This window comes from Medicago sativa, chromosome 5 (genome assembly GCF_051527215.1).
Source record: "Medicago sativa cultivar Bolivia chromosome 5, Bolivia_mono, whole genome shotgun sequence".
Taxonomy (NCBI): domain Eukaryota; kingdom Viridiplantae; phylum Streptophyta; class Magnoliopsida; order Fabales; family Fabaceae; genus Medicago; species Medicago sativa.
The window spans coordinates 27269172-27330119 of NC_140753.1; the positions used below are offsets into that span (position 1 = coordinate 27269172).

General features: G+C 33.5%; 4 protein-coding genes across 5 annotated transcripts; 3 read left to right on the forward strand and 1 right to left on the reverse strand.

Moving 5' to 3' along the window:
• Positions 1-6988: 6988 nt before the first annotated feature.
• On the forward strand, positions 6989-12345 carry LOC146921447 (cullin-3A-like). Its single transcript, XM_085714859.1, has 3 exons — positions 6989-7087; positions 7207-7398; positions 9983-12345. Exons 2-3 carry the CDS (start codon positions 7238-7240, stop codon positions 12018-12020), a joined length of 2199 nt encoding a protein of 732 aa, XP_085570985.1. The 5' UTR covers positions 6989-7087; positions 7207-7237; the 3' UTR covers positions 12021-12345.
• A 22762-nt stretch (positions 12346-35107) lies between these two features.
• LOC146921448 (cullin-3A-like) lies at positions 35108-52840 on the forward strand. 2 transcript variants are annotated; one of them, XM_085714861.1, is made up of 4 exons: positions 35108-35288; positions 36812-37591; position 38150; positions 51590-52840. In XM_085714861.1, exons 1-4 carry the CDS (start codon positions 35128-35130, stop codon positions 52838-52840), a joined length of 2193 nt encoding a protein of 730 aa, XP_085570987.1. In that variant the 5' UTR covers positions 35108-35127. The 2 variants fall into 2 exon arrangements, with proteins under 2 accessions (XP_085570987.1, XP_085570986.1); XM_085714860.1 differs by lacking the exon at position 38150 and having other exon boundaries at positions 36812-37624; positions 51622-52840.
• LOC146921449 (soyasapogenol B glucuronide galactosyltransferase-like) lies at positions 38914-41153 on the reverse strand. Its single transcript, XM_085714862.1, has 2 exons — positions 40467-41153; positions 38914-40042 (listed from the first exon to the last, which is right to left on the reverse strand). The coding sequence occupies exons 1-2, from the start codon at positions 41088-41090 to the stop codon at positions 39182-39184; spliced, it is 1485 nt and encodes a 494-aa protein (XP_085570988.1). The 5' UTR covers positions 41091-41153; the 3' UTR covers positions 38914-39181.
• Positions 52841-57369: 4529 nt separating the features above from the next.
• On the forward strand, positions 57370-60570 carry LOC146921450 (F-box protein At4g22280-like). Its single transcript, XM_085714864.1, has 4 exons — positions 57370-57442; positions 58716-59693; positions 59850-60008; positions 60107-60570. The coding sequence occupies exons 2-4, from the start codon at positions 58725-58727 to the stop codon at positions 60386-60388; spliced, it is 1410 nt and encodes a 469-aa protein (XP_085570990.1). The 5' UTR covers positions 57370-57442; positions 58716-58724; the 3' UTR covers positions 60389-60570.
• The last annotated feature ends 378 nt before the right edge of the window (positions 60571-60948 follow it).

Consider the following 60948-nt stretch of genomic DNA (forward strand, 5'->3'; position numbering starts at 1 on the left):
AGATTCTTCAACACAGAGTGTTTCTGAATTATACACCCTGTATGCCTTTGACCTTTCAGAGTAACCTAAAAAGATTCCTCTTTGGGCCTTGGCATCAAATTTCTTTAGGTAGAGCTTGTTGTTCAGAATGTAACATGTACATCCAAATTGATGAAAGTAAGAGATATTGGGTTTTCTTCCTTTAAAGAGTTCATATGCTGTTTTCTCCAAAATAGGTCTAATATAGATCCTGTTTTGAACATAGCATGCTGTATTCACTACTTCTGCCCAAAAATGTTTTGGTAAATTGTTTTCATGAATCATGGTTCTGGCCATTTCTTGTAAAGTTCTATTCTTTCTCTCTACAACCCCATTTTGTTGTGGTGTTCTAGGAGAAGAGAATTCATGGAAAATTCCATGTTTTTCACAAAAAGCTTCAAATGGCTCATTTTCAAATTCTCCACCATGATCACTTCTGACTTTCAAAATTTTTGATTCTTTTTCAGATTGAATTTGAGTGCAGAAGCTACTGAATACATCACACGCAACATCTTTACTCTTTATGAATTTCACCCAAGTCCATCTGCTGTAATCATCAACAATGACTAATCCATATCTACTTCCATATAAGGATGCAGTACTTACTGGTCCAAATAAATCAATATGGAGTAATTCTAAAGGTCTTGAGGTTGAAACAATATCTTTTGTTTTAAAAGATGATTTCACAATTTTCCCTCTCTGACATGCACCACAGAGTGCATCTGAATAATAGTCAATGTCTGGTAGCCCTTTCACAAGTTGTAACTTACTAAGCTTAGAGATTAACCTCCAGTTAGCATGTCCCAACCTTCTGTGCCACATCCATTTCTTATCATTCACTGATAGTAGGCACATCACCTTCTGATCAGCCAGTTCAGAAAAATTGATTTTATAGACATTGTCAACTCTCTTTCCTTTGAACACAATGGATTTGTCTTCCTTGTTGATTACTGTACAGTTGGGTTTTTCAAAAAGCACATCATAACCATTATCACAAAATTGACTAATGCTCAAAAGGTTATGTTCAAGACCATCTACCAACCATACATTATTAATTGAGGTAGAGGAGTTACCAATAGTTCCTGTACCTATGATCTTGCCTGACTGGTTGCCTCCAAATTTCACATTTCATCCCTCTTTCATTGTTAGGCTGAGGAACATGGACTTGTCTCCTGTCATGTGTCTTGAGCAACCACTGTCTAGGTACCATGATCTTTGCTTTGGCACTGCTCTTAGACATACCTCGTTTTCATCTTCTGAGTCTGAATCTGACCCAGCTTCTGAAGTTGCTGTTGCTACCAACCCAACAACTACCTTTGCATCTTCATCAGCTTCCTCTTTATCAGATCCAGATTCACTACCCAAATCATCCCAGGTTGCCATTAAACTCTGCTTAATCTGCTTCTTGAATTTGCTTGGTTTGAATGTAGACCTCTTTGACTTGTCCTTTGACTTTTCTCTTTGAAGATCAGGGCATTCAGCAATGAAGTGACCTGGCTTCTTACAGTTGAAGCATCCCTTCTGATCTTCTTTCCTTGAGCTTCTGGAGTTACCCCTTCTGGAGAGAAACTTTCTGTTCTTCTTGGCCAGATATTGAAGTCTGTTTGAGAGCATGGCCATTTCTGCAGCATCTGGTTCAGAGTCTGAACTTGACTGTTCTTCCTCTTCAGATTCAACCACTTTGAGAGCTTTTGATGACTTGCCTTTGGATGGAAGAGCTATTGATTTACTCTTCTTAGTAGACTCATGTTCATTAAGACTTAACTCATGAACTTTGAGAGAACTAACAAGATCTTCGACACTTAAAGTGTTTAAATCTTTAGCTTCCTCAATGGCAGTCACTTTTGGTCTCCATCTGGCAGGTAAGCTTCTGAGTATCTTGCTTACATGATCAGAAGCAACATAGCTCTTCTTTAGAATCTGTAGACCAGAAACTAAGGTTTGAAACCTTGAGTACATCTCCTCAATAGTTTCATCATCCTTCATTTTGAATAACTCATACTGATGTACAAGCAGGAGAGCCTTTGCTTCTTTGACCTTCTTGCTCCCTTCATAATTTGAACAGAGAGAAGCAAACATAGCTTTAGCAGTGGATTTGTCACTCATCTTCATGTATTCTGCTTTGGGTATGGCAGTGACAAGAGCTCCTCTGATAATATGATGCTTCTTGTAAAGTTTCCTCAGTTCTGGAGTATGTTTCTTTCTATCCACAGCAGCTCCTTCTTCATCAAGGACTAAATCACCAACACCATCTTCCAGAATATCCCATAATTCTTCATCTAGGCTCATGATGTAACTGTAAAAGTTGGTCTTCCACCAAGAGAACTCTTCAGCATCTCCATTGAACTTTGGAACTTTTCCAATACTGGTTTTCTTACTATCACTATAATCATGTGAGACATGTTTATAGCTAGTATCACCAGGACCAGTAGGAGTAGGAGTAGACATGTTTTTCTCAGATCTTTGACTGTTGCACGGTTAAGTGTTACACAACAGACCAAGGCTCTAGATACCAATTGAAGGTGAGAAAAACACAAGAAGGGGGGTTGAATTGTGTTTTAGAAAAATTCTTCGTTTCTCCTAAAAACTGAACACACTGATCAGAAGCTAAGCGAGACAGCTTCTGAAGTGATAATCAGAATCTAAATGCAGCGGAATAAAACAGAGAGAGAGAGAAGAAGAACGACACAAAGCAATTATACTGGTTCCTTCCACAATCCGGAAGTAGTCCAGTCCCCCTTGCACTTCCAAGGAGATTTCACTATGAGTAATATCTGATTACAAATGCTCAAGCACACAAGCAAGAGACTTCCAATGCTCAAGCACACAAGCAAGAGACTTCCTTTGCTCAAGAACACAATCAAGAGACTTCCTGCTCAAGCACAACTGCAAGAGACTTCCTAACTAAACAAAATTACACAGAAAATTGTTTAAGGTTGAACACTTGATATACAATCAGAGGTGCTCACAATACAAATCAGATACAGACTCAATGGACTTAAGAATTTCTAAGATATGACTTTGAGACACAGAAATTCTAAGTGAATGCAGAACAATTTCAGCAGAGGTTTGGTACTTGTGAAAATCTTGTGAGTCTTTCGTTCAGCGTTCTTGCATTACCAATTCTCTAGGTCTTCACTCCTTTATATAGAGGTGTGAGAGAGACGTTGTGAAATTGCCAGCACACCAAAGAGTCGTTGTTGAAGCTTGATCTTTCACCAATAATCTTTTGCCTGATTTGGCTGTTGTCCTATGAAGAACAAATTTGAAATCCATTCCTTAACCAAAGGAACATCTATGCAGGCGAAACCGTATTCTGGAGCTGTTTTCTTGTCCTGTAGCGCGGACACAAAACAGAGTAGTGGAGAACGTGGTTGTACAATTCGTACAAAGTACAATGTCAACGCTTTCGTCCAAATTGCAAACACACGCCTTCAAACACCTTTGAAATGACCGTTGCAAACTCCACTAATCCTTTGTTTGTGTTTTCGAATCCAATAGACAGCTTTTGCATTGATAATTCTTCAATTCTTGATTCTTTGCAAATCCAGTTGATATTCAGCTTCTGGTGAAATGGCTTCTGATGAGGCAGCTTCTGATGATGCAGCTTCTGATGATATGACTTCTGCAGCTTCTGATGACGCAGCTTCTGATGATGTGGCTTCTGGACCTCTTGTCTTCAGAAGCACTATTCTTCAGGAGCAGCTTACTTCAGGAGCGCTATTTCTTCAGGAGCAGCTTGACTTCAGGAGCGCTTTTTCTCTTCAGTAGCAAGTTGCCTTCAGGAGCGTCCAAGCTTCAAATTTTTGTTGTTCCCATAGCTCTTTATTTGCTCATTCAGAACCAATGATGATGTAACTTTATAATTATGGTCCTGTACACTTGAACAAATATTAGCTAGTCCAATTTACAATTTTTAATACCTTGTTATCATCAAAACCCTTTAAGGTTCATTGTTAAACACATTTTGTTCCAACAAACTTTTGATCGAATCCTTTGGGCTTGTTGAACATATCCAAAAGAGTCAATAAACTCTACACCATTTCGATTGGCTTTTGGGCATGATGCAATTTTACCAGTGGAAATGTATGTACAATCATCCAGAGTACAAAGACAAATGGAAATTCCAACATATCAATATTGGAATATGATGTTAGATGAGATGGTTGATGTAGATGAAGAAAGGTTGATGGCATTGGAAGTAGTTTTGAGGGAAAAAGAATGTGTTGCATAAGCCTAAGCCTATAATAAGAAGGTAAAACCAAAATCTTTTAACATTGGACATTTTGTTTGGAAAGTACTTTTGCCCACGGACAAAACGGATAAAGTCTTAGGCAAATGGTCACCAAATTGGGAAGGATCATGTAAAGTTTTACAAGTATTTTCAAATGGTGCGTATGAGATAGAAGAGTTAGCTTCCAACAATAGAATATTTAGAATAAATGACAAATATTTGAAAAAATATAAGCCTATATTGCACGAAGTTAAAATAGTACAAGAGTAGTTTCGACAAGAAACAAAAACTTGACATTATAGTCAAACCAAAATTAATGCCAGGAGGCAATTGTCTAAGTCATAGACATTGTTAAGCATTACAAGCTAAAACTTAAAAGGTTAACCAATTGCGTCAAAATAAAAAAGGGAATCTAAAGTCGAAGGTTAACCTTCAATCTTTCATAAATGGATTCACAAATTTCCAACTTCAATTCCACGAATTCTTTTTCCTGAGTTAAGCACACTACCTCTTGTCCAAGTTTGACTGCCACTTCATGGTGTTCAATAGCTTTCCGAGCTTTTGATTGTGCCACTTAATTTGATTCCTTGACTTGTCTGTCGAGAGATAAAGCTACATACATGGCAGTCATATCCTTCAAGGTGATGTTGTCGAAGATTGTTGCATTCCATTATCCTCTGGGCAAGCTGTTGTTTGTTGTAAAGAAGTTGTGTTATCTGTTCCAGAAGAGGAGCAAACTCGACTAAGAAAGCAAGAAGGGATGCATTGGTAGCAGACTCTTGAGAATTGCTGAGAGTTTTGACTAAAGCAGTCAATTCCAAACCAATGTTAGAATTCTCTTGTAGCACTTGAAACAAATCAACATTCAAAACCTTTTCTTGCAATTGTTGAAGGAGACCGTCATGAGGACTCTCAAAATAATGTGGGTTAAATTCTTTAGGATAACCTGGAGAAGGAAAAGATGAAGATTTGTTGCTTTTTATAACGAGTTTCAAGCCTGTAAGAGGGTCTTTAGCTTTCAGTTTCAAAAATTCTTCATTGCTCATGAAGATGCAAAAATTTGAAGATGAAGCCATGGTGTATAATGGAAAAGATACAAAAGGAAGATTGAGATGATCTGAATGGGAAATAAGAAGAAATCAATTTTTGAGAAGAATGGTCAACAAGATGTTATTCTCTAAAGAATGCTTAGAGTTCTTCAAAAATGTCAGTCTTCTTCTTAAATTTTTCCAGACGAAAATAACATATTTAAAGGGCAATTTGTTAACCAGTAATTTTGACTCAATTAATGCAGTCAACATGTGTTGACTTTTTGTCCTTTCAGAAATTAAAGTCTTTATCTTCAGCATGGGGATCTCGACATGGTATGGACTCTGGACTTAGCGTTTGAAAGAGTTAAAAAGCCTTGAAGTTCGACATGAAGTGAGTTAAAGAGGAAATTGATCGAAGCCAAGCAGTTGTTGTCGAAGGAGAATGAATTCAAATTCAAAAGCAGTGGTTTCCTTAGTGAAAACTTGGGGGACAAGCGGTTTTCGATGGAGGAATTATTGTTCGTGGCAGTTAGCTTTTTCCAGTCATTTTTACTATGTGTAAATAGTAGTTTTTCATATGAAAAATAGATCGCAAATCACTTATAGAATTCTAAGCACTCGAAGTACTAACGTCTAAAGAAAAGAGTCATACATAATGTATGTACTCTGATTTGTCGAAAAACTTTTACATTAATGCAATAATTTACCTTTTCTTTAAGTTTTTGCGTTTTTAACTGTTAAGTCTTTTTTACTTGCATTTACTGCATTTTTCCCTGTCGAGAGACAATTATTTTTCTTACAAAACTTCATCCTGTTCATAAAGCAAACCTATGAACTTGGTGAACATTCATACATTTTCTAGAAAAACTTTGAACAATATGTCCTAGGATTTCTAGTTTGATCCTGCTTGTAATAATCAAAGCTAGACTTGTAGTTTACCAAAAGACACCGGTAAATAAATTGACATGCTCGGTGGGACCCTGTTTGTGTAATTTTTTTGGATAAAATAATTTAATGTACGTAAAAACTTCTGCAATTTCATTTTAACCACACATTATTTGTTGTAAATTGAGTCATTATAGTTTTTTGACCAATAATAAAATACCAATATCTTTTTATTTAAAAATATTCTTTTTTTTGGTTACATTTATTTAAAAATATTCTACATCTAACCAATCCTTCCTATTTTGGTCAAATTCCTTTTATTTAATTCTTCCATATAAAATTTTTTACTAATTTTTTTTTAAACAGTTTGGTCAAATTCCTTTTATTTTTCCTTTTATTTAATTCTTCCATATAAATTTTGTTACTATTTTATTTTTAAACAATTTGGTCAAATTCCTTTTATTTAATTATTCCATATAAAATTTTTTACTAATTTTTTTTTTAAACATTTTGATCAAATTCCCTTTATTTAATTCTTCCATATAAAAGTTTTTACTATTTTTTTTTGAATACATTTTGGTCAAATTCCTTTTATTTAATTCTTCCAAATATAATTTTTTATTAATTTTTTTAACATATTTAGTCAAATCATATCTAAACCATTAAAAAATTTCCATTTTTGAATAATAATACATTGTATCAAACCATAATACATAAAAAAAAATAAAATAATTTTTTTTTGCCTTGTAACAAAAAATATAAATAATACAAAAACCAAACTTCGTATCATATAAATACGACGCGCTGAAACCATTCAACTAAACCAACGTTCTTTCTTCACTACCAAACCAAACAGAAAAATTGCCACCATTTTCTCTCAACTCAAAAGCTTCATTTTCACCTCATAATCACTTTTTCAGTAACTTCTCTAGCTTTTCTTGTTATTAATCTTTCTTTTCTCTTCAATTTGATGGTTTTTTTAAGGAATTAATCTAGGTTATGTAATGGATAATTGTGTTTTTTTTTGTTGCATTGTAGGTGTTTGTGTTTTTGCTTGAAAGAGAAGAAGATGAGTAACCCAAGGAAGAGGAATTTTCGCGTTGAGGGTTTTAAGCATGTGGTTGTAATGGATCCGAGGTATGGTGATAAAACTTGGATCATTCTGGAGAATGCTATTCATCAGATTTATGATCATAATGCTAGTGGACTTAGCTTTGAAGAGCTTTACAGGTTAGTTTTTTTGTGATTTCTATTATTTGTTATTGGTTCTTCTGAGAAAAATCTGCGTTTATATGATGTTAATATGTTACGTTGTTTGATTTTGATGTTAATTGTGCAATTATTTAGCTTGTTTTTAATGATATATAGGGGTTGATTGGATTGGTGTATTTGAGCTTGTTTATTGGCATAAGTTTTGTGATACTGATGTCGGTCCTTGGGTCTGATACCGAGTTTTAAACATAATATTTTGTGACACTGTTTGGAAGAACTTATGAAAATACCTTATACGATTGTTCATAAGTTGTATTTTAGTTTATTTTCATAAGTTGTTTTTATTTGTTGTTGGTTCTAGGAAAAATTTGTGTCTATAATTTTCATAATTTTCATAAGTTGTATTTTAGTTTATATGATGTTACTTCTGCAATTATTTAGATTGTTTTATAAGATATATAGGGTCTGATTGGATTGGCATATTTGAGCTTATTTACTGGCATAAGTTTTGTGACACTGTTTGGAAGAAGTTATTTCAGCTTATTTTCATAAGTTCTCGAAAATAACTTATAAAAACAGCTTATACCATATATGAAAACAATTTAACTGATAAGCACTTGTGGTAATAGCTGAAAATAAGCTGTATATCCAAACATCGCCATAGTTGTAGTTAGTTGTCATTGGATTTTTTTTAGGGGTTTTTATAATGATCAAATTGGTGCCTAGGAAAGCAAAAATTTTCAATCTAGGGTTTATTACTTTGGAGATGTTTGGAAGAGCTTATTTGCTTATGTTATGGCGTAAGCGCTATCTGGAAGAACTTATGAAAATAGCTGATGATAGTTTTCAAAATATTTTCATAAGGTCCTTCAAATCACTTATTGTCATAAGTTGCTTTCATATTATATAGAGTTTACCCTAATTTTCTATTTGACTAAAGACTTAGCTTTTATATCATTTCTTAGATGATAAGTGACTACTGAATAGCTGTTAAGTTATGAATCTATGGTATATATCCAAACGGGATCAGCTACTATGATGTTGTATTACTTAGTTGTTTGACTAGTTCATTAGTCATGACTTGTGAGTGTCTTCATTTGTTTCGTATTCTTCACTCTGTTGAACTTATGTGCCTTGCCTTCTGTCATTAACTTATGTGACTTATTTTTGTGCCAAATTTGTGCATATGAAAGCAAATTCTATCGTTCTTTGGGTTTACACGTAGGGGATGTTTGAAAGAGATTGTTTCCTTATATTATGACATGTGTGTCTTCATTTGTTTTGCATTCTTCACTCTTATGAACTATGGTTAGCTGTGTTAGTGGACTGTTATTATGATAAGATGTCATGTTTGGTACAAATCTTTTAGAACCAGTCACCATCTGTGTTAACTATACATATATGTTAATGTTTAGCTTTGTTAAGTCCCTGTTTTCTTGGTTGGAGTTTTTCCTTCTGTAGCAAGCCATCATTGCGCAAAGGCTGTAGATTTCAAAAAGGAAAATAGGGATCGATTAGATTTGAGTAATACTTTATCCATATGACATCTTAATTATTTTAAAAACTCCATATTTCAGGTATTAATTACAAGTGACATGATTATGAGTCAGGTTCCAGGCCTAGCAATTAACTTTTTTATGTATTAATAACACGTATATTTGATTGCCAAGCTGGCATTCAATATTTAAGATGCTAATACGCTTATCCTCATTCACACAACATTCCTAAAAACATTTAATACTTCCTACCTTAAGCAACTGGGAGAGTTATTATGCTGATCAAGTAGAAGGATATGGATTTATTCAACATAATTGCATAAATATATAGAAGTTCAATTTTGTATATCATGAAATTTAGTAACGTTGAGCAAGTCAGTTATTTTGAAAAAGATGTAAATTATATTATGGTTTTGTTAATATTCATTAGAGAAAAGTCGATGTAAGGATCCAAATTAGAATTTTATTTGAATACAAAGCATTTATTGCATTTTTCTATCTCTGTTGTAATGAATGCTCTTTTCCCAAAGAAAACATTTCAATTGCAAATTTATAATGTCTATGTGCAAATAGGGTTAGGACCCAGTGTTGTTAAAAAGTGCTGATAGCAGCGCTATGGCATAGTGCATTTTGATGAATTTGCTATGAAAACCGTGATGCTATCTTAGTTTCGCTATGCTGCTTTTGCTATTTGTATGCAACACTCTGCTATTTTCACATAGTAGACTTTTAGTGTTTCGCTGCATGTTATTGATAACACCGGTAGGGCCTAATAATGAAAATAAAATAGTCTTATGTAAGACATAGATTGACAATTTTTGCATGAAATTTAAATTCAATAGTTACTTTTAAACCAATAATTAGATGGTAGATGCACAAGCTGTGGTTGGACATTAGTCAGAGTTTCTTTCCTACTTTCATTATTGTCCTCTCCTTTATTTAATAGTTTATAGAATCTAAAAAATGAATTGTTTTCACATATAAGATGATCTTGATATACAAAATTTCCTATTGATACGTGCACATCAAATGGATGTTGTACTTTATTGTCTTTATTATGGGTATTTTATCATCTAATATTTTTCATCTTTATCTTGTGGATATAGGAATGCTTACAATATGGTTCTTCACAAATTTGGCGAGAGGCTATACTCTGGGCTGGTTGCCACCATGACTTCTCATCTCCAAGAGATGGCTAGATCTGTTGAAGCCACTCAAGGAAGTTCCTTTCTGGAAGAATTAAACAGAAAGTGGGATGACCACAATAAGGCATTACAAATGATTAGAGACATTCTGATGTACATGGACAGGACTTATATCCAAACCATCAAGAAGACAACTGTTTATGAACTTGGTCAGAACCTGTGGAGAGAAAATGTTCTTCATTCAAACCAGATAAGGACTCGACTGTTGAATATGCTTTTGGAATTAGTACACAGTGAGCGTACCGGCGAAGTTGTTAATAGAGGACTGATTAGAAGTATAACAAAGATGCTAATGGATTTAGGTCCTTCGGTTTATGGGGAAGAATTTGAGAATCCTTTTCTGCAAGCTTCAACTGAGTTCTATAGGGCTGAATCACAGATATTTATTGAGTGCTGTGGTTCTGGGGATTATCTCAAGAAGGCTGAGATGCGTCTGAATGAGGAACTTGATAGAGTGAGCCACTACTTGGACCCTGGAACTGAAACGAAGATTACTACTCTGGTGGAGAAGGAGATGGTCGAAAATCACATGCTTAGATTAATCTATAAGGAGTCTTCTGGGTTAGTAAACATGCTTCGTGATGATAAATATGAAGATTTGGGTAGGATGTATAACTTGTTCAGTCGTGTCACCGGTGGTCTCTCGAAAATACGTGAAGTGATGACTTCATACGTCAAAGACTACGGTAAGCAGCTTGTTACTGATCCTGAAAGGTTGAAGGATCCTGTTGAATTTGTGCAGAGGCTCTCAGATGTGAAAGATAAATTCAACAAGATTATAGATTTGGCATTTAGTAATGACAAGTTGTTCCTGAAAGATCTGAATTCCTCATTCGAATTTTTCATTAACTTGAATCCCCGTATTCCAGAGTACATTTCACTCTTTGTAGACGATAAGCTTCGAAAAGGTCTAAAGGGAGTTAGTGAGGATGTTGCAGAGATTACCCTTGACAAGGTTATGGTTCTATTCCGGTATTTGCAGGAAAAAGATGTGTTTGAGAAGTATTACAAGCAGCACCTTGCAAAGCGGCTTTTGTCTGGAAAAACAGTTTCTGATGATGCTGAGAGGAGTCTCATAGTTAAGCTGAAGACAGAATGTGGATTCCAATTTACCGCAAAATTAGAGGGCATGTTTACAGACATGAAAACATCTGTAGACACGATGAAGAGCTTTAATGCCAACCACCCTGAGTTAGGCGATGGTCCTACACTAACTGTGCAGGTTCTGACAACAGGGTCTTGGCCAGCTCAATCTAGTGTGACATGTAACCTTCCGACAGAAATGTCAGCACTTTGCGAGAAATTTCGGTCATATTACCTCAGCACCCATAATGGCAGGAAATTGACGTGGCAAACTAATATGGGCACAGCAGACTTAAAAGCTACTTTTGGGAGTGGTCAGAAACATGAGTTAAATGTCTCCACGTATCAAATGTGTGTACTCATGCTGTTTAATAATGCTGATAGACTAAGCTACAAGGAAATTGAGCAAGCAACTGAGATTCCAGCATCAGATTTGAAGAGGTGCCTGCAATCATTGGCTTTGGTTAAGGGAAGAAATGTCCTTAGGAAGGAGCCTGTGGGTAAAGATGTTTGCGAGGATGACACATTCTATGTTAATGACAGGTTTAGCAGCAAACTGTATAAGATAAAAATAGGAACTGTTGTTGCACAAAAGGAATCGGAACTGGAGAAACTGGATACTCAACAAAAAGTGGAGGAGGATCGGAAGCCCCAGATTGAAGCAGCAATAGTGAGGATTATGAAATCCAGGAAGCAACTTGAGCACAACAATCTTATGGCTGAGGTCACACAGCAGTTGCAGTCGCGATTCCTTCCAAATCCAACGGATGTAAAGAAACGGATTGAGTCTCTCCTTGAGCGGGAATTTTTGGAAAGAGATGCTGTTGACAGAAAACTGTATCGATATCTTGCCTAGAATTGGTAAGCTTGTTTGTTTCGGTAGGTTAAAGTGATACAAATGTTGTGTCTTGTGAACTAGGTCAAAAATAGCTGATACATTGGTTCTCTATGTTTACTATTTGTTCTTCTAATTTGACATGCTGTTTTTTTTTTTTTTTTATCTTATTATGTACATCACCTATCACATTAATGTCTTCCTCCAACTACACTCATTTCTACTTATACTACAAGTTGATGTGGGGAAGTTTTAACATGATCATGACAAGTGACAAATTTGTTTCTTACGAATGGATGGTTTCACCGAAAATCTCTATAAATAATAAATTGCCGTGCTTCTATAATCTTACCGTTAAGTTTTTTTGTTACTGTCTGTGTAAGACTTCCAGTTAGACGAGACTTATGAAATTACTCGGTCTGGTACACAGATTTTTTATACAACTTTTGAGGTCTGAAGGGAAAATTCTATGTTATTTGTAGTGTAATACAGTAATAATATCAAAGGTTTAGATTTTGTTAGACCCTTCCCCACAGCAATAGGGTCACTTATGCATCAGTGTTGATGGTAGAATCTTCATTTCTAAATATAATATTTCTAATGACTTTTGTTTAACTATTCCCTCCTATTCTCACTGTACCTAAAATCTCTTCAAATCGTCGTCATGTACATTCAATAGTTCACAACATTCCTGCACCAAATCTTCCTTCTTCACCTTCTGCTGTTCCATATTACCCTCTCCGGCCGACACCCACCTTCTACTCCTCCAAATTCCTCACCCTTACTTATTCCCCCATTAAAACACATGCCATGGTTACCACCAAAGCTTGAAACTTAACCTCAGGTCCTTTTTACGGATGTGGAATAACATACGGTAACAACCTATGTCTCAACCACAGCAGATAGAAGCTAGTAGAATTTACTTCGAGTGTTCAAGAAGTTAGTACTTGGTGTCTTGTTCCCTTACTCCCCTCATACAAAACCAATGGCAACGTAAATAAATTCAAATTCAGACTTCTTGTGCAAAGGGATTCAATCAGGAACTTGGATATGATTTTATTTCACATACTTTTTCCTTAGTTGTGAAACCTTCAACAAGCCAGTGATTTTTACTTTGCCTATCACTCACTTCAAATGGGATATCCATCAAATAGATGTAAACAATGCTTTCCTAAATTGTTTATTACAAGAAGATTGCATGAAATATAGTAATCAAAAGTAATTAACATAAATGTGAATTAATGATTGATTCCGGCAACTAAGATTCGAATCCTCTACGCTATTATGCAATGTAGTAATTTTCAATCAACCCACGCAATTTCTTGCCTCATAAGTCATAGCCCCTATTATTACTTGATAAAAATTCCTTAGTTCCTTATACATTCATATTGCCATATTCACATGGTCAATATGTTTGATTAATGTGTTAGATAAGTTTTTCTAGCCTTGAAAATATACCAAATTTTAATTTTAGTCCTTAATAAATAAAACGGAATATTTTTGTCATCACAATTTTTTTTGATCCATTGTCTCTAATGAATATAATTTTTATATGTCCTTGAATATTTTTTTTACAAAAATTAAAAATATTTATTCATTCAAATTCATTGATTACATCGATACTATACAAATTCAAAGTCGCTATAAACAACACAGGTGAAAATAAACTCACAACATCCATTTTTTGGGAAGGAAAACTCATAGCATCCATTTTTATAGCATAAAACTGAAAGTACATATATCTACAAATATGATTATTGCAAGTCTTCCGAGTACTCATTTCATATTGACCCTATGAGCATTGAAGATTTAATTACTAGATTCATCTACCATAGGTTTAGTATGTTTGTTGTTAACAAAAAAGGAAAATATAATTTTCGGGTTTCGGTATCGTTCAAATTAAAGATAAAGAGTAAAGGCACCTGGTTTTGAGATTTCAAGTGGAAAAAAAAGTTGGGAAATTTAAATCAACTTTAAACCAAATTTCTGGTTGCAATTGCTACGAAGGTTTTACAACAAATTAAATCAGACAAAATTTAGGGTTCATTTAAACACATTCATCATGGTTTTCATTAAAGTAACACTGTGTCTAGATTCTTATTCATTAAAGTAACACTGTGTCTAGATTCTTATTAATTACTCCCTCCGGTCACATTTATAAGCAAAAAACCACTTTTTAGGTTCATTCAACACTTAATGTATTTGGTATATATTATAGACCAAATACATTAGGTGTTGAATGAACCTAAAAAGTCGTTTTTTGCTTATAAATGTGACCGGAGGGAGTACAACCATGTTTCATTAAAGTCAATATCATTTCCCTCAAAAAAAAAAAATTAAAGTCAATATCATTAAACACTAGGCCTTAATTATAATAAGCCTATTAATTAACTCTATACATTTTTTTTATAAGGCACAAAAACACTAATTAACTCTACATTTTTTTTATAAGGCACAAAAACACTAAAAAGTCAAGATTTTGGGACCTGAACCCATGTACACAAGAGAATTACATCGAAGCCAAACAAAGGCAAAACAAACAGAAGCATATTAGAATTCTAGCCTATAACAACAACTATTATAAGCTTTGGAAATACTTATACAAATATTTTGGATTGCTTCTGATCACACCCTTCTTGGAACGAGTTTGTATGTGCTCAATACTTATGATTTGGACCATTGTATCATTTTAGCTTATATAGCTTATTGACATGTTTCTTCTTAGAGATTTACTTTTCCCACCGTATGCCTTTCCTAGTGCGCCCTATTTTTTTCCATTTTAATCCCTGGTCCGAATTTCGTTTTCCGGAATCGATTGTTAGAATTTTGCAGATGTATCCGGATATTACAATCCGGAATTGTTTTCTTCCAAAACTTTTACAATTTCAAGCTTTAAAATTCGTAAAATAAAATGCAAATAAAGTAAAAAAAAACATAAATAAAAAGACACAAACATAAAAACAACTCATTTTATTAATATATGAACAATACATTACAATAATTTTCAAGCTTTTTAAGCTTATTACAAAAGATCCTAAATCTATTTCTAATCTCCTAAGAGCCTAATTCTAATCTCCTAAGAGCCTAACCACTGCTATGTGATAGGACATAGCAGTAGTTTCCCTATTGGAGGGCAACCAGGGGAGGAGGGAAGAGGATGGCGGGAAGAAGAAACCAATGCCCCTGAGGGAGGTAGGGGTTCTCAAACTTACGCCCATACATGCCAAGCTAAGAACCACACTGACCCACATGACCCCCAGATGAACCACGCTTCTTTGCAGTGCGATTCCATCCTCATTGACCGTTCATACAAACCCTGAAAGTTTTCAACGAGACCCTTATCTATGAAAGGCCAACGATGGAAAACCATGGTTATAGAAGGAAGAAAAGGAGGAGAGGGTTGGGAGAGGATGGTGTGAGAAATGGTAGGGTTTGGAAGGCTATTTATAGGGAGGGGGGTCAAAAACGGTTGGGAGGTCATAAATGTAGTAAAAAAACGTGGTAAAACACGTTTTTTGACTTGACCATCGACAAAAACATGTGGTGCAAACCACCAGCCATGACACTGATGATGTCCGAAAAATACAATCTGGAATGCACCTTTGGTTTCCGGAATATATTTTTCGGATTAATACGATAATGGTGAACGAGGGAAAAGTTGGCACTTCTTGTTGGGTTAAGGAAGTTCCGGATTGTATAATCCGGAAAGCTTCAGCATTGGATTCTTTTGAAAGAGAGTCATTAATGTAGGTTTGGACGGTTACAACCACTAACCCGTTTTCATTGACTGTACTAATGACCTAGGACTTGTTTTAGGCTTTAAATAGGCTTCCATCTTCAACAAATACGTTCATTCTTCACTTCACCTCTTTTCTTCCATTTTCTTCAAATGTTTTAGTTTTTAGGGGTGTCGGTGGTGTCATAGTCATTGTTGACCGTTCATATGAACCCTGCAATTGCATTGTAGCGTGTGTGGAGTTCATATAATGGTCAACAGAGACCCTTGACATCAAAGAAAGACACAAAAAAGCACATAACATCTGGTCCGGATTTCGTTTTCCGAATATCACTAACAATCTGGTCCGGATTATATAATCCGGACCAGGGGCATTTTTGGAAATTTTGCAGGGCGCACGAAAAGGCAGCAGGGTGGGAAAAGTAAATCTCTTCTTCTTATTAGACTTCTTCTGCCTTCTTGACATAAAAGGAGTAAATAAACTCTCGCCCTCAATATCCCCTTCAATCTCAGCATTGATGTCAGGCTCAAGAGTGCTATCTGAAGTCTGTTCCGTGTCCAAATCATCCGCCCACAACTTGCTTAAAATAATTTCACTCTTCCTGCAAGCTGCAGCATTATTAGTTTTGATAACAGGTTTAGAGAACTTCCCTTTATCAGGCCCCAACACCTCATCAGTGATGGTAGCAGGCATGATGATTGGTGTTTCACAAGGAACCTTCTCTGTCAAGACAGCTTGCAAATTAGTCATAGGATCCAAAGCAATGTCAACTGACCCAGCAGTAGCACTGAGGAATAAATGCCTCCCGGTCTTGTTGTGCTGTTCAGAAAGAGCAGGTCCTGATGTAGGGATATGCAGAATCCCTTTATCAGTATCCATTATAGTGTTGTTTGTGTTTAAGAATGCAGGTTCGTAGGTATCATTAGGCATATTATCAGAAACCTTAGGATTAGCATCTTGGTTCAAACAAACTATCTCTTTAGAGACCTTTTCAACAATTTCTGCACTTTCCAACAGAGTAGCATTGGAAATGTGATTGGGCTCGTTGTCAGCTAACTTTGCCTCCCCGGAAGGAAGTTCACTATCTTCTTGTAGCATATCGAAAGAATTGTGAAGAGATAATGTTGAAGGGTCACCCCTCTCCTGGACTGCTGCAATCTCAGGCACATCCACATTATCTCCTTCCTTATTGAGTCCCTCCTGTTCAGAATTGTCCAAAAAAACCCAACCAGTGTTTCTTTCCAACATATCAGCATGGCCATTAACATTAGCAGAAATCCTTTTAATTAACTCTATACATATCACTCCACTAAATCCTTTTAATGACTCTTTCAATATCATTAAAACTTGCAAAAGTGAATCGTTAATTATTCTACAAGCTTAAGGTAATGTTAAAACTGTAACGTCCCCAAATTTTATTTAATATTTATGTGTGTGCATATATATGAATATATTAGTTTTGGAATATATGTTTTTGAATAATAATTTTTTTTAATATAGTACTCTCTATGGTCCTATTTATAAGAAAATTTTAAAAATATATTTTGGTCCTATATATAAGAAAAAGTCACAACTTTTAAGGTATTTTTATTGTTTAAAAGACTTTTCTAACCTTCATTTAATGATTATTTTAAATATTAGTAGGTATATTTAATACTACTTTACAAATTTTTATGAGGGTATATTTGTAAAAACATTCAAAAAATTGCAACCACTAATGATTGTCTTAGCTTTGATGATTTCTGGGTTCTCTTATAAAAAGGACCGAAGGGAGTACAAAGGTAAGTAATTGTATTATTATTAATATATAAAGATTATATATAATTTAGATGCTAAGAAATCGATTGCATCTATCACTTGGAGAGGGATTAGAAAATCTATTGCTTCTTTTGCTCAAAGGTATAAGTTGCGTATAGGAGCCGGTGAAACTTCATTTTGATATGAGAATTGGACAAAACTAGACCCTCTATATGTAAACTAGTACACTTTGTGAACATAAGTGATACATAATTAAAGTTACATGATGATGTGTGCAAGGACGGTGGTTGGGACTTACAAATCATGGCAACAATGTTGTCATCAGATATCGTTTTAGCTATTCAACAAATTACACCTCCTATGATTTTGGATACTCGTCTAAATGATGAGTGGACTTGACAACTGGCACACCAAGGGAATTATACTTGTCCAAGTGGTTAATTTTGGCTTCTCCAACATCAAAGAGGTTGGATCCTAATTGTGATATGAGATGGATTTTGTGGCTTAAAGTTCCTGCAAAGATCAAAATTTTATCAGGCTTTGTTCACATAACGCTCATTCAACAAATGTCCGTCGGCACTACTACAACATTGCAGCTTCACCAGGCTGCACCCATTGCTCGTCGCTTATGGAAGACCATTTACAGTGCTTACGTGATTGTCCGTCGACACTATTGCAACATGGCAGCTTCGCTTGGGAATGAGAGGACAATGAGATTTTTTCTCCCTAACATAAGACACAATTTGGGTCAAGCAGATGTCATGTGGTACTTTATCGTTCTTATTTCTTGCAGGTTTATGGAAGGCTTGGTACTGGATAAATAATAGAATTTTCGAAGAACAACCTTGTCAAATTCATGAAGTTGTGAGGAAGACTCGGACATTGCATGATGAGTTCGTTACTTTTTGCCAACCTACGGACACTAACACATCTATGGTCCGTATTTTAGTGCATGGAAACAACCTTCTGAGGGTCTCATCAAACTCAATGTGGATGATAGTTTTCTTGAAGATAGTTTCATCTAGGAGCTAATGGAGTTCTTCGTAGTCATGATGGGAACTCGATAACAGGGTTCACTCCAGGGGCGACAGCACCACCCAGCTAGCCTGGGCTAGTGCCCGGGCTCTGCTTCTACATTGGTTGCAGTTTCATAGTTATGGTACAAGGTTATGGTTAAACTGCTGGCTATAGAAAGGGCTAAGTATCTTTCAAGGTTATGGTATAGAAAGGGCAAAGTGTAAGTATCTTTCAAGAATGTTAGCAAGATCTATCGCAGGAACGGTTGTTGTGTCCCCTAACTCTGATGCCTTCTTGGTGCTATCAGGTGGTTGATAGAAGATACGAGGGACCTTGGTAATCCCTGCATCAACAAGTCCTTTAACACCAAGTTTTGTTTCATCAAAAGCTTTTAGTTCTTTTACTCTTTCTAAATCTTCCATGCGTAGTGACCCTATAATTTCCTTTTCTTCTAGATTGCCTTTTGAAGTTTTCTACACAGAATAGTTTTCTGCAATCTAAAAACAAAACAGAGAATAATTTTCTGAAAGTGCGTTACCAAGCAATGAAGAAAGAGATACAAAGGGAAGAAGAGTTACATTTCAATAATATGTTCCCTATGTTTTTTATATTAAAAAATTTATGCAAGGTTCTCGAGGGCTCATTAGAATAAAATAAAAAACTCAATGCTTAAATATTGAGTGGAGAAACATTAAAATAACATGATTTTTTTTTTGAATAAATTAAAAAATATGATATTCTTTTAACAAAATTTGTTATACAGTATAATTGGAAGGAAAAAAAAAACTATTCTCTAGCTTAGCTCAGTTGATATAGACAATGTATAAATATATGCAAGGTCGCGGGTTCGAACCCCGGACACCACCAAAAAAATAATAAATTCATAACTTTAGAACTAAAAAAAAAAAATAAAGAAACCAAACAGCTTTAGCTTTTTCTCCTTAAAGAACTTTATTTTAACTTTGTTTTAAAGTAGTTTTTAGACCCAAAAAAAGTCTGGCCAAACGGTACCTTAGTTACTGGCTCTATATAATCCGAGGTAAAATTTGCGATAAAATTTTCGCCCAGGCTCTATATAAATCCTGGCTTCGCCACTGGTTCACTCATTTTGCAAATGGTGGTGATGCACTCTTGGTGGAACTTCGTGCTATTCACCTTGAGATTGAAACTTGTTACACTTCATTTGCAAGAGTGATTGTTTGGAAGCGATAGACCTTATTCTCAATATGACAAATGTAAGTTTGCATGTGTATGCCTCTGTGTTACTAGAAATCTGATATTCCTTGCACCATGTGATTATCAATTTAGTTCACATTCCAAGGGAGCGGAATATATGTGTTGATTTTATGGCTAAGAAAGGTGTCCATTCCACTTCTTCGGCTGAATGGGATCGTCCTCCAGATAGCTTAGAGTCTCTCCTTCTGAGAGATAAACTAGCTATATAGTGTTTAGTTTTTCCTTTTTTTTTTCTGTTTCTTTTTGCCTTGTTAGTTTGTAACACCACCAAAAAAGATGCTAGGAAGGAAAAAGAAAAAGAAAAAAAATAATAATATGGGTCATGCTAACTAGTGCCTCTAAGGCACTAGTTAATAGAATAAAACAAAAATTGAAACAACAAATTTTTTAATTTTTAGGTTTGTTTAGTACTATAGAATGGTTAAAACACATGCAGATGGACAATGTTGACTTTGTGGTGAATTCAAAAACAACCAATGGTGTTTTTCACTCTAACATACTTGATGTCTCATAATTTGGTCATATCATATCATGGTTCCAAAAGGCTCTTTCATTCATAATTCATAAACTCTCGAGTGAAGGATACAAATGTAATATTGATGCCTTTTCCTCCTTGTCTATGAACATGGTAGGTATTGGTTTATGTCTAAGAGATGACGCATGTGAGTTTGTTCTTGCTAAAACTGACTGCTTTTCTCCCTTATGTGACATTGATGTGGGGGAGGCTGTCGGTCTACACACGACGCTAGAATGGGTAACGGACCTTCAATTTGATAATGTTGATTTTCCTTTAGTTTATAAGAAGGTTGTTGATCAATTTTGGTAAGATATAGAGGATACTAGCGAGTTTGTTAGTATTATATATGTTGTAAACAATTATTCTATGATAGTTTTCAGAACTCTCGTGTCAAATTCAATAGGAGGCAAGTAACTGGGATCAGTTAGAAGTTAGCTTAGATAGCCCCATATAATCCTACCCCACACTTATTCTAATGTACCATCATGTATCTGGCAATTGTTGGCTAATGAAATGCAATGAATTTTTTCCTTCGAGTAATTTAAAAAAAACAAAACAAAAAAAGTTAGACTCAACTAAAAACAAATCTATAATAGTCCTTGAATTTTAACCTGCCCGAATTTAAGGGAAATTATACCCTATACCCTAACACATGTACTTTCACCCCTATAAATTTTCGAAAATTCCAATTTTTTCCTCTTTATTATTTAACTTTTTTCATATTAATTTTTCACCCTCACTTTTAACATTTCTCATTCAAGTTTTTATCACTTATTTATTAGAAAAATTCGGAAAGGTAAACATCATGGATTTTTCTATCACTTTTTTTGTTCTGATCACCTGTGCTCGTGTAGATGCTTCAGCACACATGAATTATGCTTGCGTAAGCAGGAACCTACATTATTATATATTTATATGATAACTATTTTCGGAAAATTAATGTAAAACAAGTTAAATAAAAAAGAGGATAAAATTGAAATTTTCAAAAATTTATAAGGATGAACGTACATGTGTTGGGGTATAAGGGAAATTTTCAAAAATTTTCAGAAATGTTGAGAAATGTTTTTCTGTTTCTTTTTGCCTTGTTAGTTTGTAACACCACCAAAAAAGATGCTAGGAAGGAAAAAGAAAAAGAAAAAAAATAATAATATGGGTCATGCTAACTAGTGCCTCTAAGGCACTAGTTAATAGAATAAAACAAAAATTGAAACAACAAATTTTTTAATTTTTAGGTTTGTTTAGTACTATAGAATGGTTAAAACACATGCAGATGGACAATGTTGACTTTGTGGTGAATTCAAAAACAACCAATGGTGTTTTTCACTCTAACATACTTGATGTCTCATAATTTGGTCATATCATATCATGGTTCCAAAAGGCTCTTTCATTCATAATTCATAAACTCTCGAGTGAAGGATACAAATGTAATATTGATGCCTTTTCCTCCTTGTCTATGAACATGGTAGGTATTGGTTTATGTCTAAGAGATGACGCATGTGAGTTTGTTCTTGCTAAAACTGACTGCTTTTCTCCCTTATGTGACATTGATGTGGGGGAGGCTGTCGGTCTACACACGACACTAGAATGGGTAACGGACCTTCAATTTGATAATGTTGATTTTCCTTTAGTTTATAAGAAGGTTGTTGATCAATTTTGGTAAGATATAGAGGATACTAGCGAGTTTGTTAGTATTATATATGTTGTAAACAATTATTCTATGATAGTTTTCAGAACTCTCGTGTCAAATTCAATAGGAGGCAAGTAACTGGGATCAGTTAGAAGTTAGCTTAGATAGCCCCATATAATCCTACCCCACACTTATTCTAATGTACCATCATGTATCTGGCAATTGTTGGCTAATGAAATGCAATGAATTTTTTCCTTCGAGTAATTTAAAAAAAACAAAACAAAAAAAGTTAGACTCAACTAAAAACAAATCTATAATAGTCCTTGAATTTTAACCTGCCCGAATTTAAGGGAAATTATACCCTATACCCTAACACATGTACTTTCACCCCTATAAATTTTCGAAAATTCCAATTTTTTCCTCTTTATTATTTAACTTTTTTCATATTAATTTTTCACCCTCACTTTTAACATTTCTCATTCAAGTTTTTATCACTTATTTATTAGAAAAATTCGGAAAGGTAAACATCATGGATTTTTCTATCACTTTTTTTGTTCTGATCACCTGTGCTCGTGTAGATGCTTCAGCACACATGAATTATGCTTGCGTAAGCAGGAACCTACATTATTATATATTTATATGATAACTATTTTCGGAAAATTAATGTAAAACAAGTTAAATAAAAAAGAGGATAAAATTGAAATTTTCAAAAATTTATAAGGATGAACGTACATGTGTTGGGGTATAAGGGAAATTTTCAAAAATTTTCAGAAATGTTGAGAAATGTTTTTCTGTTTCTTTTTGCCTTGTTAGTTTGTAACACCACCAAAAAAGATGCTAGGAAGGAAAAAGAAAAAGAAAAAAAATAATAATATGGGTCATGCTAACTAGTGCCTCTAAGGCACTAGTTAATAGAATAAAACAAAAATTGAAACAACAAATTTTTTAATTTTTAGGTTTGTTTAGTACTATAGAATGGTTAAAACACATGCAGATGGACAATGTTGACTTTGTGGTGAATTCAAAAACAACCAATGGTGTTTTTCACTCTAACATACTTGATGTCTCATAATTTGGTCATATCATATCATGGTTCCAAAAGGCTCTTTCATTCATAATTCATAAACTCTCGAGTGAAGGATACAAATGTAATATTGATGCCTTTTCCTCCTTGTCTATGAACATGGTAGGTATTGGTTTATGTCTAAGAGATGACGCATGTGAGTTTGTTCTTGCTAAAACTGACTGCTTTTCTCCCTTATGTGACATTGATGTGGGGGAGGCTGTAGGTCTACACACGACACTAGAATGGGTAACGGACCTTCAATTTGATAATGTTGATTTTCCTTTAGTTTATAAGAAGGTTGTTGATCAATTTTGGTAAGATATAGAGGATACTAGCGAGTTTGTTAGTATTATATATGTTGTAAACAATTATTCTATGATAGTTTTCAGAACTCTCGTGTCAAATTCAATAGGAGGCAAGTAACTGGGATCAGTTAGAAGTTAGCTTAGATAGCCCCATATAATCCTACCCCACACTTATTCTAATGTACCATCATGTATCTGGCAATTGTTGGCTAATGAAATGCAATGAATTTTTTCCTTCGAGTAATTTAAAAAAAACAAAACAAAAAAAGTTAGACTCAACTAAAAACAAATCTATAATAGTCCTTGAATTTTAACCTGCCCGAATTTAAGGGAAATTATACCCTATACCCTAACACATGTACTTTCACCCCTATAAATTTTCGAAAATTCCAATTTTTTCCTCTTTATTATTTAACTTTTTTCATATTAATTTTTCACCCTCACTTTTAACATTTCTCATTCAAGTTTTTATCACTTATTTATTAGAAAAATTCGGAAAGGTAAACATCATGGATTTTTCTATCACTTTTTTTGTTCTGATCACCTGTGCTCGTGTAGATGCTTCAGCACACATGAATTATGCTTGCGTAAGCAGGAACCTACATTATTATATATTTATATGATAACTATTTTCGGAAAATTAATGTAAAACAAGTTAAATAAAAAAGAGGATAAAATTGAAATTTTCAAAAATTTATAAGGATGAACGTACATGTGTTGGGGTATAAGGGAAATTTTCAAAAATTTTCAGAAATGTTGAGAAATGTTTTTCTGTTTCTTTTTGCCTTGTTAGTTTGTAACACCACCAAAAAAGATGCTAGGAAGGAAAAAGAAAAAGAAAAAAAATAATAATATGGGTCATGCTAACTAGTGCCTCTAAGGCACTAGTTAATAGAATAAAACAAAAATTGAAACAACAAATTTTTTAATTTTTAGGTTTGTTTAGTACTATAGAATGGTTAAAACACATGCAGATGGACAATGTTGACTTTGTGGTGAATTCAAAAACAACCAATGGTGTTTTTCACTCTAACATACTTGATGTCTCATAATTTGGTCATATCATATCATGGTTCCAAAAGGCTCTTTCATTCATAATTCATAAACTCTCGAGTGAAGGATACAAATGTAATATTGATGCCTTTTCCTCCTTGTCTATGAACATGGTAGGTATTGGTTTATGTCTAAGAGATGACGCATGTGAGTTTGTTCTTGCTAAAACTGACTGCTTTTCTCCCTTATGTGACATTGATGTGGGGGAGGCTGTCGGTCTACACACGACACTAGAATGGGTAACGGACCTTCAATTTGATAATGTTGATTTTCCTTTAGTTTATAAGAAGGTTGTTGATCAATTTTGGTAAGATATAGAGGATACTAGCGAGTTTGTTAGTATTATATATGTTGTAAACAATTATTCTATGATAGTTTTCAGAACTCTCGTGTCAAATTCAATAGGAGGCAAGTAACTGGGATCAGTTAGAAGTTAGCTTAGATAGCCCCATATAATCCTACCCCACACTTATTCTAATGTACCATCATGTATCTGGCAATTGTTGGCTAATGAAATGCAATGAATTTTTTCCTTCGAGTAATTTAAAAAAAACAAAACAAAAAAAGTTAGACTCAACTAAAAACAAATCTATAATAGTCCTTGAATTTTAACCTGCCCGAATTTAAGGGAAATTATACCCTATACCCTAACACATGTACTTTCACCCCTATAAATTTTCGAAAATTCCAATTTTTTCCTCTTTATTATTTAACTTTTTTCATATTAATTTTTCACCCTCACTTTTAACATTTCTCATTCAAGTTTTTATCACTTATTTATTAGAAAAATTCGGAAAGGTAAACATCATGGATTTTTCTATCACTTTTTTTGTTCTGATCACCTGTGCTCGTGTAGATGCTTCAGCACACATGAATTATGCTTGCGTAAGCAGGAACCTACATTATTATATATTTATATGATAACTATTTTCGGAAAATTAATGTAAAACAAGTTAAATAAAAAAGAGGATAAAATTGAAATTTTCAAAAATTTATAAGGATGAACGTACATGTGTTGGGGTATAAGGGAAATTTTCAAAAAATTTCAGAAATGTTGAGAAATGTTTTTCTGTTTCTTTTTGCCTTGTTAGTTTGTAACACCACCAAAAAAGATGCTAGGAAGGAAAAAGAAAAAGAAAAAAAATAATAATATGGGTCATGCTAACTAGTGCCTCTAAGGCACTAGTTAATAGAATAAAACAAAAATTGAAACAACAAATTTTTTAATTTTTAGGTTTGTTTAGTACTATAGAATGGTTAAAACACATGCAGATGGACAATGTTGACTTTGTGGTGAATTCAAAAACAACCAATGGTGTTTTTCACTCTAACATACTTGATGTCTCATAATTTGGTCATATCATATCATGGTTCCAAAAGGCTCTTTCATTCATAATTCATAAACTCTCGAGTGAAGGATACAAATGTAATATTGATGCCTTTTCCTCCTTGTCTATGAACATGGTAGGTATTGGTTTATGTCTAAGAGATGACGCATGTGAGTTTGTTCTTGCTAAAACTGACTGCTTTTCTCCCTTATGTGACATTGATGTGGGGGAGGCTGTCGGTCTACACACGACACTAGAATGGGTAACGGACCTTCAATTTGATAATGTTGATTTTCCTTTAGTTTATAAGAAGGTTGTTGATCAATTTTGGTAAGATATAGAGGATACTAGCGAGTTTGTTAGTATTATATATGTTGTAAACAATTATTCTATGATAGTTTTCAGAACTCTCGTGTCAAATTCAATAGGAGGCAAGTAACTGGGATCAGTTAGAAGTTAGCTTAGATAGCCCCATATAATCCTACCCCACACTTATTCTAATGTACCATCATGTATCTGGCAATTGTTGGCTAATGAAATGCAATGAATTTTTTCCTTCGAGTAATTTAAAAAAAACAAAACAAAAAAAGTTAGACTCAACTAAAAACAAATCTATAATAGTCCTTGAATTTTAACCTGCCCGAATTTAAGGGAAATTATACCCTATACCCTAACACATGTACTTTCACCCCTATAAATTTTCGAAAATTCCAATTTTTTCCTCTTTATTATTTAACTTTTTTCATATTAATTTTTCACCCTCACTTTTAACATTTCTCATTCAAGTTTTTATCACTTATTTATTAGAAAAATTCGGAAAGGTAAACATCATGGATTTTTCTATCACTTTTTTTGTTCTGATCACCTGTGCTCGTGTAGATGCTTCAGCACACATGAATTATGCTTGCGTAAGCAGGAACCTACATTATTATATATTTATATGATAACTATTTTCGGAAAATTAATGTAAAACAAGTTAAATAAAAAAGAGGATAAAATTGAAATTTTCAAAAATTTATAAGGATGAACGTACATGTGTTGGGGTATAAGGGAAATTTTCAAAAATTTTCAGAAATGTTGAGAAATGTTTTTCTGTTTCTTTTTGCCTTGTTAGTTTGTAACACCACCAAAAAAGATGCTAGGAAGGAAAAAGAAAAAGAAAAAAAATAATAATATGGGTCATGCTAACTAGTGCCTCTAAGGCACTAGTTAATAGAATAAAACAAAAATTGAAACAACAAATTTTTTAATTTTTAGGTTTGTTTAGTACTATAGAATGGTTAAAACACATGCAGATGGACAATGTTGACTTTGTGGTGAATTCAAAAACAACCAATGGTGTTTTTCACTCTAACATACTTGATGTCTCATAATTTGGTCATATCATATCATGGTTCCAAAAGGCTCTTTCATTCATAATTCATAAACTCTCGAGTGAAGGATACAAATGTAATATTGATGCCTTTTCCTCCTTGTCTATGAACATGGTAGGTATTGGTTTATGTCTAAGAGATGACGCATGTGAGTTTGTTCTTGCTAAAACTGACTGCTTTTCTCCCTTATGTGACATTGATGTGGGGGAGGCTGTCGGTCTACACACGACACTAGAATGGGTAACGGACCTTCAATTTGATAATGTTGATTTTCCTTTAGTTTATAAGAAGGTTGTTGATCAATTTTGGTAAGATATAGAGGATACTAGCGAGTTTGTTAGTATTATATATGTTGTAAACAATTATTCTATGATAGTTTTCAGAACTCTCGTGTCAAATTCAATAGGAGGCAAGTAACTGGGATCAGTTAGAAGTTAGCTTAGATAGCCCCATATAATCCTACCCCACACTTATTCTAATGTACCATCATGTATCTGGCAATTGTTGGCTAATGAAATGCAATGAATTTTTTCCTTCGAGTAATTTAAAAAAAACAAAACAAAAAAAGTTAGACTCAACTAAAAACAAATCTATAATAGTCCTTGAATTTTAACCTGCCCGAATTTAAGGGAAATTATACCCTATACCCTAACACATGTACTTTCACCCCTATAAATTTTCGAAAATTCCAATTTTTTCCTCTTTATTATTTAACTTTTTTCATATTAATTTTTCACCCTCACTTTTAACATTTCTCATTCAAGTTTTTATCACTTATTTATTAGAAAAATTCGGAAAGGTAAACATCATGGATTTTTCTATCACTTTTTTTGTTCTGATCACCTGTGCTCGTGTAGATGCTTCAGCACACATGAATTATGCTTGCGTAAGCAGGAACCTACATTATTATATATTTATATGATAACTATTTTCGGAAAATTAATGTAAAACAAGTTAAATAAAAAAGAGGATAAAATTGAAATTTTCAAAAATTTATAAGGATGAACGTACATGTGTTGGGGTATAAGGGAAATTTTCAAAAATTTTCAGAAATGTTGAGAAATGTTTTTCTGTTTCTTTTTGCCTTGTTAGTTTGTAACACCACCAAAAAAGATGCTAGGAAGGAAAAAGAAAAAGAAAAAAAAATAATAATATGGGTCATGCTAACTAGTGCCTCTAAGGCACTAGTTAATAGAATAAAACAAAAATTGAAACAACAAATTTTTTAATTTTTAGGTTTGTTTAGTACTATAGAATGGTTAAAACACATGCAGATGGACAATGTTGACTTTGTGGTGAATTCAAAAACAACCAATGGTGTTTTTCACTCTAACATACTTGATGTCTCATAATTTGGTCATATCATATCATGGTTCCAAAAGGCTCTTTCATTCATAATTCATAAACTCTCGAGTGAAGGATACAAATGTAATATTGATGCCTTTTCCTCCTTGTCTATGAACATGGTAGGTATTGGTTTATGTCTAAGAGATGACGCATGTGAGTTTGTTCTTGCTAAAACTGACTGCTTTTCTCCCTTATGTGACATTGATGTGGGGGAGGCTGTAGGTCTACACACGACACTAGAATGGGTAACGGACCTTCAATTTGATAATGTTGATTTTCCTTTAGTTTATAAGAAGGTTGTTGATCAATTTTGGTAAGATATAGAGGATACTAGCGAGTTTGTTAGTATTATATATGTTGTAAACAATTATTCTATGATAGTTTTCAGAACTCTCGTGTCAAATTCAATAGGAGGCAAGTAACTGGGATCAGTTAGAAGTTAGCTTAGATAGCCCCATATAATCCTACCCCACACTTATTCTAATGTACCATCATGTATCTGGCAATTGTTGGCTAATGAAATGCAATGAATTTTTTCCTTCGAGTAATTTAAAAAAAACAAAACAAAAAAAGTTAGACTCAACTAAAAACAAATCTATAATAGTCCTTGAATTTTAACCTGCCCGAATTTAAGGGAAATTATACCCTATACCCTAACACATGTACTTTCACCCCTATAAATTTTCGAAAATTCCAATTTTTTCCTCTTTATTATTTAACTTTTTTCATATTAATTTTTCACCCTCACTTTTAACATTTCTCATTCAAGTTTTTATCACTTATTTATTAGAAAAATTCGGAAAGGTAAACATCATGGATTTTTCTATCACTTTTTTTGTTCTGATCACCTGTGCTCGTGTAGATGCTTCAGCACACATGAATTATGCTTGCGTAAGCAGGAACCTACATTATTATATATTTATATGATAACTATTTTCGGAAAATTAATGTAAAACAAGTTAAATAAAAAAGAGGATAAAATTGAAATTTTCAAAAATTTATAAGGATGAACGTACATGTGTTGGGGTATAAGGGAAATTTTCAAAAATTTTCAGAAATGTTGAGAAATGTTTTTCTGTTTCTTTTTGCCTTGTTAGTTTGTAACACCACCAAAAAAGATGCTAGGAAGGAAAAAGAAAAAGAAAAAAAAATAATAATATGGGTCATGCTAACTAGTGCCTCTAAGGCACTAGTTAATAGAATAAAACAAAAATTGAAACAACAAATTTTTTAATTTTTAGGTTTGTTTAGTACTATAGAATGGTTAAAACACATGCAGATGGACAATGTTGACTTTGTGGTGAATTCAAAAACAACCAATGGTGTTTTTCACTCTAACATACTTGATGTCTCATAATTTGGTCATATCATATCATGGTTCCAAAAGGCTCTTTCATTCATAATTCATAAACTCTCGAGTGAAGGATACAAATGTAATATTGATGCCTTTTCCTCCTTGTCTATGAACATGGTAGGTATTGGTTTATGTCTAAGAGATGACGCATGTGAGTTTGTTCTTGCTAAAACTGACTGCTTTTCTCCCTTATGTGACATTGATGTGGGGGAGGCTGTAGGTCTACACACGACACTAGAATGGGTAACGGACCTTCAATTTGATAATGTTGATTTTCCTTTAGTTTATAAGAAGGTTGTTGATCAATTTTGGTAAGATATAGAGGATACTAGCGAGTTTGTTAGTATTATATATGTTGTAAACAATTATTCTATGATAGTTTTCAGAACTCTCGTGTCAAATTCAATAGGAGGCAAGTAACTGGGATCAGTTAGAAGTTAGCTTAGATAGCCCCATATAATCCTACCCCACACTTATTCTAATGTACCATCATGTATCTGGCAATTGTTGGCTAATGAAATGCAATGAATTTTTTCCTTCGAGTAATTTAAAAAAAACAAAACAAAAAAAGTTAGACTCAACTAAAAACAAATCTATAATAGTCCTTGAATTTTAACCTGCCCGAATTTAAGGGAAATTATACCCTATACCCTAACACATGTACTTTCACCCCTATAAATTTTCGAAAATTCCAATTTTTTCCTCTTTATTATTTAACTTTTTTCATATTAATTTTTCACCCTCACTTTTAACATTTCTCATTCAAGTTTTTATCACTTATTTATTAGAAAAATTCGGAAAGGTAAACATCATGGATTTTTCTATCACTTTTTTTGTTCTGATCACCTGTGCTCGTGTAGATGCTTCATCACACATGAATTATGCTTGCGTAAGCAGGAACCTACATTATTATATATTTATATGATAACTATTTTCGGAAAATTAATGTAAAACAAGTTAAATAAAAAAGAGGATAAAATTGAAATTTTCAAAAATTTATAAGGATGAACGTACATGTGTTGGGGTATAAGGGAAATTTTCAAAAATTTTCAGAAATGTTGAGAAATGTTTTTCTGTTTCTTTTTGCCTTGTTAGTTTGTAACACCACCAAAAAAGATGCTAGGAAGGAAAAAGAAAAAGAAAAAAAAATAATAATATGGGTCATGCTAACTAGTGCCTCTAAGGCACTAGTTAATAGAATAAAACAAAAATTGAAACAACAAATTTTTTAATTTTTAGGTTTGTTTAGTACTATAGAATGGTTAAAACACATGCAGATGGACAATGTTGACTTTGTGGTGAATTCAAAAACAACCAATGGTGTTTTTCACTCTAACATACTTGATGTCTCATAATTTGGTCATATCATATCATGGTTCCAAAAGGCTCTTTCATTCATAATTCATAAACTCTCGAGTGAAGGATACAAATGTAATATTGATGCCTTTTCCTCCTTGTCTATGAACATGGTAGGTATTGGTTTATGTCTAAGAGATGACGCATGTGAGTTTGTTCTTGCTAAAACTGACTGCTTTTCTCCCTTATGTGACATTGATGTGGGGGAGGCTGTCGGTCTACACACGACACTAGAATGGGTAACGGACCTTCAATTTGATAATGTTGATTTTCCTTTAGTTTATAAGAAGGTTGTTGATCAATTTTGGTAAGATATAGAGGATACTAGCGAGTTTGTTAGTATTATATATGTTGTAAACAATTATTCTATGATAGTTTTCAGAACTCTCGTGTCAAATTCAATAGGAGGCAAGTAACTGGGATCAGTTAGAAGTTAGCTTAGATAGCCCCATATAATCCTACCCCACACTTATTCTAATGTACCATCATGTATCTGGCAATTGTTGGCTAATGAAATGCAATGAATTTTTTCCTTCGAGTAATTTAAAAAAAACAAAACAAAAAAAGTTAGACTCAACTAAAAACAAATCTATAATAGTCCTTGAATTTTAACCTGCCCGAATTTAAGGGAAATTATACCCTATACCCTAACACATGTACTTTCACCCCTATAAATTTTCGAAAATTCCAATTTTTTCCTCTTTATTATTTAACTTTTTTCATATTAATTTTTCACCCTCACTTTTAACATTTCTCATTCAAGTTTTTATCACTTATTTATTAGAAAAATTCGGAAAGGTAAACATCATGGATTTTTCTATCACTTTTTTTGTTCTGATCACCTGTGCTCGTGTAGATGCTTCAGCACACATGAATTATGCTTGCGTAAGCAGGAACCTACATTATTATATATTTATATGATAACTATTTTCGGAAAATTAATGTAAAACAAGTTAAATAAAAAAGAGGATAAAATTGAAATTTTCAAAAATTTATAAGGATGAACGTACATGTGTTGGGGTATAAGGGAAATTTTCAAAAATTTTCAGAAATGTTGAGAAATGTTTTTCTGTTTCTTTTTGCCTTGTTAGTTTGTAACACCACCAAAAAAGATGCTAGGAAGGAAAAAGAAAAAGAAAAAAAATAATAATATGGGTCATGCTAACTAGTGCCTCTAAGGCACTAGTTAATAGAATAAAACAAAAATTGAAACAACAAATTTTTTAATTTTTAGGTTTGTTTAGTACTATAGAATGGTTAAAACACATGCAGATGGACAATGTTGACTTTGTGGTGAATTCAAAAACAACCAATGGTGTTTTTCACTCTAACATACTTGATGTCTCATAATTTGGTCATATCATATCATGGTTCCAAAAGGCTCTTTCATTCATAATTCATAAACTCTCGAGTGAAGGATACAAATGTAATATTGATGCCTTTTCCTCCTTGTCTATGAACATGGTAGGTATTGGTTTATGTCTAAGAGATGACGCATGTGAGTTTGTTCTTGCTAAAACTGACTGCTTTTCTCCCTTATGTGACATTGATGTGGGGGAGGCTGTCGGTCTACACACGACACTAGAATGGGTAACGGACCTTCAATTTGATAATGTTGATTTTCCTTTAGTTTATAAGAAGGTTGTTGATCAATTTTGGTAAGATATAGAGGATACTAGCGAGTTTGTTAGTATTATATATGTTGTAAACAATTATTCTATGATAGTTTTCAGAACTCTCGTGTCAAATTCAATAGGAGGCAAGTAACTGGGATCAGTTAGAAGTTAGCTTAGATAGCCCCATATAATCCTACCCCACACTTATTCTAATGTACCATCATGTATCTGGCAATTGTTGGCTAATGAAATGCAATGAATTTTTTCCTTCGAGTAATTTAAAAAAAACAAAACAAAAAAAGTTAGACTCAACTAAAAACAAATCTATAATAGTCCTTGAATTTTAACCTGCCCGAATTTAAGGGAAATTATACCCTATACCCTAACACATGTACTTTCACCCCTATAAATTTTCGAAAATTCCAATTTTTTCCTCTTTATTATTTAACTTTTTTCATATTAATTTTTCACCCTCACTTTTAACATTTCTCATTCAAGTTTTTATCACTTATTTATTAGAAAAATTCGGAAAGGTAAACATCATGGATTTTTCTATCACTTTTTTTGTTCTGATCACCTGTGCTCGTGTAGATGCTTCAGCACACATGAATTATGCTTGCGTAAGCAGGAACCTACATTATTATATATTTATATGATAACTATTTTCGGAAAATTAATGTAAAACAAGTTAAATAAAAAAGAGGATAAAATTGAAATTTTCAAAAATTTATAAGGATGAACGTACATGTGTTGGGGTATAAGGGAAATTTTCAAAAATTTTCAGAAATGTTGAGAAATGTTTTTCTGTTTCTTTTTGCCTTGTTAGTTTGTAACACCACCAAAAAAGATGCTAGGAAGGAAAAAGAAAAAGAAAAAAAATAATAATATGGGTCATGCTAACTAGTGCCTCTAAGGCACTAGTTAATAGAATAAAACAAAAATTGAAACAACAAATTTTTTAATTTTTAGGTTTGTTTAGTACTATAGAATGGTTAAAACACATGCAGATGGACAATGTTGACTTTGTGGTGAATTCAAAAACAACCAATGGTGTTTTTCACTCTAACATACTTGATGTCTCATAATTTGGTCATATCATATCATGGTTCCAAAAGGCTCTTTCATTCATAATTCATAAACTCTCGAGTGAAGGATACAAATGTAATATTGATGCCTTTTCCTCCTTGTCTATGAACATGGTAGGTATTGGTTTATGTCTAAGAGATGACGCATGTGAGTTTGTTCTTGCTAAAACTGACTGCTTTTCTCCCTTATGTGACATTGATGTGGGGGAGGCTGTAGGTCTACACACGACACTAGAATGGGTAACGGACCTTCAATTTGATAATGTTGATTTTCCTTTAGTTTATAAGAAGGTTGTTGATCAATTTTGGTAAGATATAGAGGATACTAGCGAGTTTGTTAGTATTATATATGTTGTAAACAATTATTCTATGATAGTTTTCAGAACTCTCGTGTCAAATTCAATAGGAGGCAAGTAACTGGGATCAGTTAGAAGTTAGCTTAGATAGCCCCATATAATCCTACCCCACACTTATTCTAATGTACCATCATGTATCTGGCAATTGTTGGCTAATGAAATGCAATGAATTTTTTCCTTCGAGTAATTTAAAAAAAACAAAACAAAAAAAGTTAGACTCAACTAAAAACAAATCTATAATAGTCCTTGAATTTTAACCTGCCCGAATTTAAGGGAAATTATACCCTATACCCCAACACATGTACTTTCACCCCTATAAATTTTCGAAAATTCCAATTTTTTCCTCTTTATTATTTAACTTTTTTCATATTAATTTTTCACCCTCACTTTTAACATTTCTCATTCAAGTTCACCCCCGCATATTCCTACTATAATAGGTTTCCGAAACCACTCATCTTTACTTGTCCAAAAGGTATACCAAAAAACTCTACACATCTTTTCCGAAAATAGTTATCATATAAATATATAATAATGTAGGTTCCTGCTTACGCAAGCATAATTCATGTGTGATGAAGCATCTACACGAGCACAGGTGATCAGAACAAAAAAAGTGATAGAAAAATCCATGATGTTTACCTTTCCGAATTTTTCTAATAAATAAGTGATAAAAACTTGAATGAGAAATGTTGAAAGTGACGGTGAAAAATTAATGTAAAACAAGTTAAATAAAAAAGAGGATAAAATTGAAATTTTCAAAAATTTATAAGGATGAACGTACATGTGTTGGGGTATAAGGTATAATTTCCGTTTTGCAAGCATAATTCGGCCCACTATTTTTTTGAAGAAATAATTCGGCCCACTATTCACAACCCTAATACTAGTCGTAAGAAATAACATGTTTTCAAACTAGGTCATAACTTGCCGTTTACCGACGGCAAAAAGTATAAAAAGAAACGCAAAGCAACGATAAAGAGAAAGTTGTGTTTACAAGGAGAAGATGAGTAACATGGGGAAGAAGAGTTTTGTGATAGAGGCTTACAAGCACCGTGTTGTCATGGATCCTGAATATGGTGACAAGACTTGGAACATACTGGAACATGCAATTCATGACATATACAATCACAACGTTAAGGATATCAGTTTTGAAGAGCTTTACAGGTTCTTTCTCATGATGCTCATTATTTGTTCTTGAATATTGTTTTCATTTGATGTTATTATGCTATTTTGTTAGGATCATAACTGTGCTTGTCACTTAAGGTATGTAGTTGTCGTTTGATTTTTTTTCTTAGGGTTTTTTCAAACGATCCTAATTGAATAACAGTATAATATTGTTTTCTTAGGGTTTTGGAAAAACTCCCTTTTTCTCTTATCCTTTTAAGGATCGACAGAATAACATATTATCTGACTATATATTTTTTCTCTATATCATAGATTAGTTAGAGAGTATTTTAATGGATTAGAGATATTTCAGAGTGATAGAAAGCTGATAATGACATAAATATGAGATTAATTAATTAGAAAATAGGAGATATTTGAGTTATAAAATACTAGCTTTCAGTCCGTTTATCTGCTCACAAATAGTAGTTTTTAGGAAATTTTGATTTTGATTGAAATTATTTCGATTTTGTTTCAAATTATAGTTATATATAGTAGTTGTAGTAGTTGTCATTTCATTATTTTTACTGGTTCGTCGAATGATCAAATTGGTTCCTAACAAAACAATTTGAGAAATACTATGGTCACACCTTTTAACACAGTCCTTTAACACACCCCAATCATAATTTGATAAATACTGGTCAGCTTATTTTCATAATTAAGTTCCTCCATATCACATACTGTCATAAGTAGCTTTTCAGTTAATGCATAGTTTACCCTTATATATAAGCTCTTATATGATAATCTCTTTTTGAACAACGGTTTAAATAAGATATACATGCAAAACCTCTTATATAATAATTTTGTTAAGTGTCAGGTTCATGTTCATCTATGAATCTTCAATTTTGTATGCAATGAATTGAATGACGTTTGAACAAATCACTCAATTTTAACGAGTTGCCGATTATGTTATGGTTTTGTTAATAATATTCATCAGGGAGGGCTTCATGTTAAAGATCCAAATAGGAATTTTATATGGAAAAAAAGCATTTATTTCATTTTATATTTCTGATGTAAGAAATGCTTTTTTCCTAAAGAAATCATTTACATTATAAATGTAGTCATGTAATAAAAATAATGTGTAGCTGCTGATACGGGTACGACCTTACTAGCTGTGGTTGGATATTAGTCAGAGTTTATGGCCTAATTTCCTTATTGTCCTGTCCTTGATTTAATAGTTTATACAATCTGAAAAAATAAATCGTTTTAGCATATAAGATATTGCAGCATGAGCAAAAGAAGAGAAATGATATAGTTAATAGTAGTAACTTGCAGTACAAGTCACAATAGTGTAATACAATTCTAAGATAGTAAATATTAGTTAGTAGTACAATTTCAACAATGTATAAATACTTGATGTACTCTCTTATTCTCCTTATAGAAAATCCACACTTTCTTCATTTGATAATATAACATGATCTTGCTATACAAATTTTCCTATGGATATATATGTGCACATCAAATGGATGTTGTATATGGGGAATTTTCTCGTCTAATATATTATCGTCTTTAATTTATGCATTTAGGAATGCTTACAATATGGTTGTTCACAAATTTGGTGAGAAGCTATACTCTGGGCTGGTTGCCACCATGATTTTTCATGTCAAAGATATGGCTAGATCTGTTGAAGCCACTCAAGGAAGTTCCTTTCTTGAAGAATTAAACACAAAATGGAATGATCATAATAAGGCATTACGAATGATTAATGACATTCTGATGTACGTGGATAAGACTTATATCCCACAGACCAAGAAGACACATATTTATGAACTTGGTCTGAACCTGTGGAGAGAAAATGTTATTTATTCAAACCAGATAAGGACTCGACTGTCGAATATGCTTTTGGAATTAGTATGCAAGGAACGTGCTGGAGAAGATGTTAATATAGAACTGATTAAAAATATTACAAAGATGCTAATGGATTTAGGTTCTTCTGTTTATGAGCAAGAATTCGAGACTCCGTTTTTACAAGTTTCAGCTGAGTTCTACAGGGCTGAATCCCAGAAATTTATCGAGTGCGGTGATTGCGGTGATTATCTCAAGAGAGTTGAGAGGTGCCTGAATGAGGAAACGGATAGAGTGTGCCACTACTTGGACCCTAGCACTGAAATGATGATTACTGATGTGATCGAGAAGGAGATGATTGAAAATCACATGCTTAGATTAATCCATATGGAGAACTCTGGGTTAGTAAACATGCTTTGTGGTGATAAATATGAAGACTTGGGCAGAATGTATAACTTGTTCCGTCGTGTTCCTGATGGTCTCTCGAAAATACGTGAAGTGACGACTTCACACATCAGAGAGTCCTTGAAACAGCTTCTTACTGATCTAGAAAGGTTGGATGATATTCGTGTTGAATTTGTGCAGAGGCTGTTAGATGAGAAAGATAAATATGACAAGATTATAAACTTGGGATTTAACGAAGACAAATCTTTCCAGAATGCTTTTAATTCCTCATTTGAATCCTTTTCTGATGAGTACATTTCTGCAGAGTACATTTTAGTATAGAGAGAGAGACTTAGACAGGCCTCAATAGTGAGGATTAAGAAATCTAGGAAGCAACTTGATTGTTATGCACTGTGTGAACTGGCAGAACTGCGAAGTATTTGATGTAAACCAATTGCATGAATTTAATTAGTTTATGAAAGTTTGTTGAGGTTGGTTGGTTCTTTTATTTTATTTTTTATATATAAAAATATCGATTAAGCGAGATACGATTCGTGCAAGCTCAGGTTTCTAATTTGAACCGGAGATGATAACGGATAAAGAGAATTCTCACTTTAGAGGAGTCGGATCCTTCTGACTAACATGGATAAAATATATTCAACCCTCTGATAAGTTTCATCTCCCTAAAGCTTTAGTGTGGTCTTTGTTTGGATAGTGTCATTCGACACTCATCTTTATTAGACAACCTGATGCTCTATAGATGACACTTAAGGAGAACGAGACTAGCCTTTAATCCCTTCAAGCAATTTAGGAATATATTTTATTTACTTTGCAAGAAAAAAAGTGTGTTAGGCCATAGTTCCATTTTGTAACTAGGACGATTTCTGTTGTTTATGTGAAAGTATAAATGTGGTATCGTTGAGCCTTACTTTAGTAAACAAGGTTAATCAAGTTGTATTCATTTCTAGTTTCCGCTGTGTATTTATGCTTTGAAATTGTCGTATTTCCTGCTGGTAGCATCTAGAAGTGTCAATTTATAAGGATTTAATCGCTTCTTAGAGTATTGGCTAATGGATTGAGCTTCCTTGCCTCATGGATTGACCATTAGAGAGTTTCCTATGGCAAGAGATTGATGAAGAACAATAGTGGTTTCAAAGGTGTGAAAATTAGAGAATGAAAGTTAGAGTTTGATGAAGAAATTCTTTTTACAAATTATGAGCAAGAAAGCTACGAAGGGGCTGAATGACGAAATGGATAGACTGAGCCATTACTCGGATATTAGGACAAAAAAGAAGATTACTAATATGCTGGAGGATGATGTTGAGATTACTCTTGAAAAGGTGATGACGCTATTCCGATACTTGCAAGAAAAATACATGTTTGAGAAGTATTCCAATCCTAGATTACCAAGATCCTTCTTTCACTTTACATACTGGAACTGGGGAATTAATACCAAAAATAAAAATAAAAGAAAGACCTAAAATATCTGTTTTCAAAATGAACAAAGATAGCACAACATAACATCATTAAGTTTACATGGTTTTTAGACATCAAATCCCAAATGGAATAAACTTGAAGTCATTTCATTTTGCAACAACTCAACTCCTTGATTGTAAACAAAAACACACCTTCCAAAGTTCCAAGATACTTCCACACAATACCTAATTATTGAGATTTGCATTCAAATCACTTATTTAAAAAGCAACAAATATTTTGTATTGGCCTAATTAATTACCATTGAGCCTTTGAAGTTTGAGTGACTTAAGCTCATGAATTAGTTGCTTCAAATTGGCATGAGAAGACCCACCAACAAGTATAGCTTTCTTTGCATCATCACTCAAAGCTTTGGCTCTTGATCTCATCTCCTCAGCTTCTTTTCCATTTTCCATCACCAAAGCAATAGCCTTTTCAATTTCTTCCCTTTTCACAACCTCACTCCCAAACTCATTCCAATTTCTCCATTCTTTGGCCTCAACAGACACCCCAATTCTCAACACATCAACCACCAACTTCTCATTAAAAAAATGTTCAGCAAACAAAGGCCAAGTCACCATAGGCAAACCAACATTCATGCTCTCAACTATTGTGTTCCAACCACAATGAGTCACCATTCCTCCAATAGCTTTGTTCTCAAGTATTAACAATTGGGGAGCCCAACCCCATATCAAATAACCCTTGTTGCTCTCTTTCATTCTCTTTTCAAACTCCTCCATAAATCCTTCACCTTCTTTATCATTATTTTTACGAACAACCCAAATGAAATCATGGCTTGAAGCTTCAAGTGCATGAGCTATTTCAATGAGTTGAGATGTTGGGAACTTGTTTAAGCTGCCAAAACTTACATAGAGAACAGAATTCTCCTTTTTGGAGTTAAGCCATTTAAGCAAGTCACTATTTCCTTCTTCTACTTTTGTGTCACCTCTTTCTGCCTTATCGGAAACATCTTGATTTGCCCATAATGAAACTGGTCCTAAGCTCCAACACTTTGTTCCAAATGCATTCTTGTAATGCTCTTCATAAGCACCTTCGAAATTGTAAAAGCTATTAAATACTGCACCATAACTTCTTGTTGCTGAATCATTGATCACCTTCATAACAAAAAATATTGGATGATTAGCATAGTATAAATTATAGCCAATCATTATCAAGCAACGGTCAATAGATAAATATGTATCAATCAAGTTACTATAAAAAAAGAAATGTATCAATCAAGTTTTGTTTTGAATTAACCGTGATAATAAGTTGGACTATATTATAATGACCGATGAGAAGTCTTTGTCCTCATCCGTCATGTTAATCAATTGTTGAACTATTAGCAGATAAATTAATCCTAAATCTTATCTCTTCATATATATTTTTGTTCAATTAATCCTTCAAGAATATCAGGCACACAATCCTAGATCTATCTCTTCATATATTTTTTACGATCAAACGATTGATTGTAAGTATAAAACAAAATATTTATATGAATTAAATCAAAATAAAAATGTTAATTCAAGATTTGTTTCAAACCTTCATTAACTGTCCATAAGCATTTGACTTTCTCATCCAATCTGGTAATTGCAATCTTGTCATCTCCAGTTTATGTGGCAAACCTACCATCGTGAATTTATCGGAATCATGGTCCACCCTGGTGTGAGTTGCATGTTGTTCCAACGTGTGAACCGCAGATCGAGAGAGAACACTCGCAGCATAGAAAATAATCCGCGGAATGCCTAACTTTTCTGCAACTTCTACAGTCCAAGGATGAAACATGTCACTAACTATGCAATCAGCTTCTAACTCTAAAAACAGATTCTCTATTTGTGGTTGTAGGATTGCAAGTCCATAATAGATTTTCGAAGACGTGTTAGGAGGAGTATCGGCGTTGAAGGTTTCCACCCCAACTGGAAGACCAACTTGTTTAGCTGGAAACTCCAAAACATGTGTTTTTATGGAGCGACCACGATTGAAATCGCGGTCGATGGACTTCTGAAAAATTGCAGCGTTGCCTGCGGTGGTGATTATGGTGACGTCCACTGCATGCATAGCGAATACCCTTGCCATATCAACCATAGGAATTATGTGACTTGTAGATAAGAAGGGAAGGAAAATAACCTTCAGGTTATTGGCTTTGGCTTCATGAGAGACCCCCATATTGTGTCACAAACTAATTATCAAGGATGAAGATAAAATAGATATAGGTTTCTAGTGATGAATGAATAATGCGTCACAGTTGAACATTATTTATAAAAAAAGTTACATAGACACCAGTACACACCAGCCGTTCCAATATGATTTTTTAATGGCAAATAGGCTTTGGCAAATATGATTTTTTTTTTTTTGTTACAAACGGAAAAGACAAACAAAGAACCGCAGCAACAAACAAAAATAAAAAATAAATTAGGCTAATGTAATGTCAGACATAAGAGATGCTTAGCGCATCCGCAAGCAACATGGAAGATAAATTAGAGGGAGATGTATCTAAATTTATTAATTTCTCGGAACCTCTAGCACTCAAACTTAGCCAAACAATCGACATCAAAGTTGCCTTCTCGAAGGGTATAACACAAATCAACAATCCAATCTTTACTCATGAGCTTCTTAATCAAGCTAATCAAGTAATTAAATCTATAAAACATATTAAGGGGATCTTAAGTCAACTGCATCACATGCAGGGAATCCAAATAACAAATAACCTGTCGAAAACCAGTCGACCAATACAAACCAATACCATTCACAGAATTTTGAGGAAGGATCAATATTAACCATAGAAACTGATGATACAGGAAGGATCAATATTACCATAGAAACTGATGAATCCTTGTCCTGACAATATTTTAGTGTCTTTTTAGAGTCATTTCACAGAATTTTGAGTCAGTGTTAGCTTGTGTTAGTTGAGTTTTGTAACAAATAAAGAAATTGTCATGAGACTGAAGAATAGTATCGAAGACATTTGAACCAGATCAATTCAACCTAACTTGACAAGTTTTTGGTCGTGCTATGCTTTTTATAAGATGTATCAAGTGATCTTTTATGGTATAGTCACTAAGGACGTTACGCTGTAGAGAGATGAAACGATGAAGAAATTTGATGATACGAGCTGCTAGACATTGCACGTCGCGCAGAAAGAGCCTGCACATTGCACAAGAATTAAAAAAATCACAGAACAACTTCTTCCACATGCGCATAGCGCACGACATACAAATTAAGTTGCACATTGCACAGCACAGGTGCACATAACAGTTATTAGAAATCAGGATTTCATTTTTCTATATAAATGAACATCAATAATTGAACCAGGGGTCAAAAAATATACAGAAAAAGTCTAGAAACTCAATCATCACACGGCGAAGGCTGAAGATTCGTTAATCGAACAGAATGCCCGTTTGAATAAGATAATATCTATTGCGTTTTAATCGAACATCGTTAATAATTTGAGAAACCTATGAATAAAATAAGCGGACAGAATGCCCGTTTGAACGCGAGAATAATATCTACTGCGTTTTAATCGAACATCGTTAATATTCTTGATGAATCTGAATCACACACCAAATGATTATGAATTTGCGTAAAACCTTTATAGGACTGATCTACATGATATAAATTTTCAATTCGGCAATGAATTTGTCAAAATTTGATATTCGCTTCCACCGATGTAATTGGATACCAACCTTTCTATACATGTGTCGTCCAAATATCCAAATAGTCACCGTAAGTTTAACTCAATTAATAGGGACAATACATAATATATGTAGGGGCTGGAGTTCGAACCGGACACCCCACTTATTCACCTCGATAAAAAGTGAATTTTTAGCCACTGTGTTATTTGACACACAAAAAAATGTGTCATCTAAAGTAGATAGACTTTATAATCGACTTTCAAGGCTTGATTATAATCAAAGTTTTGAAATGGGGGACTGATCAATGTAATGTAAAATACAAGGCCTAATAGTTATATTTAAGTTCCCTCCCATCCCAATATATTAAAGTCCCTGTCGAGAAAAATAATTATATTACAGTGACCGTCAAACAAATAATATAAAAATGAATCTAGATTCATTTTAACAACGAAACATTGTTTGTCCATTAGTATTATTTAACAAGGAAAAATTGTTGTTTATTACTTAATGTTCCATTATTTAACAAGGAAAAATGGTTGTCTATTAATTAATGTTCCATGCGTCTCACGCCTAAAACTTGTTAAATTTAGAAAAGTACAACATTGTTTTTTTATTATCACAACTTGCTAAAGAAATAACTCGTGCCTTACGTGGGAACTCTATATGGATCATTTAATAGTATGAAACAAGTAAACGTATCGTTAACATTACAATAATTATATATAAACAATTATATTTGATGATATTGTGAAATGTTTACATATATTAAATGAAAATTGTCCCCATGAGCTTAGCTCAGTTGGTAAGGACAATGCATAATATATGCAAGGTTTGGGGTTCGAACTCTGGACACCACCAAAAAAAAATGAAAATTAATAGGTGAGGCCTACGTTACCCTCTCATGATTTGGGGTTTACCCTCTCATGATTTGGGGTATTTACCCCCTCATGATATCAACCAATCAAATTGTGAAAAGACTATATTATCATTTACATAAATTTTTTGTTATTTACATCTTTACCCCATATTCAATTAATGTGTTTTTGTCTTTCCAAATAAAAAATTTATGAAGATATTTTATTTCCACGTTTCATTTTTTTAGACAAATTTTGTTCTTCTTTTTTCTTTAATGTTTTTTGTTTCACTTTTTTTATTTTTCTACAAATTTTTGACGTTACAAATTTTTTGACAGCCATATCTTGTTGTTTATTTAAACTTGGGTCCAAAAAAAAAAACTTCCAAAACGTTATTTTTTCGAATATCAATTAGATTTTTATTTATTAATTAGATTATTATATATTATCATATGCCTTGTATCTATCGATATTAGTCTCAACCTTATTTTATTTTATTTTGATGACTAAATGCTTTTTTTTTTGAAGAATGATGACTAAATGCTATTAGCCCAAACAAATTTTTTTTTTGATAAGTTCAAAAAAAACGAAGACTCATTTTAGTTCTTGAGAAAAATGGTAAGACCTAATTTAGTCTCTGAAAAATATATAATTCACTTTTATTTCCCAATAAATATAAACAGAGGCAACTTTTGTCACTACTTTCTTTACATTTTTTTTTATTTATGAAAGAAAGATAAAAGAAAGAAAATAAGATACTAGCAATTTTTTTAAAATGATACTAGCAATTATTTAGTAGTATACTATAAGAGAAAATTAAATAAAATCATGATAGAAAAGACATGTGTATTTATAAAATGGAATAAATATACTTAAACAAAAGGTAGATATGATAAAAATAAAAAAATAATTATTTCATTACAATAAATACAAAATATATTCCTTAAGATTTTTTTAAAATATATCATCCAATTTAGGAGAAGTCAAACCTTTTTCAGTTAATGTGATAACCACAATTTGACTGATCTTTATTTAAGTCTCATTGTAGCTCATACAACCAAGCATAAATTTCAAACCATTGTCAAAAAAGGAACATGCCACATTTCGACTAATCAAAGGTTAAATCTCATTATAGTTCATCTGATATAGAAGTAAGGTCAAACCATTGACAAAAAATAACTAACAACAGTTCGATTGATAACAAGTTAAGTCACGCAACAGTTAATCCGATTCAGAAGAAAGCTCAAACCTTTGTCAGAAAATGTTCTGGACCAACTAGAAAGCTAATCCAACGTTGATATGTGGACAAGGAGTTCGTCGGATCAACACACGTCACTTGGGCGTACATCGTAATCCTGGTGCACGCCACCACACCTAAGCACGCCCCCAAGCATCAGACATTGTATACGTGTCCTCCAACAACCTCCTAATGAAGCGCTACACTTCACTGAGACAGTTATTCTCACACACGCCTATATAAGGGTGACATTTCTTCACCCTCAAGTACGATTCACTTTTCTCACACTTTTTACACACTCCTTCTCATTTCCTATACTGACTTGAGAGTCAGAGAGCCAACGTGCATGCATGCATCTTTCGTCCCACCGTGAAGACTCGCCGCCACCGTACCGGAGCACTTTTCGACACCGTTGCCTCCGTCAATTCCTCACTAGACAGATCATTTGCAGGTACTTTTTCGATCGTGAAGACTCTTGCAGACGGATAAAATGCACTGGTATTTTATCATATTTCACTAATGGATGCAAACATGAAAGTAATGATATTCGTACTTAGAGAGTTTATAATAATAACTTAGAGGTCATTTGTTGAGCTATTTACTACATAAAATGACTATTTTAATTCTAAATTGTTGTAGCACATATGCATAATAAATTAAAAAATAATAATAAAATAGGTATTGGCTTGAGACCTTGAAGTGTTCTTTTCTCAAGTTCTGAGGTTCTATTCTCTCCGGCTTCAATTTCGATGGTCTAGTTTAACTTGTTCAAAACAAAAAAACCAAAAAAAATTAAAATTAAAATTAAACTTATTGAATTAAATTATTTTATAATTAAAATTTAAATTCAATTATGATGCTAAAAGATAAGAAGGGATAACTAATTAAACATTATTTTAAAAATTTGGATTCAAAGATAATTTGGTCGTATTTTTATGCTAAATGGAAAATAAATTTTAGAAAATAAAAAACATGGTAAAATAAATTTTATTTTTACGCTAAAATAAAATTAGTAAAGGAGGGAAAGGTGAATCTCATCTGGTTTAATCTTTTGGACAGATCTGCCTTTGTTTATTAAAGAATACTACACTAAGAATAAAATTAGTATGCCTAATTTTAAGTTTACCAACTTCGAGGAGGCTTTGGTTTATGTCATCCTCCTTTAATATACTCTCTGTTATTTAAATGAATTTTGAGGTTGCAGCAGTTTGGTGCACCTCCGTTTTTGCTTAAAAAAAATAAAAAATTAACAAGGGAGTCACATGTGTATATAAAAAACATATAAATACCCCATATTTTTTATTGAAAACATAAAAAATATACATTAATATAAGCAACTAAAAGCATAACAAAAGTTGTATGTTTAATATAAAATAAACAGGTTCGATACAAATTTACTATTTAAACTTCTTAAGAGGAGTAAGTTTAACATGTGCAAACTTGTACACGGTAAAAAAAATCATATAACAAAATCCGAGTTCTATGATTTTAGAAATTTAGGTGTTTCGAAAGTTTTTTTTTTTGACAAAAATGTGTTTTAAATTCATTAATTGAATAACATTTAGACCAATATCTTTTTTATTCTTATTAAAGAAAGAATTTTTAGACTAATATATTTATATCTTGGGAAAAAATAATGTTTAGTCATCATGTCAAAAAACTAATGTTTAAACTAGTATTGATATATAAACACATTAGATTTTTTTTTTTGGGTACAAGGAAATATATAATCTAATCGTTGTAAAAGAAAACGTTTATACTATTTTTTTTTTAGATCTTTCTAGGGTAGAAAAATGACGGATTTTGTGAATTTTTGAGAGAAGAACCGAGATTGAAAAAACAGCAAGTCATGGTTTAAAAAAATTTGCAGAAAAAAATAAGAGATGAAACAAAAAACAGTAAAGAAAAAAGAATAAAATATGTCTAAACAATTGAAATGAGGCAACAAAGATTTTATTAGATTTTTTGATCTAAAACATAAAGACACATTAATTGTATGTAGGATTAGTATGTAAATAACAAAAATATATTCAAAATATGTAAAATATAATTATATGTTTGACTTTAATTAATGTTGTTCATATTGTTTATTTTAATTGGTCCACATAAGCAGGGGGTAATTACCTACAAATTTGGAAAGGGTAATCTAGAAAAAACCAAATTAATAGCATTAACATAACTTTTTCGTTAAATATTTTTTCTTTTATATGGAAAAATTTGTTAAATATTTACTATGCACCAGTTGCGGTTTTAATTGGTTATATCCGTGGAAGTAAATTTTTATATGTTGATATTACCAAATCGATATGGTAAATTTTGAAAACTTATGACTATTTTAAAAATATCAACATTAATGTAGTTAAAGACATGAGTGTGGTAACTAGGTTTGTTGAGAGTCTCATGTATAAAGAAGTGGTTGACCCCCCGACGATCTTGTGATTGCAAGCTTGGATAGGACGTCTGCCCTTGTGTTTTGCTCTTGAGGGATATGTATTATTTCAAAAGCTCGAAACTTGACGAGTTTCTCTTGGACCACCGCGAGGTATTTCTATGAGAATGGTTCCTTGACCTAGGCCTCCGTCTTTACTACTTGTCACACGATCAATTGGAAATTTATGTAATGTTTGACTTTATGTGCCCTCAGGTCGGCTGCTAGTGTTAGCCCAGCTATGACGGCTTCTTACTCAGCTTGGTTAATCGGAGTGTGGAAGGCAAACTGGAGTGAGACCTCAACCACCATTCCTTATTCGCTTTCTAGTATGAGCCCAACCCCACTTCCTCTATTGTTGGAAGACCCATTGGTGACTCCGAGTGTTCCTAAAGGTATGACTTCCTAGTGTTTCTAAAGGTTCCCTCACTCTCCCTCTCGGTAGTTCTACAAACGGGCAGCCCTCTCAACGTTTATTTTACCAAGGTGCAAGAAGAATGGAGTTACTGAGATGATTTAAGTCGTGAAGTCACATGTTTCCTTTACTAACTAGCTAGTTACTACTTGATTTTAGCAGATGTTCAGCAATGTTAGGTATGTCACCTCCCTAAGTACTTACTATCAGGGTACGCTATCTTTCAGTTGTTTCTTTAGTTACTAATTAATTACTTCTAGTTAGACAGATATAAATATAAATATTAGGCAATGTCACTGCATAAGTGCCTAAATCAGGTGTATGCTTCAGAGGAGACAAATTGTACGCCTATAATAAAACTAAATAGTGAACTGAAAATAACTTAAAAGACTAAATTAAATAATTATCCAACAAACAAAAAAAGGTTCATTTTAGAACCCTAGCTTAAAAAGATGTAGTTACCCATGGTAACTAAAAACAGATTACAAATTAAATAAAACATACCTTAGAAAAAGCTTGAGTGAGGAGAGAGAATCCTCCCTTGAAGCTCCTAGTGCTTGCCTTCCTCTTGAACCGCTTCGTTCTAAATGAGAAATTATGAATGATGAATGTGATATTTATAGGGAGAGTTTTTACCTGAACTTAGGATAAAATATCAAGTTTTTAAAATAGCGTCATGGGCCGCAAGGAATAGGCTCCAGGCACCTACTTTCATGCACCAAGCGCCTGTTAGACGTCGATACTCAACACCATCCAACCTCCTTGTGTCTCTGTGGTTGAGTTGACGGTTGATTTGATTCAGTTGATCCTTCAACCTGGAGAGGGTGACATCAGTGTGAATCCTAAACATATGGGTGGTTTTCCCCCGTTGTAGTAAACTGTAGCTAGCTTGGTGTTCGGATCAATGACAGAGTTTTCCATGGTGTTTTTTTTTTGTGTGGTGTACTGGTTATGAAAACAGGGACACATATTTATAGAGGTTTATGGGCATCGTGGACAACTGAAATTGTTGGTGCAATGAGGACCACACAAAAAATCATGTCCTGAACAATTTCAGATTATATAATCTGAAACATCCCTCACCCTACATAAAGTACGGAGTTTCTCATCTTCACCCATTATTAAAGCATTTCAGATTATATAATCTGAAAATCTTCGATAGGATTTCAGATTATATAATCTGAACCAAGTAAGTTTTTGGACGGCGATCTGCAACACATAAAACACATTTTTCAAAGGTTTTTTTACCAGGTTTAATGGTTGGTAAAACCCCTTTGAACACGTTTTTTTGACTATGCATTAAGTGCAGTTACAAACTATGCACTCAATCCCCCTATAATTCCAACCTTCACTATTTCTCACACCATCATCTCACACTCTCTCCTCCTCTTGCTTATCATCCTCTTCCTTCCTTCTACAACATTGTGTTTCCATCGTTGGCCTTTCATAGATAGAGGCTACTTTGGAAATTCAGGGATTGTATGAACGGTTAACGGGGATGGCGATGTGCTGCAAAGAAGTACAGTCTGTCTGGGTGCAAGGTTGACCATCAAGGTCTCTTTCGCCCTAGTAATGAAACAAACCTTACCTCAGTCCCCCTACCCCAACATCTCTTTCTCCTTCCCCATCCCGTCCTCCTTTCCTCTCCACCAGCTTGCATTACTGGTTTAGCTTTAGGTTTTTAATATATTAGCATTAGGTTTTAATATTTTATATAATAAGCTTAAAAAGTTTTAAGCTTAAGCTTTATTTTATTGTAGATGTATATACTGATATAATAATAAAATGAGATTTTTTGTATCATTTTGTCCTTTTAAATTTTGTTTATATTTCCATTTTGTTATGATTTTGGCATCAAAATAATATGAGAAATGCTAGCAACACTCACTTTTCAACACTCTCTTTAACCCTCACTCATTTATTGGATGAAATCATGAATGTATCTTCCACCATTTTGTGGGGGTACAATTTTCAAAGTGTAGACCCACAATGATTTAAACCAATAAGAGAGTGGGTATTAGAGAGAGTGTTCAAAAGAGAGTGCTGCTAGTATTACTCAAATAATATTAAATAAACCAAAGTCTAATAAAATTTTGGCAAATGACATTTTTGGATTATATAATCCGAAAATTCATAGCAATATAGTTCGGATTATATATTCCAAACAAGTGGTATTTTTGAAAGAAAAAAAAATAGGGCATGTGAGAAATAAATAGTGTGCAAAAAGTAATAGTCAAATTTTAATCTGGCCATTTTTAACTCGGCCAGCTTATTCACGGCAAAAGTAATGGTGCATAAGGAAATCCTTATGCACCGTGCATAAACACTTAACAACCATCAGATCTAGTGTACACGTGTAATAATCATAGGCTTCTCAAACTACACCAAATCAAACTTCATTTGTTTCAAACATTTCTCTCACTAAAACATAAAGCTCTTCCTCTCTCTCTACAATTCAGACGAGTCTTCATCTCTTCCGGCCACACATGATGATTTCGGTGCGGTGGTCGCCGGCCAGAGGCAGCGGCGCCGCCGTGCTGGAGAACCAAACTCACCTTTTTAAAAACTAAAGTCATTTTTCAACATCCATTTTCGTTTTAAAGCCAAATCCGAACTCGGATCGCGCAAAAACACAACGAGAAGGAGTAAATCTAAAGATTAAAACCGGTTCGCTCCTCTTCTTCCCTCGCGTTTTCTTCTTCTTCTTTGATCCAATGGCGCTGTGTTGATTGCTATATGTTACTGTTTCGTCACTGTTTGTGTTCACGGTTTCAGATCGGAAGATGTTACTGGATTCGAAATCTTTGTGATGTTAGAGGGATTTATGGCTGGGAAACTGCTGGAAACCATTAAGTACATCTAATGGTTTTGGAGTACAACTGCTGGAAACCATTAAGTATATCTAATGGTTTTCCACAGCAAAATGGTTTTGGCATTCCGGTACGGTGATGATGACGGTGATGATGTTGAACGACGGTGTTGATGATGAGATTGAAGATTCCAGTGGTGATGATGATGAATGACGGTGATGATTCAGTTTGTTTCCGCGTTTGATTCGTTTTGTTTTGTTTGGTTTGGTTTCCTTAGGGGGTGTAGGAAGCAATTATGTTGAGATTTATGCACGGTGCATAAAGATTTCCTTATGCACCATAACCGCTCCCAACGGATTTGCACCATAATCCTTAGAAGATAGAGTTGAGTTTAGAAGGAGAAGATGAGTAGCAAGAGGAAGGGGGGTTTTCAGATAAGGGGTTTCAAGAAACATGTCATGGATCCTGAATAAGGTGATAAGACTTGGAACATTCTGGAACATGCATTTCATCAGATATACAATCACAACACTAGTGATCTCAGTTTTGAAGAGCTTCACAGGTACTTTCTCATCATCCCCATTATTTATCTCCATCTGATTTTATTATGCTGTTTAGTTTTTGATCATTCCCATTGGATTTTTTTATTAGGGTTTTATAAATGATATAATTGAATAACTGTTTAATTAAGATTGGCTGAACTACACATTCATATGGTGTATTGTTTCAAATTGATATTACACGCATCGAACTATGTCGTGATTGTGTTGTGATTGTAAACCACAATAAACCCTAAGCTGCAACAACCGCAATGTATTGAGTGAAAATGCCCCATTACACCGCATAGAACTATGTAACGATAAATTAAGGTGATAAATTTTTTTTGAGAGGAGTGAGCGATAGAAAGTTGATAATGAGATAGATATGAGATATACTGAGAAAATAGGAGATATGTGAGTTATAAGATATGTAATAAATTATAATATTTGAGTAATAAATTAAGATATGTTGTTGTACTGTAGTAGTTCTCATCGAACTTTTTAGGGGGGTTTCAAATGATCAAATAGGTTCTTAATAAAGCAATTTTTCACAAGTGTTTGGCATTACTCTTGAAAATTGATGATGATGATGATGATGATGATGATGATGGTGATTTTCAGCTTATTTTCATAATATGCTTTCAGTTAATGCAGAGATTACCATTATATATAAGCTCTTGTAACTTGTTCCATCGTGTTCCTGATGGTCTCTTGAAAATACGTGAAGTGATGACTTCACACAACAAAGAGTCCATTAAACAGCTTGTTACTGATCCAGAAAGGTTGAAGGATCCTGTTGAATTTGTGCAGAGGCTCTTGGATGAGAAAGATAAATACGACGAGATTATAAACTTGGAATTTAGTAATAACAAGTTGTTCCAAAATGCTTTGAATTCCTGGTTTGAATTTTTCATTAACTTGAACCCTTGTTCTCCAGAGTACATTTCACTATTTGTAGACGATAAGCTTAGAAAGGGTCTAAATGGAGTTAGCGAGGATGTTGTAGAGACTACTCTTGAAAAGGTGATGATGCTATTTCGATACTTGCAAGAAAAAGACGTGTTTGAGAAGTATTACAAACAGCATCTGGCAAAGCGGCTTTTGACAGGAAAGACAGTTTCTGAAGATGCCGAGAGGAGTCTCGTGATTAAGCTCAAGAAAGAATGTGGATACCAATTTACCTCGAAGTTAGAGGGCATGTTTACAGACATGAAAACCTCTCTTGACACGACAAAGGGCTTTTATGCCAACCACCCTGAGTTAGGTGATGGTCCCATCCTTACTGTGCAAGTTCTAACAACAGGGTTTTGGCCAACTAAATCTAGTGTGACATGTAACCTGCCGACTGAAATGTCGACACGTTGTGAGAAATTTCGGTCTTATTACCTTGGCAATCATAATGGCAGGAGATTGTCTTGGCAAACTAATATGGGCACAGCAGTCTTAGAAGCTACTTTTGGGCAAGGTCAGAAACATGAGTTAAATGTTTCTACCTATCAAATGTGTGTACTCATGCTCTTTAATAATGCTAATAGACTAAGCTACAAGGAAATTGAGCTAGCAACTGAGATTCCTGCTTCAGATTTGAAGAGGTGCCTGCAATCTTTGGCTTTGGTTAAGGGAAGAAATGTCCTTAAGAAGGAGCCTATGAGTAAAGATGTTAGTGAGGATGATGCATTCATTGTTAATGACAAATTCAGTAGCAAACTGTATAAGGTAAAAATAGGAACTGTAGTTATTCAAAAGGAACCGGAACCGGAGAAACTGAAAACTCGGCAAAGTGTGGAGGAGGACCGGAAGCCCCAGATTGAAGCAGCAATAGTGAGGATTATGAAATCTAGGAAGCAACTTGAGCACAAAAATCTTATAGCTGAGGTCATAAAGCAGTTGCAGTCGCGATTCCTTGCAAATCCAACAGACATAAAGAAACGGATTGCGTCTCTCATTGAAAGGGACTTTTTGGAGAGAGATGATAGTGACAGAAAACTGTATCTTGCTTAGAATTGGTAGGATTTTTTTATTTCAGTAAGATTATTTATTAGTGTGATACAAATAATTGGTTTCAACATTAGAAAGTATATACAGGAAAATTGGTTTCAACATTAGAGGAAAGTTTCTTTCAATTGTTTGCTGCATTTCGTTATCCACTTGCATTTGCTTAATTGTGTCGAAACCTTCCAATACTTTCAAGCTGGATACCATTTATTATTACAGCTGACGAATTTTGGTTAAGACACAGACAATGCTGGATACCATTGCTAATCAGTTATGCAACACCTAACCACAAAGGGTAACTGTTCTCTCCCGAAGAAGCATCATTTGACTGAACTCTGTCATCAATATTTTGTATGTCCTCTCTCAATATTATTTTTAATATCTATGTTTATTTCCAATACTGCTGCGATTAAATTTCTGCGCGTTTTCAGTTGTGCAAGGTTGCTGTTATATTTGCTTCAGATTGTGCTCGTTGGTCTGTTGTGCTACTGTTAATTGTTGCCGTTTCATTTGCATTTTTCTTGTCCGATTTTTCTGTTTATGCTTTACTGCACAATACTGCTTGCTGTTTTTGTGTGTACATTTTGCTTTCTATGTTTGGTTTGTTGTGTGCAGAATACAATTCTTGACTTAGCAATCAATCAGTGTTGGAAAATTTAACTGTTACACCCCTTGTTCTGAAACATTATAACAGAAAGTTTTATGATGCAGTTGTGTTTTTATAATTAATTAGCCCTCTAAACTTGGTAAAACCACGACTCTTTTTCCCTTCTCTGCAGTTATGTGTTCTCTGGTTGAGAGAAATACTCTTAGATTAATCAATAAATGTCGGTTGTTATTCAGTTTGTGTTCTCCGCTCAATTGTATCAATACTTTGGATTTGATTTCCTTGTGCACCTGAGAGGCATAAATACTTACCGGGTAAAATCACAAGTTATCACAGTTCATTGTGCTCACCTATTAATTCTCATTTATTGTTGAATAAAATCTTCTTTGCTATTAAATAAAGGATCTAAATAAAAAACAACAAATTGATCAAGATCGTTCGGTTAATGTCAAAATCGTTCAGGAGAATCCAATTTCCAAGAATATTGAATAGAATAATATTTTTTTCACCTTACTTACTGCTCAGTCCAATCCTAGATTACCAAGATCCTTCTTTCACTTTACTTAATAGAACTGGAGAGTTAATACCAAAAATAAAAATAAAAGAAAGACCTAAAATATCTGTTTTCAAAATGAATGAAGACAGTACAACATAACATCATTAAGTTTAATTACATGGTTTTTAGACATCAAAACCCGAATCGAATAAATTTGAAGTCATTTCATTTTGCAACAAGTCAACTCCTTGAGTGTAAAAAAAAAAAAAAGAAAAAAAATCCTCCAAAGTTCCAAGATGTTGGAAACTTGTTTATGCTACCAAAACTTACATAGAGAACAGAATACTATTTCTTGGAGTTCAGCCATTTAAGCAAGCCACTATCTCCTCCTTCTTTCTGCCTTATCAGAAACATCTTGATTTTCCCATAATGAAACCGGTCCTAAACGCCAACACTTTGTTCCAAATGCATTCTTGTAATGCTCTTCATACGCACCCTCAAAATCATAAAAGCTATTAAATACTGCACCGTACCTTCTTGTAGCAGAATCATTGCTCACCTTCATAACAAAAAAAAAAAAATCATTGGTCATTTGATAAATATGCTAAGTTCGATAATTTTTTTATGACTGATGAGAGGTTTGTCCTTGCCTGATAATGTTATTAGGCAAGGAGTTTTCACCATCAAACTGTTACGATTGACCGTCGGTATAAAAAAATGTTTACAGTGAAAGGTATATCAGAATTAAATCAAAATAAAAAATGATGGTTCAAGAGTTTTGCTTTCTCATCCAATATGGTAACTGCAGTCTAGTCCACCTCACTTGAAAAGCAAGACATTTTGGACGTTGCCCCTAAGATAGCACAAGTTGTGCACCAAGACACTGATAATATTGTGGAAACTTCACTTGAGGCACAACAACAGACAGCCATCCAAGCAAAATTTGACAGATAAATCAAGCACATATTTGCACTTCACAAATGTTAAAAATGATATTCGAACGCAGGGATATCAATCATGAGAAGAATAATGAACAAAGCGCCACTGATCCCAACGGTAATATAGAAACATTACAATTAGTGGTCGCCCAATCTATCACTAAAGCCGAACTTGTTCAGAGGCGGACCTAGGTGGGGACATGGGAGGACCATGGCCTCCCCAAAGTCTCAAAAACTTCATTTTTAACAGGTATATAAACACATTTTTACCTAAATGTTATGTTATATATTGTAACGTTTACATTATATGTCACTCGTTTACACTCCATCACTAGTGTTTTTTGTATTTTTAAACAAAAGATACGATGAAAATATTGCACAATGCAAGTATTGAACCATGATTAGGGTTGCAAAATCCAAACATCCCAACCACTTGACCCACACCTTTAGATTTTAATTATTTTGATAGATTAAACATATATCTTACAATTATGGCCCCTTCATAAAAAAATTCTTGGCTCCGCCATTAAACTTGTTGAGAAAAAACATGGTTGGAAAAATAAATCATAAAAAGTCGAAGCAGCACCCTTTTGCTCTTGTTACTACTCAAATGTGTCTTTTAGTAACAAGGGATGATGAGATTATGCAACAAAACATTGACAGCAGCGAACGATCCCAATGAAAAAGAACTTGATCTTGTTATCAAATATCTTATTCAAGGTAAAAATGCTGTTGTCCCTTTCATGCCTTATCGGACGAAGAATCAGAAGAAACCAGTCTCCCTTTTACACCTTATTGGACGAGAAGAAGCAGAAGAAACAAATCAACAAACTCAATTCCTAGAACACTTGATCCAAACGTGAACCCAAAGGGTGGTTGAGCAGGACATTTTCTTAGAGGGGACCAAATCTTTTTGAACGAATGACACCAACAATACGACATTCTTATAAAATAATTTGTTTCAAGGGTATAACTGGAAGTGAACAAATCACCCCAAAACTACGTATTCCTTTTATACATAACTAGCGTCCCATAGGTCCGTCTGTTCGTTTTTTTTTATTGCTCTAACACATGTAAATTATCAACTATATATATATATATATATATATATATATATATATATATATATTTTGAGGGAATGAACTATATATTTAATGAAATTAGTTAGATTTTGATTAAAATTGTACATGTTTGCAATTTCAAATTACAACAACATTCTTATCTTTTTAAATTACACCAATCATACAACAAATATAATATAAAATTTTATCTTTTTCAATGACACCAACAATATAAAATTATTATAGAAAAATTTGTTTAATGGTATAATTGGAATAATAAATAATCTAACCTGAAATCCCCTATTTCTTTTACACATTGTTACAAATAATATTGTTCTTGCCTTAGTGAGGCTCTTTCTATTTTAATGAGATCTAACTATTTTTTAATTAATAATTTAAGTAATATAAAAAAAATACTTTCAAAAAAAAGGATAAAATAGTAAATCAAATACTTTCAATGAATTAAATTGAAATGTGAAAAATTCAATTTAAACTCGTGTAAAGAAAATAACCTTTTTAAGATCATTTGGGCTAACTTTTTCTCTTTCTAAAATTACACTCGACTTTCAATACAAATAACACTTATAAAAAATAGATAAGAGTAAATTTAGATATTAAAATAAAATTGTAACAAACATTTCTTCGGAAAAAAAATGTAACAAACACAATATGAGTATATATATGTCCAATTTTTTCCTTGATTCTTTAAAAAGTATAATAAAATATATGAGTATATCTATGCTTACTTTTTCGTTATCTCAGTTATACCTTTAAACAATTTTTTTTTATAATAAAGATTGTCGTTCATGTCAATGAAAAAATTAAGAATTTAGATTATATATTTTTTATGTTATATTGTTTATGTCATTGAAATAGATAAGCAATTAATCTGAATTGTTGTAATTTCAAAGTAAAAAACATTTATATTTTCACTTTTAATCAAAATCAAAATTTCATAAAATAATACTGTTCATAATTTTCAAATATTAGCACAATAAAAAGAACGGAACGACGGATACGGTCAGTTTTTTTATTTTATCAATCTTTTATTCGTATAAATCTGAAAATCTAAACCAAACGATTGAATTCCAATTGTTACAAAAGGTCAAATTGTTCTAGACAACCTGTGTTCTTTTTTTTTTGTTGGTTAGGTAGTTTAGTGGCTATAAGTGGGGTGTCCGGAGTTCGAACCCCAGCCCCTGCATATAATAATACATTGTCCTAACAACTGAGCTATGCTCACGGGACAACCCGTGTTCAATTTACGATGACACAATTTTTTTTGAAATCTTAAAGTTGAAGAATCAAACGATATGGGCCACTAATCGTTCAATATTCCCTCCACAAGCAAGCCCATTAACCCAACAAATCACCAAATTAACGGTATTTATTTGTAACATTATTGCAATAATAACGTCGTTTTCACTGTTCATCATCTCCGATTCTCAGAGTTTTGAAACCGACTGTCTCTTCCCTCACTCCAAACCCCAGAAGCAGCGTATGTATGTATGTATTCACTTCTCATGGATCGATCTTTGTTTTATTTTCCTGTTTTATGTCGCTTTCTTTGGGTATGTTGTGTTGGAATTAGGGTTAGTATTGTATTTTATTCCTTTTAACTTGCACCTAGCTAGTAATGTTGTGATGGAATTTATGCACGCTTGACACGTTAGATTTGAAGGTGTGTACAAACATGTTTTGGTGTCAGATCCAAAAACGCTAATTATTTCTATTTTTTAAATCATTACCACTATTGTATATAGTCCGTGTTAAGAGTCCCACATCGGAAAGACAATGAGTTTATAATTGGGGCAATCCTCACCTCATAAGCCGGTTGTGGGGTTGTGTTCTGCCCAATTACGATTTTTAAGATGGTATCAGAGCCTATCAAGATATATCGTTGGGCTTCCTCCATCGTCCATGCTTCATGCCCATTGGACCGGGCTGAAGCGTAAAACACTAAGTGAATTTAGTCCCACATTGGATAGATAGGATTCTTGAGAAGAGTTTATAAAGAGAAGACACTCCTCAACGGACAAAGAAAAAACTGCAAAACCAAGCGGACATTCCGCAACATGCAAGCTCCAAAAATATCATCAAAAAGTAATATATGCAGCTCATTAGGAAGAGCCTCCACATTAGTACATTTAAAGGAATCTAAGGAAAGGCTAAAATTAGCTAGCCAATTAGCACAACAGATTCCTTCCCTCAAGTATGACGAAACTGAACATGGCAATCTAAAGCCAAAAGATGTCGAATGTACCGCACTAAAGTAGGAACCACCCCACTAAACTTGCAATTATCTGTAACCATGACGAAAAGAATTTGAATCACTTTCTACAATGAGATGAGAAGTTCTCTCTTTCCGAGCCATATCCAAATTAAGGTACATGTCCCACATTTCGGCATGATGAGCGACACGAGCTCCATTATTTCTAATGTAACCTTTGATCCATCTTCCTTGAGTAATGTAACAAGTCGCCACATCATGCGATCTCTCCACCTCCCTTGCAAGTATCAATACAGTTGAGCTTTATCCATCCATCCGGGGGGTCTATTCCAACCAATATAGATAGTGTCCTTGGGTTGGATATTATGGTGAAGCGATTGAGTAGAGCAACTATTGATTCCTTTTGAGAAATTCTGGATTGTCAAAACATGTACAACATATATTCTAGAAATCCATATTTTGTTTTTATTTTTGCAACATGACTTCTCTCATTAATTGCTTTGCAATAATATTCCATTAATTTTGTTTTTATTTTTGGCTGGCTGGCAGGCATAGCTCATGGACGATACAATCTCATCACCGGATTTACCTAAGATCAAAAAACATAATGCTGGTGACATGAAAGATATGATAAGCAACATGCCTGATGTCATTCTTCATTATATTCTTTCTTTACTCTCAACCAAAGAGGCGGTTAGAACTTCAATATTATCACCAAAGTGGAGATACTTGTGGACTCAATTGTCTGTCTTTGAATTTAAAATTCCTCATCCTCTTTACGAGTCAAATCTCGAAAATGAGGACTCAGCTAACTGCCTCTTAGATCTTGTGGAAAGACTACTACACAAATCCAATCACATAGAAAGGCTTTGCATTGAAATACTTAAAATTACTGTTGATGCTAACAAATTTACTTCTTTAGTATCTTCTGCAGCAAAGCACAATGTACATGATCTTCAACTTTCAATAGATGATAAAAAATATCTAGATACGATATTTGTGTTACCCAACTGTTTATCAGCTTTCCCTTCACTGAATAAGTTGTTTTTACAACTTGGGTCCCTTTTGTATGTTCGTGATGGAATTTGTTTCTCTAATCTGAAGACGTTAAATCTTTCAGATGTTAGATTTGTAGATGAGAAGTCAGTGCAACAACTTTTCTCTGGGTGCCCTATGCTAGAAGAGTTGATCTTGTATAAATGTATTTGGCAGTGCATAAACGAGATCACTATTGAAAGTTCCACATTAAGAACATTGACCATTCACTCTAGCTCTTCTTGTTTGGATTATGATCATTATGACTCTTGTACAATTAAGATTAATGCTCCGAATATTTTGTCCTTAACTTGCACAAGCACTCCGACACTAAAATTTGTCCTCGTTAATCCGATCTCCATTGTTGATGCAAATATTGGTCTTGAGTTTGATGGTCCACAAAGCGAACAATATCGTGCTGAGTGTGTATTTGAGCTATTGAGTGCACTTAAAGGTGTGAAGTCTCTCACTATGACAAGTGATACTTTTCAGGTATGTTTGTTAGTTTTCTCGTCATTTTCATTTTCTTTAGTATATTTAGAAGTGATGCCTATTGACATTGTTGCATTTAGTTTTTTGTTTTTTTAATCATTGTTTATTTCTCTGTGTATCACGCAATAATCGATATTGGTTTGCTTACTCCACTAGAGTCTTTACTTTTCGGCGGATACTCTCCATCTCCTTCCTTTGTTCCACAACTTGACACATCTTTACATAACTCGTTCGGGGTTTATGGATTTCACTCTTGAAGTACTATTTGACATTCTACACAAGACTCCTAAATTGGAAGTTCTTGGTATTCCTATGGTATATCTTATATCTTGACTTGGATGCTATCATTTGTCAATTGTCGTGTTTCTGTAATGCTATTTTTGTCGCTGATGTATTTATTATTTCTTATTTAGGTATTTTGCTTACATTTGGCGGATGAAGAAGTGACAATAAACTTAGTGCCTTGTTGTTTCAAATCTTCTCTCAAATTTCTTTACATTTCAGATTTTAATGGATACAAATATGAAGTCCAAATGATGAGTCTTTTGGTAGAAAAGACTACAATCTTGGAGGAAATGAAAATATCCTTTTCGGGATTTTTATCAGATACTTTGGAGGAATTGGAGGAAAAGACTGCTGTCAAGAATCAATTGCAATATTTAAGTCACGGAAAATTTGCTATTAAGTTTAAGTAAATCCCTTTTTTCCGGTGCTTATCTAATAAAACTTTATCTAGTTAGACTACAAGGATCATGTTTATGCATAATGTTCGATAATCGACTAGAGAGACCAATGACTATTGAGCTATGTTTATGCTTAATATTGAATAACATCGACTAGATATCAATGACTATTGAATTTGCGGATTGATTGTTTAGATTGTGTTGTTTTTGTTCCTTCACTTTTTTTTTTTTTTTTTGCACTTTTATGTCTAGAAACATATTAATTTGGAGACAAGTAGTGTCACTGTTATACCATGATGGTATGGTTGTGAATTGTGATGGTGTAAAGTTTGGCAAGTTTCTTCTATGGTTGTAAGACGCACATGCCAAATGCAAGCATAGTTTTTATAGCCTTCTAGTGCCCGTTTGGTTCAACTTTGAATATAATTGATTTTGAGAGAATTGATTCTGATAGAATTGATTCTGACAGAATTGATTCTGAGAGAATTGATTTATGTTTGGATACAATTATGTAGAATTGATTAAACAAAATGATTTATGTTTGGATGCAATTATGTAGAATTGCTTTTGAA

Coding starts and splice junctions, on each gene's coding strand:
- LOC146921447 (XM_085714859.1), top strand. CDS start 7,238: ATGAGTAACCCAAGGAAGAGGAATTTTCGCGTTGAGGGTTTTAAGCAT. Junction 7,399..9,982: donor AGCTTTGAAGAGCTTTACAG/GTTAGTTTTTTT, acceptor TTGTGGATATAG/GAATGCTTACAATATGGTTC.
- LOC146921448 (XM_085714860.1), top strand. CDS start 35,128: ATGAGTAACATGGGGAAGAAGAGTTTTGTGATAGAGGCTTACAAGCAC. Junction 35,289..36,811: donor AGTTTTGAAGAGCTTTACAG/GTTCTTTCTCAT, acceptor TTATGCATTTAG/GAATGCTTACAATATGGTTG. Junction 37,625..51,621: donor CTTCTTACTGATCTAGAAAG/GTTGGATGATAT, acceptor TGATCCAGAAAG/GTTGAAGGATCCTGTTGAAT.
- LOC146921449 (XM_085714862.1), bottom strand. CDS start 41,090: ATGGGGGTCTCTCATGAAGCCAAAGCCAATAACCTGAAGGTTATTTTC. Junction 40,043..40,466: donor CTTATGGACAGTTAATGAAG/GTTTGAAACAAA, acceptor TTTGTTATGAAG/GTGATCAATGATTCAGCAAC.
- LOC146921450 (XM_085714864.1), top strand. CDS start 58,725: ATGGACGATACAATCTCATCACCGGATTTACCTAAGATCAAAAAACAT. Junction 59,694..59,849: donor TGACAAGTGATACTTTTCAG/GTATGTTTGTTA, acceptor TTACTCCACTAG/AGTCTTTACTTTTCGGCGGA. Junction 60,009..60,106: donor AAGTTCTTGGTATTCCTATG/GTATATCTTATA, acceptor TTTCTTATTTAG/GTATTTTGCTTACATTTGGC.